We start from the raw sequence: 72089 nt of genomic DNA on the forward strand, positions 1-72089 counted from the left end.
ACTTATTGTCAGAAACAAACATTGGCTTAGGGTAAAAGGCTGGAAGATGATTTACCAAGCTAATGGCTCCTAAAAATAGGCAGGATAGCAATACTTACATCAGATAAAGTGGACTTCAAACTAAATTACTCAAAAGAGATAAAGAAAGTCACTTCATTTTATTAAAAGGAGCAATACATCAAGAGGAAAAACAATTTCAAACCTATATGCACTAAATGTCAGTACACCAAACTTCATTAAACCATATACTAAAGGATTTAAAACCACATATAGACCCTAACATAGTGGTAGTGGGAAGATTTAATACTCCTCTGTCAACAATAGATAGGTTGTCCAGACAAAAAAAATCAACAAAGAAATCATAGACCTAAATGGCACTATAGATTTAATGGAAATGACAGATATCTACAGAGTATTTCATCCTGCAACAGCACAATATACATTCTTCTCAGCAGCCCTACTGAACTTTCTCCAAAATAGACCATATCTTAGGGCACAAAGCAAGCCTCAGCAAATATAAGAAAATTGAAATAACCCTCTGCATGCTATCTGACCACAATGCAAAAATTAGAAATCAACAACAAAAGCAGCAGCAGAAAATACTCAAACAATTGGAGGCTGAACAACACATTGATCAACGATCATTGCATCATGGAAAAAATAAGGGAGGAAATCAAAAAGTTCCTGGAATTTAATGAAAATGAAAACACAACCTATCAGAACCTATGGGACACATCAAAGGCAGTCCTGGGAGGAAGGTTCATAGCCATGAGTGGATATAATAAAAACACAGGAAGATCTCAAATAAACAATCTAAAGCTGCATTAAACTCCTAGAAAAACAATAACAAACTAAACCCAAAATAAGTAGAAGGAGAGAAATGATAAAAATAATGGTTGAAATCAACAAAATAGAGACAAAAAAATACAAAGAATCAATGAGACAAATAGCTTTGGAAAAAATAAACGAGATTAATAAACACCTGGCAAATCTGACTGAAATGAGGAGGGAAAACACCCAAATTAATAAAATTAGAAATGAAAAAGATAGGTAACATTAAACACCAAGGAAATCCAGGTAATCATCAGAGACTACTTTGAGAACCTATATTCCAATAAATTGGAAAATCTAGATGAAATGGACAAATTTCTAGATACATATGACTATCCAAAACTGAACCAAGAGGGTACTAATCACTTAAATAGATCTATAACATGCTATGAAATTGAAACAGCAATAAACATTCTTCCCCCACCCCCCCAAAAAAAAAATTCCAGGACCTGATGGATTCTCCACTGAAGTCTACTAGACCTTTAAAGAAGAAATAATACCAGCACTCCTTAAACTTTTCCATGAAATAGAAAGGGAAGGAACACTGCCTAACTCATTCTATGAAGCCAATATTTCACTCATCCCAAAGATACATCCAAGAAATAGGACTACAGGCCAATCTCCTTAATGAATATTGAAACAAAAATCTTCAATAAAATAATGGCAAACCAAATCCAACAATATTTCAGAAAGATCATACACCTAGGGATGCAGGGATCGTTCAGCATATACAAATCAATGAAGCAAAGACAAAAACCAACTGATCATCTTAATAGATGCAGAAAAAGCCTTTAATAAAATTCAACACCATTTCATGATAAAAGTTCTGATGAAACTAGGAATATAAGGATGTACATCAACTTAATAAAGTCTATATATGACAAACCTATAGCCAACATCATACTTAATGGGGAAAATCTGAAACCATTTCCCCTAAAATCAGGACCGAGACAAGGGTGCCCACCATCTCCACTCCTATTCAATATTGTCTTGGAATTCCTAGCCAGAGCAATAAGGCAGGAAGAAGAAATAAAGGGAATACAAATATGTAAAGAACAAGTCACACTATCCCTATTTGCAGATGACATAATCTTATACGTAAAAGATCTAAAAACTTCACCAGAAACCTCCTAGACACCATAAATTGCTCAGCAAAGTAGCAGGATACAAAATCAACTTACAAAAATCAGTAGCCTTTCTATACATCAACAATGAACAGATTGAGGAAAGAATTTAGGAAAACAATTCCATTTTCAATAGCCTCAAAAAAACCCCCAAATACCTAGGAATAACCTTAACAAAGAATGTAAATGACCTCTACAAGGAAAACTACAAACCATTGAAGAAAGAAATCAAAGAAGATTACAGAAGATGGAAAGATCTCCCATGCTCAGAGACTGGCACAATCGACATAGGAAAAATGGCTATACTACTAAAAGCAATCTAAATGTTCAATGTAATTCCCATCAAAATCCCACAGAGATTGAATAATCAACCCTCAAGTTCATTTGGAAACACAAAAGACTATGAATAGCCAAGGCAATACTAAGTAAAAGAGCAATGCTGGAGGTATCACAATACCCGACTTCAAACTATACTACAGAGCCATAGCAATAAAACAGATATGAAGACCAGTAGAACAGAATAGAGGACCCAGATATGAATCCACACAGTGATGGACCCCTAATTTTTGACAAAAGTGCCAAAAAACATAAAACATACAATGGAGAAAAGATAGCCTCTTCAATAAATGTTGCTGGGAAAACTGGATGACCACCTGCAGAAAACTGAAACTAGATCCATGTTTGTCACTCTGTACAAGTACCAACTCAAAGCAGATTAAGAACCTTAATATCAGATCTGAAACCTTGAAGCTAGTACAAGAAAATGCAGGGAATACACTGGAAGAAATAGGCATAGGCAAGGACTTCCTCAGTAGAACACAAGCAGCCCAGCAGCAAAAAGGATTAACAAATAGGACTACTTTAAATTAAAAAGCATCTGCACATAACAATAAAAACAGCATGGTTCTGGCACAAAAACAGACATGAAGACCAGTGGAACAGAATAGAGGACCCAGATATGAAGCCACACAACTATAACCAACTTGTCTTTGACAAAGGCACTAAAAATATACAATGGAGAAAAGACAGCCTCTTCAACAAAAACTGCTGGGAAAACTGGTTAGCAGTCTGCAAAAAACTGAAACTAGATCCATGTATATCACCCTATACCGATATTAACTCAAAATGGATTAAGGATCTTAATAACAGACCACAAACTCTAAAATTGGTACAGGAAAGAGTAGGAAATACTCTGGAATTAATAGGTATAGGCAAGAACTTTCTCAATGGAACCCCAGCAGCTCAGCAACTAAGAGATAGCATAGATAAATGGGACTTCATAAAACTAAAAAGTTTCTGCTCAACAAAAGAAATGGTCTCTAAACTGAAGAGAACACCCACAGAGTGGGATAAAATATTTGCCAGCTACACATCAGACCAAGGACTGATAACCAGACTATATAGGGAACTCAAAAAACTAAATTCTCCCAAAAATAATGAACCAATAAAGAAATGGGCAAGTGAACTACAGAACTTTCTCAAAAGAAGAAATTCAAATGGCCAAAAAACACATGAAAAAATGCTCACCATCCCTAGCAATAAAGGAAATGCAAATTAAAACCACACTAAGATTCCACCTCACCCCTGTTAGAATAGCCATCATTAGCAACACCACTAACAACAGGTGTTGGCGAGGATGCGGGGAAAAAGGAACCCTCTTACACTGTTGGTGGGAATGTAAGCTAGTACAACCACTCTGGAAAACAGTATAGAAGTTCCTTAAAAAATTAGAAATAGATCTGCCATATGACCCAGCAATAGCACTCCTAGGGATATACAGGAAAGAATGTGACTACAAAGGCACCTGCACACCCATGCTTATTGCAGCATTATTCACAATAGCTAAGCTACTGAAACAGCCAAGATGCCCCACTACTGATGAATGGATTAAGAAAATGTGGTGTTTATACACAATGGACTTTACTCAACCACAAAGAAGAATGAAATTTTGAAATTTGCAGGTAAATGGATGGAATGGAGATTATTATCTTAAGCGAAGTGAGCCAGTCTTGGAAGGCAAAAAATCGCATGTTCTTCCATATATGTGGATTGTAGACCTAAAACAAATCCAGCAAAATTATAGGACACAGGTCATCATACTAACTGTGCAGGGCAAGGACATGGCAAGGGAAGGAAACCAAAAATTTGAATGAGGTTGATGTGTTTACTGTACAAGAATGAATATAGACATTTTAAACTGGCTGGGGCCACCATGGGAAGTGGATAAGGAAGAAATAAAGAAGACTTGAAGAGGCAAATCATTTTGAGCTATAATAACACATATGCATGGGAACAACACAAGGAAACTCCCTGTGTAACTGTCTTTATCTCAAACTAGGAAAATATCTTCTTGTTTTATCTTTTATGTTTTTTCTTCTACAAAATCAGAGAGCAGAAGGGCGGAACAGTTGTAACAGGTTCTGCAGGGGTGGGGGGTTTGACACCTGTGGGAAGGGGAAGGTGACAGGATGCAAACAATGTATACACAAGTATGTAAATGCAAAAATGATACCTGTTGAAACTCTTCCAGGAATCAGAAGAGAGGCTGGGGGGAGAGAAGTGGAGGGGAGAATTCAAGTATGATATATTTGATACATTGTAAGAACCTTTGTAAATGCTAGAATGCTAGAATGCACCCACACTCAGCAAAACAATGAGAGAGAGAGAGAGAGAAAGCTCCACAGAGCTAATGGTTGGAGCTTGTGGACAATGTTTGCTAATATTAGAAATAAAGTCCATGTGGTCCATTTTCAAGGCATTTTAAAAAACAAACAAAAGCAAAGTGGCAGGATAAAAAATTAATATTCAGAAATCAGTAGACTTCTTATATACCAACAATGAACAAAATGAGAAAGAAATCAGAGAAACAATTACATTTACAATAGCCTCAAAAAGTACAATGCACCTTGGAATAAACTTAACAAAAGAAACCAAAGACCTTCACAATGAAAACTATAAACCACTGAAGACAGAAATAGAAGATATCAGAAGATGGAAAGATCTCCCATGCTTGTGGATCAGCAAAATCAACATTGTGAAAAGGGTTATACTACCAAAAACAATCTACATGTTCAATGCAATCCCTATCAAAATCCTAACGACATTCTTCACAAAGATAGAAAAATCAATCCTAAAATACACATGGAAATACAAAAGACCTTGAATAACCAAAGCAATGCTGAGCAAAAAGTTCAATGCTGGAGGCATCACAATACCCGACTTCAAATTATACTACAGAGCCATAGCAATAAAAACAGCATAGTATTGGCACAAAAACAGACATGAAGACAAATGGATTAGAATAGAAGACCCAGACATAAACCCATGTAGCTACAGCCAACTGATCTTTGACAAAGGAGCCCAAAACACACAATGGAGAAAAGACAGTCTCTTCAACAAATGTTGCTGAGAAAACCAGATATCCACAGGTAGAAGAGTGAAACTAGATCCCTGTCTCTCACCCTGTACCAAAATCAACCCAAAGTAGATCAAAAACCTTAAGATAAGACCTAAAACTTTGAAACAACTACAGGAAGTAGTAGGAAATACACTTGAACACATAGGCAGAGGGAATGACTTCCTAAACAGAACTTAAAAGGTTCAACATCAAAGAGAAAGAATGAACAAAGGGAACTGCATCAAACTAAAAAGCTTCTGCACAGCAAAAGAAGCAGTTACTAGACTCAAGAAACTGCCAACAGAATGGGAGAAAATCTTTGTCAGCTATTCATCCCATAAGGGACTAATATCCAAAGTCTAAAGGGAACTCAAAAACCTTAACCCCCACAGAATCAACACTCAAATGAGGAAATGGACACATGAATTATACAGGGAATTCTCAAAGGAAGAGGTACAAATGGCCAGTAAATACATGAGGACGTGTTCAACTTCCCTGGCTATACAAGAGATGCAAATCAAAATTACACTAAGATTTCATCTCACCCCAGTTAGAATGATCATAATCAAGGGTCATAACAACAAATGCTGGTGAGGATGTGGTGAAACCAGAATCCTTATACACTTTATGCTAGTGGAAATGCAGATTATTACAACCATTACGGAAAGCAGTATGGAGATTCCTCAAAGAGCTAAAGATAGAACTGCCAGCAATACCACTTCTCAGCATATAATCCAAGGAACATAAGTTAGAATACAATAGAGACACCTCTGCACTGATGTTCACTGCAGCACTATTCACAAGAGCCAAGCTATGGAAACAACCCAGATGAATGGATCAAGAAAATGTGGTATATATACACAAAACACAATTTTACTCAGGTATAAGGAACAATAGTAAATGGATGCAATTAGAGGACATCATGTTAAGTGAAGTTATCCAGGCTCAGAAAGACAAAGGCTACATGTTTTCTCTCATATGTGGAAGACAGATTCAAAAGATAAACCTGTACTGAAAAACAAACACGATCATACACAAACACATATGTAGAACATAGTTGTAATAGTAGAACTACTCTATGGAACTCAGAAAAGGAGGGAAAGGAAAAGAGAGTGATACAGCATCAACAATATCATAAAGCATAACATTTGTGATGGTATAGGATATGAGGATATGTACTGAAAGCTGGGAGGTAAAAGGATAAGGGAGAGGAATGGAAGGGGTTGAATGGACCAAAGCAAAGCACACTTATGGTGGGGAGGGGTACTTGCGGGACACGAGAGGTGAATGAAGGAGATTAAGGTAAGGGCATACAGTTGATGGATTTCACATGCTTATCTGAAATAGAACAAAGAAACCTCCTGCAATTGCTTTATGTGGTGTGGGAAGGGGTTGAGGCAGAGAGATGGTGGGGATGATCTAACCAATGTACAATATGAGTCTATTTGGAACTGTCACAATAAATCCCTCCTGAACAATGAATATATCCTAACTGAAAAAAAAATGACCTCAAATAATTAACCTAGCATTACACTTTTAGAAATTAGAAAAAGAATAAATTAATATAAAGTTAGAAGGAAGGAAATAAAGAACAGAGTAGAAGTGAATGAAACAGATTAGAAAAAAGTCAATGAAACTAGAGGTTTTTTGAAAAGACAAAACTGACAAACATTTAACTCTGGTAAATAAGAAAAAATACTCAAATAAAATTAAAAATGAAAGAAGAGACTTTACAACTGATACCAAACAGGTACAAAAAAATCATAAGAGACTACTATGAATAATTATTCACCAATAAATTGGATAATTTAAGAGAAGTGAATAATTCTTACAAGACAGAATCATGAAGAAATAGAAAATCTGAGGAGCTAGTAAGGAGATAAATTCAGTAATCAAAAGTTCCCATTAAGGAAAAGTCAGGACCAGATGTTTTCACAGCTGAATTCTATTAACCTTAACAGTCCTTCTCCAAACTCTTCAAATATACTGAAGAAAAGTGACACTCATTTTGTGAGGCCATTATCTTGATACACAAACTAGACAAAAATGCTATAAATAATGAGTAGGCCAAATATCCCTGCTGGACATAGATGCAAAAATCCTCAACATACCAGCAAACCAAATTCAACTTCGCATTAAAAGCATCATTCCCCACAATCAATTCGGATTTACCCCTGCAATGCAAGGATGGCTTGGCATATGCAAATAAATTAATGGTATACATGCATCAGCATAATGAAACAAAAACCATGTGGTCATCTCAATGATTATTAAAAACCTTGACAAATTCAATATGCTTTTATGGTAAAAACTCAACCTATCTGAAATAGAAGAAATGTACCCATCTGGCTCAAGTGGTAGAGCAGCTGCCCAGTAAGTATAAAGCCCCAAGTTCAAATGGCAGTAGTGACAAAAAAAAAGAAAGAAATGTACCTCAACACAATAAAGGCCCTGTATTATCTGCCTAGAGCTAACATCACATTCAATAGTGAAAAGACAAAAACCTTTTTTTTCTAAGATCAGGAACAAGACAAAGATGCCTACTGAAAGCCTAAAGTGTTATTCCTTCTCTCACACACCAACATTTCCAGCACCTAGACACACAGGAGTTTCCCCCATATTCCAAGAGATTCTCTACCAGACACCATTTGGCTGTTCTACAACTGAACTCGCTTGTGACACTATCTCCCTGGGGATAGTCAAATCTCACAGACTAAGGGGTCAGTACCGTGAGACTTCAGACACCACCTCAGACAATAATCCCAGCCCCATTTTGTGACCTGTACTTCTGACCAGCTGTTGTGGTTCCCATAATACCCTCCTCAGGTCAATTTGCTGCTAGTGAGGCTCAAAGAACTCAGGAAAACATTTTCATTACATTTATCTTTTTTTTTTTTTTTACCAACAATACTTAAAGGATTCACATGAACAGTCATGTGATGAAATACATAAGACAAAGTCTGGAAGGATCTTAAACACAGGAACATCTGTCTCTGTGAAGTTCAGGCATGATAGTCAGCATAAATTTAATAATCAGTAATACTGCAGGATATCAAATCAACATAAAAATCACTTTCATTTCTATACATTAATAACAGACTATCTGAAAAGAAATAAAGAAAATCACATTATCAATAGCATAAAAAGAACAAAATACTTAGGTAAAAGTTGAGCAAAGAGGTAAAAATCTGTGCATGGAAAACCAGAAAACACAAATAAAAGAAACTAAAGAAGTCAAATAAATGGAAAGATATGTTTATGATTTGGAAGAATCAATATTATCAAAATGTTAATAATACCCCAAATTACCTACAGATTTAATGCAATCCCAATCAAAATTCTAATTGCATGTTTCACAGAAAAAATAAATCCTATAAATTTGCGTGAACCCTCATAAGACCCCAAGGAGCTGAAGTTATCTTGAGCAATAAGTACAAAACAGAGGCATCACACTTTCTTATTCCAAATTGCACAAAAACTATGGTAATTAAGACAGACTCATGGAGAAGAATAGAATGTTCAGAAATGAACCCAGACAGGCATAGTCAATTAATCTACAACGAAGATGCCAAAAAGTACACAATCAGAAAGGATAGTCTCTTTAATGAAGAGTGTTGGGAGACTGGAGGTGTGGCTCAAGCGGTAGAGTGTACCTGCCTTGAAGGCACAAAGTCCTGAGTTCAAACCGCAGTACTGCTGGGGTTAACAGTGAGGACAGCCATGTTAGGACCAGAACACCTCCCCCCTTGCAGGTGGCTGACTAGAAACTCCCCACCCAACTCCAAAGACTGACAAAGGGACAATTGTTAACCCATCTCTGGATGGGTGCCAAGGACAGTTGAGCAGACAGTGACCTAGCCACAACTTATCTTTCTTGGTTGCCCAGCAATGGTATCCCGTAGTGACCTTCCTGGTACTTTTCCACTAGCCCCCAGTATCTAGCCCAAGCCTGTGTGTGGCAATGAGCTCTAGCTCTCTTGCTGGGGTCCCCTCCACGGCCTGAACAATAAACCCTGTGCTGGTGTTTGAGCATCTCTCTGCCTCTTCCATGTGCCTTTCATTTCTAACATTTGGTGCCGAAAACTGGGAAAGAGTTTCAAACGGGGAAGCGAAGGGGGGATGGGGAACACCCTTTGTCCCCAATCCACCTGACCTCTCTCCTAATCTATCCCTTCCTTCCTTCCTTCCTCCCTCCTTCCTTCCTTTCTCTCTCTCTCTTTCTTTCTTTCTTTCTTTCCCTTCTCACTGTTTTCCTCATGACTCTGAAACTATTATATCTTTTGGGGAGCCTCCCCATCATACTGACAATTCTTTTAGGTGTAGGATTAGGGGCAACTGCTCCTTCCTATTGGACTCAAGCCCCCAAAATATTGTTAGTCAGCTTTTCTACCTAATAGCCACACTACTCTGGGGCCTGACCTTGAGGTCATACATTCCCCCCTAACTTCCCATTCCTCTGTGACCTCCTGCAGGCCCTCTGCCACTTCCACTCCACACACTCAACACTGGCTCCAATTTCTACAAGGACAGGTAAGACCTGCCCTCTCGGGCTGGCACTCCGTGGTGCCTCGGTGTGTCAATGTCTGGCCATTCTTGGCCTTCGGTATTCCTATCTCTCCCCCTTCCCTCACCTCGGGCCATTTGGCCCCAGCGAGTCTGGCTCTTAGCTACATAAGTTAGAGATGTCTGCCTAGGGTTTGTTTTCTGGTTTTGCAAGTTTTCTCGAGGGGATGTCCTAGGAAAAACCTTGGCCTTGGGTAATACTCAAAGATTCCCTCTGACTCACCCCTGGGGTGCCTTTTATACAACCTTACTAAACTGGGCATAAAGGGTGATTTAAAACCAAAAAACCTCATTAGATTTTTTACAAAAATTTGACCTCAATACAAATTAGACAATTCCTATAAATGGCCCAAATTTAAAACTTTTAATCCCAATGTCCTCTGAGACAATAACATAATAACTTTATTGTGGGAAATGGCAAATGGCAAGAGGCGCCCTATCTCCGGGCTTTCTTCTACCTCAGATCCTGACTCTCCCTTTGTTCATACTGCTGGGGTGTATAGGTTTGACTCCAGCTCTCTGCTGTCACAACCTGAAAAGCCACGAACAGCAACAGCTCTTCCCAGGTTCACTCTCAGGCCCTAAACAGAGGCTGGAGTCATCCTCTGCCTCTCCCTCCCTTTTCCCTGCTCTATCTCTCCTACCCTTTCTTTGACAGCTCCATCACGGACCACTCCCCATTGCTGGACCCTCCATCTAACACTGGTCTTCAATTTTGGTGAGTTTTCCCCTTCATCCAGGTTTCTCTCTAGTCCCACTGTGGATTTCCTACTGTGGACCACGGAAGCACTGGCTGATCAAGAGACCTCCATCCACCAACTGGATGGACTCAACTGTTATTTTCTGGGAATGCTTAGAAAATACACAGGTACACTGCCTCAGAGGCATATCATAGACTCTCAGTAGGTAGTAAAGATGTTCCTGACCTCTGATATTTCTTTCCTATCAGGTAGGACCACTGTGGGGAAGACTTACCACCTTTTTCCACAAAAATGGGCCAAAAACCCCTGAGGGACAGTCTGCTGAGATGTCTCCTCCAAAACCTATAGACTCTGGGTCTCACAGAAATCTTAAGCCTACACTGATTTTCTACTGTAACACAGGCTGACACTGATATAAATTGAACAATAATAACTATTGACAAAAACAGGACACTTTCAATTTTCAATTCAGCATGATCTCAAAAACTTACTCCAGTGCTATAGGACATGGTCTGAGGTGCCCCTATATCTAGCTTTGTTTATCTCCACTCTCAACTCTTCACTCTGTCAATCTTGTTTGCCTCGTCATATTCTTCCCCTAAACAAAAATCCCCCTGGGGTTCCTCTGTCTTCCATTAAAAAATCCCCTTCTTCCTCTGACTATACCCAACTCTATGTCATCCTTTCCTTTTCTCTCATCTCACAATATATATTTAAAAAGCTTTAAAACTCTTCTCTCTAAATCTGCCTCAGCCATCATGGAGGTTTCTTTCACCCTTCCTACTCCATAGCCTGCTCCTATCTCCTCTCCCGGACTGACCGTCCAAGTGAGAACAAAAGAGACAAAGATAGACAAGGAGAAAAAAAGAAACAGAAAAAAGTCCTACTCAAATTACATTGTCAGTTTTCTTAGCCTCCTGAGTGACACACAATCCCAGGACTACAAACATAAAATCAATTAAAAATCTAAATGACATATGGCTGAGGATTTGAAATACTTTTCTGTCTCAACCTCCTGGATTTTTTTCTACCTAATGCTAAGCCTCTAAGTCTGCCTAAACACTCTACTAACAGTTTTTTCCTTTAAGTCTTGCTTTTGAGATAGGCGGTTTTCCCATTGCAGGTATGGCAAGGCAAGGTGTGTGTGTGTGTGTGTGTGTGGGAAAGGTCTGGTCCTAACATGGCTGTCATCACTGTTAAACCCAACAAGTACCACCAAAAAAAAAGTGTAATGAGAAAACAAATGAAACTGGACCCTCATCTCACATCATACACAAAAATCAACTCAAAATAGACTAAAGATTTAAATGTAAGAATCAAAACTATGAAACTCCTAGAAGAAAACATAAGGGAAAAACTGTATGAAGGCCAGGCACTGGTAGTTCACACCTGTAATCCTAACTACTTGGGAGGCCGAGATTAGGAGGATTGAGTTTTGAGGCCAACTGGGGTAAATAGTTCACAAGACTTATTCTCCAAAAATAACCAGAGCAAAAGTGGACTGAAGATGTGGCTTAAGTGGCTCAAGGGGCAGAGTTCCTGCTTTGCAAGCATGAAGTCTTAAGTTCAAATCCCAGTCCCACCAAAAAAACAAAACTCCATGACATAGGTCTTGGCAATAATTTTGTGGCTACTAGACCAAAGGTGCGAGCAACAGAAGCAAAAATGAGCAGGTAAGATTCCACCAACATAAATACATAAGGAACTCAATAGTTAAAAACTACCAGATTAAAAGTGGGCAAAGGACCTGAAGAGACATCATTTCCAAGGTAAACATATAAGTAAGTGATCAGCAGGTGTGTGAAAAGATACTCACTATCACTATCAGGAAACACAAATCAAAACCAAATGAGACAGCATTTGGATATTGCTAAAAAAATTAGAGATAATAAGTTGGGAGGAAGACATGGAGAAATTGGAACTCTCGCATACTATTGGTAAGAATGTAAAATATTGTGGCTACTGTGAAAAACAATGTGGAGATTCCTCAAAAAAAAACCAAGACTAGAACTACCATATATTCTAACAATTCTACCATTGGATATAAACATTCAAAAGAACTGAAGTCAGAATCTCAAAGGTATATCTGATTATCAATAATAACCAAATATGAAAGAAACTTAGTGTTTGTTAGTGGATAAATAGACAAAGAAATATAGTTTATACACATCTATAATGGAATATTTTTTAGCCTTTAAACAAGAAGAAAATCCTGCCAGTTGTGACAACATGGATGAATCTTGAGGACACTGTGCTCAGTGATGCAAATTATATGAGTCTAATAAAGTTGAGCACACTCTCTAAGCAGAATTTCTAAGCAGAGTAGAAAGGTAGACACCAGGGGCTGGGGGCTGAGGGAAAAGGGAAGATGTTGGTTAAATGGCTACCGCCCTGCAGTTGTAAGATGAATAGGTTCTTGAGATTTAATGTACAAAATGGTGACTATAGTCAATAATACTATATTGTTTACTTGTAATTGGCTTAATAGTTAACTTTAATTATTCTCACCACACAAACACATGAAAAGAAGAAAAGAAAAAGGTAACTGAGAGGTGATGGATATATTAATTACTTTCTCATTATTTTGCCATGTACAGGAACTTCAAAACATCATGTTCTATACCTTAATATATATAATTTTGTCAGTTACATCTCCATATTGCTAATTTTTTTTTAATTGCTAAACATGGAGTCTGGGATGAGTAATGTTAAGCAGAGAATACTAAACAGAAAATCTCTAATAAATAAGAAAAATGAAGAAAAATTCAAAATGACCTCAGATATAGTCAAGGTTAGTGATATGATCAAAGTTAAATTAAACAACTAAAAGAATACACAACTGTACTTTGGGAACTGGATTTCTATAGTTCTTGCTCTTTATTAATTTAACAAATGTAGTAATTAAATAGTTTTGGGTCTAAATTTTTAGTAAATAAGTTTTCAGACAGAAATTAAAAAATCAAAACAAAGTCTGAATTTTCTTCTAATATACAAAAAGGTAATTTAAAATGTAATCTTTAGATAAAAGAATGACTAAGCACAAAGTCTTTTTACACAAAGAGCTCTAAAAATAAAAGAATCTGAGCCTTGTGTAGTTTTCAAATAACCTTCAGAATATGCAATTCTGTAATCACAAGGACTAAACAAAGCTGAAACTTCTTTGCTGGGAATGTTAATACTCAAGAAAGAGAACTCATAATGGTGATTTTTCTGGAGGGAAGACACGGATTGAGAGGAGGCAAAGGAGACCACCCGTGGTCTGGAAATACTCATTTCTTGACCTGCCTGTTGGTGGCGTGGTGGGTATCAATAGGAAAGCTATCATTAATCTGATCACTTCAGATTAGTGTGCATTCATTTTCATATGCTGTGACTTAATATAAATAAATTATATGAGGGCAAAACTCTGTGTGTTCCAATATCACTCAGTGTGTACTAGTCACTTTTTCCCCTGAGTCCTGTGGTGATTTGTGTAGATTTCAATATACTTGAGTACCTCAAATATGTCAAGTAGGTAAGTGCCTATTACCCGAAGGTATTGTTGTACCTCTGTCATAACTCAATAAAAGCACAAAAATTTGTATATTTTTAGGAAGTGCTAAAAATTAGTATTTGAAAATGAATGAAAGGAATTACAGTGTACACCTTTGGTGCTATGGTAGGTGGGATTGTCTACAGGCTTCTTCTGAGAATCCCTTGTATCTTTATTTGAGTTTCTGTTAACTGTTTGTGATAGGGAGTCTCCAAGACCACCCTCAGGTTTGATGACTTATTGAAAGGACTCACAGAACTCAGGAAACCTGTTACCCTCATGGCTATGGTGCATTACTGTGAAAGTATACAGTTTAAAGTTATCTGAGGCCAGCTGGTCATGGTGGAGCACACCTATAATCCCATCACTCTGGAGGCTAAGACAGGGGTTTGAGAGTTTGAGGATAGCTTAAGATACATAGCAAGACCTTGCCTCAAAAATGAAATAAAAATAAATTAAAAACAAAACTAGCAAGGTAAAAGAAGCATAGGTCAGGGTCCAGGTGGGAGACTAGGCACAAACTTCAAGTTGTTTTTCCCCAGTGGAGTTGTGAGGTGGTGTTTAATTCTCCCAGAAAGGATATGTGATAATTTGTGCATAGCGTTTTTTTTTTTTTTGTGTGTGTGTGTCTTTTCTTTTTTGGTGCTGGGATCGAACCCAGGGCCTCACGCATGCTAAGCAAGCACTGTACCACCAAGCTACATCCCAGCCCTGTGCATAGCGTTTTTACTGGAGTTTGTCACATAGGCATGAAGCACTCATATGACTGAGCTTAGTCACTCAGTCTCCAGCCCCAGAATGTAGCTGAAGTTTCTCTTACCATAAATCCGGTCATTAACATAAACTATCTGGTGTGGCCCAATAGACAATGGCCAAGGCCCCAGATGAACAATGACATTCTTGTCAGGAATGGTATTCTAAGGACTGAGAAGTCATGTACGAGAGCCAGGTTTGACTGTACAGGCTTTAACTATTCCAGATCTACTGAGTTAAGCATGGAATCCAGTGAACACGGTATTTTACAATTCAAGAATGGTATTGGTTACTCAGAAAACTGGACTGGGGCAGGGCACCCTTGTTGTTCTTGTCCAGTGTATTTTGATGAACGGTGAGTATGGTAGACAATCAGTCTCCTTTCCCCTTAAGCAGGTTGCATAACTATTGATGTATTTTACTCCATGGCTGACCAGAGACCATCGATCAGAATAACTAAACTAACAATCATCTCTTTGCGTTTGCAAAAATCCCCATGAGGGTTAAGATTATTGGTTACCAATACCTAGCTCAGCAAAGCATTGATTAAGAAAGGCCATTCTCAGTGCTGTGCACAGCTGGAGGCTGGAAATCTTTACTGAGGGGGTGATATGTTCATAAGGAAGCCATAACAAAGTGTGACAAACCAGATGGCTTAAACAACAGAAATTTATGGCTCCCTGTTCTGGAGGTAGAAGTCCAAGATCAGGGTGTTTGTAGAGTTGAGGGTTGGTGCCCAATGAGGGACAATCTTTTCCTAGCAATATTTGTTCTTTGGACGGTAGAAACATAACCCTGACTTCCACCTTTATCCTCACATGGTGTTCTCCCTGTGTGTTGCCTGTGTCCAAATTTCCCTTTTTGTAAATGAGGACGTCAGTCATATTGGATTAAGGCTCACACTACTCCAGTCTGCGTCCATCTTAATTAATCACATAGGCACTGACTCTATTTTCAAATAAGGTCACATGGTGAGGTACTGGAGGGTGGGCCTTCAGCATTTAAATTTGGGGGGACAAAATTCATCCCAAAACACATGAAAAGGTTAACTGGGGTGAGTGTGGAGGGAGAACTGACATGTAGAAGTTCATGTTAGACTTGTTCTCTCCTGACTCTCCTATTTTCTGTCTCTAACTCTTTAACTCCATCTCTGTTATGCTTAAGAGAGGATTTTCCCTCCTCTGATCTTTAGAAATATTTTCCCTGACAAACGGTAGAACTGTTTTCCAATACCCATTTTTTAATAATGGTTTGATAGGTATTATTTCTATTCCTGCCTCCATACAAGCCCCATTGAAGAATTGTGAAGGGTTTTGATAACTCGGGATCAGGGCTGTTTCACTGTGGTACCCCTTTTCTTTCTTCTCTTCCCAGTACCAAATGCACAGATGGAGCTCAACTACAGCCCTTTTAATTTACTTGGATGCAGATGGTTCTTTCCCTCCTCACCTTCGAAGTAGATACATTTGGTGGGACAAATCATCATACTTTATTATTTCTTCTGAGCAAAATATTTTCCAGAGAACTGCATTAGAAACATTAATATTGGAAACAATGCATATAGAAAAAAAATTTTAAGTGATAATTTTTCAAAACTGTTTCTCTTCAGGTCATTGAAGTTGTCTTTTGATCTTAGAAAAACAATTTTTGAAGAGTCCCCTCACCCTCATCTTTCAATGTTTCCTAAAACCCTCTTTAAAAATTCATTCACTTAAAATAATTACTTTTATACTATTTTACAATACAGGATTGATCTGTGTATGTTGGTTGTTTCCCGTCTCTTATAGTGGAGGTTGCCTGATGAAGGTGGGAAAAGAGATTACAAGTACAATGCAGACTGCCAATGACAGTACACCAATTCATGAGTTCGTTGTCTTTATATGTTGCCTTTGAAGTATTTTCTAAAGTTTAATGTTTTTTTGCCTGGAACCTAGAACATATTCATCTAAAAAATATCAGCAGATAATTTCCAAGAATTATTTCACCTGATTTAAACATTGTTTTTCCTTCAACATAGCTAAGTCAATGTCACAAAGTTAAGCATGATGTGTTGCCATCAGGATTTCAGATAATAAAACTCCTTCATCTCCACATTTATGGGAACCACCTCGCCCAAGGTCCTGTCACATCTGAGAGAGAAAACTCTGTTGAGGAAGTCTCTGAAGTCAGTATTCATCATGAAATGGATATTCGGGGTGATCACTCCACCTGCCAAAACAATTCCCCAAAAGGAATACAGTTGACTCCAAAGCAACATGGCAAGGTTCCTAGCATTCTTTGAGAAGTTTACTGGCCACTCCCCCTCTTCCTATTCACTTTCTTCCCTGTCTCCTCTCAAGCCCTGGGCGTGAGTGAGTGTGTGAGTGCAGGGTGTGGGAAGGCTGGTTCCCACCACGTGAACATTTCACTCAGAACAGAAACTCTGGAGGTAAAGTGGAGGCTCAGCCCCTTAAAGGTCACCTGCCTATGTGAAGCGTTGTTACTATTGTGCTGTTTTGGTTGCTTGAAAAGTATTAGTATTTGTGATGATCCTATCTCTGAAATGACAATGGTGAAAGACTATAAAAGTCTGGGATGTGTTGTCCCTGTCATGGAACATACCCAAGATTCAGTTCTCTGCAAGTACCAGGAACTTTGGAATATAAAACAAAACAGGCCCTTCAATGTTAGAAATTGACTGGGTGAAAAATCAGAAAAGAATCGCCCAGCACCTCTCAGTGATGCAGTTTTGTTGCCTAATCTTTATTTCACCTTGTTGATTTTCAAGTTATTCTTTGGGAGAATGATTTATTTTCCTCATTACTGTTAAAATTGGTGTTAAATATGCCAAATGTTAAACCAAATAATGTCACCACCAAAAAAAAAGTCAGTGCAGTGGTGGATTGATTACATCTTACTATTTCTTCTTAACTTAATAATGTATTAAACAGAAATCTTTTACATTCAGGAGATAGTAATTAACCTGAAACTATTAGTTTTGGCAAAGTATTATGCATTTGTGTTTTCTTTTTTGTTTCTAAGGCTGATTGGTTCCTTTTGATATCCAATCATTTTCCCCATGGAAATTCACGTTAGGAAGCTGTTTTATTACAGTGATTCATGAATTCAGTATCAGTCCAGTCAGAATACTTTCTGTCTCATGAAAAGTAGTGAGATCCGTAAGTTAAAACTCCATGTTCTAAGCACTTTTGGAAGAGAAGACTGCACAAAGAAAAAAGGTGATTTGATGAAAAGGAAAAATCAGTGGAGAACAACTAAGGAGAACAAAAGTGTATGTGTGGGTATACAAACAGATATTTGTACAGGTGTATCTAAACGACACTATTTCTACCTTAAAGGACTTCCAATATTTAGAGAATAAAGGGCTACTTCAATTGGTTGGCTGAAGTTTGGAACAGCATGGAGTGTCAGAAATTCTACATGAAAAGTTAGCTAATGGGTAGAGCTAGAAGCTATAATCTTTGCACCACGTGCTAACCAACCGAGTTTACTGGGCAGGTTTAGAAGCTACAGTCTTATAGGCAAGAAAGTACGGGTCTGAAATTCTAGGTTTTTGCTGTCCAGCCTGGCGTTCTTTCCATTACATTATTGTGCCTCTCTCCTCCAAATTTAAATAAATTAATTTGCTCTAATTTGCACATCAATTTGATTTTTAGGGAGAAATACACATTATTTTAGCGCTTGTGCTATTATTTTAACATATGTACATTAGTTCTTTTCTAGGTCTTTAGCCTGTCATGCCTTAACCTAAGTGATGAGATGTCACCAGCGTCCAGACTCTTAAAAGTGTAGGTTTACAGGAAGTTCCTATGCTGGGCATATTTCACTGCAGCTTGCCTAATATTTGGAACAAGCCATTCATCCTTCACCTTGGTGCTTCTGTGGACACAGGTCACAGTTCACAGGAGCCTTGTTGGTTGACACTTAATAATCCATACCCAATTAACGATCCACAGTACTTACATAAGCATTTGCACAAAGCGGATATTTTTATTCAAGGCTTCAATGTTCTTCATTTCTTCTTCAGTGAGAGAAAAGTCAAAGATCTGAAATGATCAAAGTAGACAATAGAATGAGTATTGGTGAAGGTGGAAGATGGGTCAAGCTTGGGTCAGAGAGTGGAGTCAGCTGTGGGAGCCATTCCTGGGAGGAGTTGCATCTTTACAGATGTCACAGAAGAGGTGGGCCAGCCGTGGGGGCCACCCACTGATGTGGAGCTAGACATTCTGTTCTGCCCTTTGTCTTGGAGACCTCTTAGAAGAAATTCCAAATGTTCAACAGGAAATCTTCCAAAATTCTAAAAGGGAAGAATTCTTATTATTTCCATATAAGATAGTGAATTTTGGTTCTGGACTACTGCCTTAGTACATTTAAAAATATTTCCTAGTCTCTAAATTTGCTTTAAAAAATTTTAATCATATCCTTGAGATTCTCTCATCATTTTTAATGTTTCTTGTACTTCTTAAAATTGTTTTTCTTTGAGACAGGATCTTGCTACAGCCCAGGCTAGCCTCAAACTCACACCTGTAGCTCAGGCTGGCTTCAGCCTCACAATCCCCCTGTCTCAGACTCCTGAGTGCTAGGATTACAGAACTGTGTCACCATGCCTAGCTACTTTTTCATTATAATTTCATTCTTAGCTTTTATACTTTGTTTACACTCTGGCTTTACACTTGTCCTGTATTAACATTTAATATTGAATTCAGTGCCTGGTGCTTGCTCAGTAAGCATCTACCCTTGAGTCACACCCCTTAGGCCTTTTGGTTTAGTTTTTTTTTTTTGGCAGTGCTAGGGTTTAATCTCAAGTCTTCACACTTGCTAGGCAAGTGCTCTACCACTTGAGCCACTCTGCCAGTCCTGATTTGTGTGTTGGATATTTTCTGAATAGGGTCTCATGAACTATTTATCCAGGTTGGCTTTGAACCACGATCCTCCTGGTCTCTGCCTTCTGAGTAGCTAGGATTACAGGTGTGAGCCACCAGCACCCAGCTAGGTATCTGTTTTTTAGATAAGGTCTCGAACTTTTTCTGGGGATGGCCTTAGATCTCAGTCTGCCTTCCTCGGTCTCTTGCATAGCTGGGATTATAGGCGTGTGCCATCACACCAGTGTAGCATTTTCGTATTTTATTTTCACTTCTATTTTTTAACATTTAGCCTATCTGTTTATAATTTTTCCTCTCTTTATTGCTTTATCTTTCCAGTCTTTAAATTTTTTCTTAATATATTTAATGATTTGTAAATTTTAACTTGTAAATTTAAGAAGTAGTATATGCATATATGCTCTTTGTAAATAATGAGACAGTGCAGACTAATAGACATAAATATAACAGCAGCTCCTCTTATGACTCATCACCCTGCAAATGTTCTGAGTAGAAGCGAGTATAATTGTATTCAGAGTGGCTGAAAGGTCTAGCAGGACAAGGACGGTGAGCTAACTATGGGATTTGGCAACTCAGTTCTCACCATTCCACTGGGCTGGTCATAAAAGCTTGGTTTGAATTGGTCTAAGAGAAGTGGGTGGAGTGAATTACAACAAGGACAGACTTCACTTTCAAGGATTTCGCTACAAATGGAAAGAGAGAAGGGGAAATATCTGAAAAAAAGAAAGTGAGTCTAGTCAGATTTTATTTTTTATCTATTTATTTACTTTTTTGTCTGTACTGGGGTTTGAACTCAGGGCCTTCTGCTTGTTACGCAATCAATCTTCTGGAGTCACACTTCCAACACTTTTGGCTTTAGGTTATTTTTCAGACCAGCCTGGGACTGCAATTCTCCTACCTATGTCTCCCTCCGAGCTGGCATTAAAGGTCCACACCTGACTTGTTTGTTCAGATAGGGTCTCATTAACTTTTTGCCTGGGCTGACTTCCAACCACTATCCTCCTAATTTGTGTCTCCCACATAGCTAAGATTACAGGTCTGAGCCACCATTCGTGGCTGAATTTTATTTTTTAAGAATGACAATTACAACTTGTTTGTTGGGGGAACATTTAACATTGAGGTTAATAGGTGTTAGTAGTCATAATTTCCAAGAACATTCTCTACTTGCAAAACAAGACATAGCCATCTTTCCAAATTTCCAAAAGCAATTTTCTTACCTGAAAATTTTCTTTAATCCTTTCAGGGTTGAAGCTTTTAGGAATGACAACCACCCCTCGCTGGATGTTGAAGCGCAAAACAATTTGAGCTGGGGTCTTATTGTACTTTTCCCCCAGTGAGTTTAGAAATGCATCCTTTAATAAAGGTGGACAATATACATTCACCCTTTAAAAAAAAGTCAAAAGGTATCATATGTAGCTGGAGTGACAAGAACCAAGTTCTAGTCAATAGCCTCCCCTGTCTCCTCACTCGTCTGGTCACCAAGAACTCATTTAATGAAGAGTTAATCTTCATTCAATTCTTCTTTTGAATGAAAGTCAGAAGAGGCAAGTTTGTGGAGATGACTTTTTCGGAGGATAAATGATAGTTTTTCAATGAGTTAACAGACAGCTGGGTCAGGGCAAGAAGACTAGAAGAGAAGAAATAAAGGTGCCAAATTTCTGGTTAAGTCTGTGGAACCTGTCACAAAATTGTTGCCACTCAATACAGAGATGAAAAAATTCAAAAATTTTGGAACATGGCCATAGAAACTCTTGTCAAATAATAACTAACATTTATTGAGCATTTCTTCTATATCAAGTACTGATGGATCATTTCACAGTTTTAATGAAACCAACACAGAAACACCTCAGTGTGGAAGGAATTACAAGCTGTAATTTGGTTACATGGATAAAGACTTGAAAGGATTGTCACTGTCTTAAGATTGCACGGCCAAATAGTCATTCCAATGAAGTAATTCACATTGGCTTCCTATCCTACGCAGGAGAGACTTTTTTCCTAAGGGTTTATTTTAGTATAACAGGATAAAGTACAGACAAAGCGAAGGAGGGGGAGAAAAAGAGAGGAAAATTTCCTGTTGCTTATGTAGGGAATGGGAACAAAGACTTAAAGGAGAAACTTCTTGAAAAGACATGCATTACTTACCATGATGGATTCCTACAGGTCCCCAAAGGGCTATATGCAATAATGACAATATCATGTTGTTGGCAAAATTTTAAGAGTTTTGGCTGGGTAAAATATGGGTGGCACTCAACCTGTGTGGTTGCATGGGAAAGAAAGGCACAAAAATAAGGCCTTGTAGCCAAATGCAATTATACATAAAGAAATCCTTCAGCAACAGTCTATTTTAACGGTATAATCACCTCCATACAGTATTTTGCATTCCTTATCCTGGTATTTGTCCTTAATGTCATGTGCATTTCTCTTTTTCTCAAAAACAATTCCAGAGAATCTTTTGTTAAGGTTTCACATAATATGAATCTCTTAGAATTTCCTGTAATTCTTCATATTATGTTGTTTGCATTTTTTCTTATCAGTAATGCTGTGATAAACACACACATAAGTCTACTTGGCGTTATGATATGTTTTCGTTAGGAGAGATTTATAGGCATAGAAGCCTGTGAACACTTTTTAATGTTCTTAGTACATGTTGTCAAACTGCTTTCCAGTAAGGCTGAACCAGTTTGCACTTCATCACTGCCTTACATGAAGCACAGTGATAAAGTATAAAACAAAAGCTTTGCTAATGTGATATTCAACACAAAATCACATTTAAGTTTTTCTAGTAGTGAGTTGAATATTTTTCATATGTTCACTAATCTTACAATTAATCTGTGGATTTCTGTCCATTTCTTTTGCTCATTTTTCTTTTGAGCCTTATTATTTTTCTCAATGGTTTTTGTTTGTTTTGAGATAGGGTCTCTCTGTGTAGTTCAGGCTGACCTTGAACTCTTAATCCTCCTGTCTCAGCCTCCTAAGTGCTGGAATTATAGGTGTGTACCACTATGCCTGGCTTCTCAATGATTTTAATTAATTTATTAGGTTTTTAATTCATAAAGATATGAACCCACTTTTCTATTACATTAAAAATATAGTTATCTATTTTTGTTTGCTCTTTAATTGTGTCCAGTATTTTTTTCCACAGAGCTAGGGGTCAAAACCAGAGTCTTATGAATGCTGGACAAGCACCCTAATACTGAGCTGTATCTGTAGCCCTGTTTTTAGCAGTTTTACAGCTTAGCATTTTTATATTATTAAATTTATAAGAGTTTTCTTTATGATTTTTCATGGCCAGAAACTAAAATTCTTTGTTACATTTATGAATGACTTCTTTTTTCATTAACTCTTCATCAAAAAGGATGTAAGTTTAGAATATGATATGAGGCAAAACTCTGTGCTTGTCTCTTTCTTTTTCTTACACTATTGACAGAAAATTCATCCTTTGCTATTAGTTTGTTACTTTGCCTTACATTTTTTATTATACTTTTGCCTGTTTCCAAGTATTTATCTTTCATTAATTTGTATATTAGTTCTTACACTACCCTTACTTTTTTTTTGTTTTTTGTTTTTTTTTTTTTGAAACAGGGTCTCATAATATCAACCAGGCTGGTCTTGAACTTCTAGACTTAAGCGCTCCTCCCACCTCAGCCTCCTGAGTCTTAATTATTTTAGATACTCTATGCTGTATCTCAATATCTGACAGGCCTTATTTTCCCTCATTAATTTTCTTCTTCAGATAACTTTTTATTTGCCTGAATTTGAACTTTCAAATCTTTTTTTCAAATGTTTGTTTTTGAAGAGACAAGTTGAGAGAAGTTAAAAGATTGGTCCAGGGTCTTATAAAATTTCTGTGGAGGACTTCCTCCAGTAGGCTTCTTTTTGTCAGTTCAATACTGTATTGGGTCCCCTCCCTCCCAGAGGAAGCTCCGCAGTACCTGGTTGCTGACTGGCTTGTGTTTGAGTCCAGGTTTGTTCAGAATGAGTTCCAGCTGCCTGCGGTTAAAATTGGAGACCCCGAGGGACTTCACCAAGCCTGCATCTTTGCAAGCTTCCAAGGCCTGTCGGGTAAATGCCAGCAGGTCAAGAAAGGAGGTTCATGAGAAGCAAGAATGGAGTTTGTAAGGCTGACTGTGAATTCTTTGTAAAGGAAAGTCTGAGTTAATAAGCACCCTGTGAAGGAAAACGTAGGTGGGGGGCAGAACTCTAAGACTGAATGAGTTCAGAAAACATTGTGTACCATTATCCTCTCCCCTGTCTCTTCACAATCTATACCAGTGCCAATAATGATCCATTTCTTGAAATTTACTGAGAGTTTCTTTACTGATTCATTTTTATAAATGTTCTTGTATGTGTACCAAATATGTATTTTCTTATTTTTTTTCTCATTTCTTTTTTTTCTTTATTCATTTATTCATATGTGCATATATTGTTTGGACTATTTATCCCCCCCACTCCCCTCACTTCCAGGTGTATTTTCTTATTTTTGAATGCAAAAATGTCTCATGGATATACACACAAATATACATATACATATGTACATTTATATATAATATATATATAATTATGTAATTCTATGTATGTAATTGGGTCTACCTTAGCTTCTAATAATTTAAAGGACTATATAAGCAACCTCATAATATAACAGATATGTTAATGTCTATATTAACAGAAAATTTGATAGAATTTTTTGCTTTATGTATTTTGAAGATATTTTGTTTGGTCTATATGTATTTAAAATTGTTTATCTTCTTGGTAAATTGTACTATTTTTTTAAATTTTCACCATAGTCCTTCTTATACGTATCAAAACTTACACTGTACAATAAGTTCTGAGTTTGCAAAAGAGCATTTATTTTTTGCACCTATCTTTGCCCACAAGTTAAAAAAAGCACACACAAGGGCTAAGTATCTTTTATTTTTATGTACAACACTTTCTAGCCCCAACAGTGCTTTTGAATTTTAAGTCCATATTATCTGACACTAATATAACAAGAGCAACTTTTCATGGCTAGGTATCTGACAGGGGCAAGCCAGACCCCAAACCTGATCAGCAACAATGAGCAAGGAGTTGAGTGTGTGGCCTCTTTAGTGGAGAGCCTTAAGCACCAGAAAACCCTCCAAATAGCCCTGCAGTTCAGATCTTTGGCTGGTACCTCCAGGAGGAAGTGCACAGAAAGCTACACTCGTCAGAATAAAATTTTCTAGCCTTTCCAGGTTGAAATAGCAGTGGTGGACATGTTCTCCTTAGCTTCTCACACGTTTATAATGCCAATGCTGCTCTGATTTAATTTCTTTCCTTTTGGAGGATTTGAACTCAGGGCCTCATGCTTGCTAGGCGGGTGCTCTACCACTCGAGCCACGCCACCAGCCTGTTTTGTGTTGGGTATTTTCAAGATAGGGTCTCACAAACTATTTGCCTGGGCTGGCTTCAAACCGCAATCCTACTAATCTCTACCTTCTGAGTAGCTAGGATTACAGGTGTGAGCAACCAGCACCCAACCTGATTTAATTTCTAAAGACACCTAAAAACCAGTCCTAAGATTCTGCATGTGAGAGCAGGCAATGTTTGTCTCCTCCAGGCTTTGGCAGGAGAGAAGAAAGTACAAAAGAGAACCCCGAGAGCCCTGTCCTGTTGTACGACCTTCTTTCTGCTTGTTAGACTGCCTTCTAGTAGATGTCAAAGCTTTTACACCACCTCATAAACAGACTAGCTCTAAAGCCACCCCAAAAAAACACTTGGGGAAGGAGCAGAAAGCTTGTCCAGAAATGGGATCAGTATTATTTTTCATGTATGAGTTTGTTTCTTTTAGACATATTAATGATTTTTAAAATTTAATGTTTAAATTTGTGAATTTATCTGATTTATATATTTTTAATTACAATTATGTTAGAACATATTTCCTTTTTTCTGCCATACTTCTTTCTTCCTTTTCCTTGGAATTGCGCTCTTCAAAAAAACAAAACTACAAATTATTCAGCAGCCAGAATTGAAGATTTTATATATCTGTACATAAGGTAGAAGTGCCCCGCTCTGATGGTTTCTTTCCACTGGGAGTAAAGGCTCAGTTCTCCACAAATCTGACAGGAACCATCAATCACAGCTTAAAATGTCACCTTTTTTTTTCTCAGCAGTACTGAATTTTAACCCATAGTCCACCACTTGGTAGGCAGGTACTTTACCCCTTGGTCCACACCCCCAGTCCTTTCTGCTTTAGGTTATTTTTCATGCCTTTGCCCAGGGTCAGCCTTGGACCTCTATCCTCTTTAGCTGGGATGACAAGTGTGCACTGCCATGCCTGGCTTATTTATTGAGATGGGGTCTTGTTAACCTTTTGCTTGAGCTGGACTTAAATTGTGATCCTCCTGATTTCCACCTTCTGGGTAGCTGGGATTACAGTCATGAGCTACCTATGTTATAAAAATGCTGCCTTTTAAGATAATAAACCCACTTGAACTTACTTCCCAAGTGGCACACAGATTCGATTCATGATATAACCACTTGCCGTTTTCATCTTTAGGATATATTTCATCTCCAGGCTGTAAAAAACAACAAAACAAAGTGTAATTCATTTTATTTATGTATGGGAATTAAAATTATGGAATTCAAGTTGTCAATATACCAATATACCTTGACTGTGGAAAGCAATTCAAGTTTACTTATTTATATACTTTTGTAATTACATAATAAATATTATATAACTATTTATATAGATGTATAATAACATAACTATAATGTTATATATTATAATATCTTCTAGACATAATTTTGTTATGTCATGTAACAATATTAAGATTGTTATATTGCATATTATTATACTATAATATTATATATAATGTATTCTCCACTTTTAGGACTATCCAGGAATTCTTTCATTTGTCCAATATATGTGACACGTAACTGTCATTATCTTCCCTGGCTTTCATTTTGATTTGAATGAATTTTTCCTTTATTTAATGACAGATTATTGTTCTTAATCCATGGAGTCTCTTAAGGACAAAATTATTCTTACAAGAAAAAAAGTAGCAGCAGTAGTGACATACTCCCATAATCCCGCCACTTGAGAGGCTGAGACAAAAGGATGTCAAGTTTGTGTTAGTGATACCCTGTCTCAGAAACAAAATACAAAACCAAGATGGCTGGGGCATGGTTCAAGAACACAGAGTGCCAGCATGTGCAAAGCCCTGGGTTCAATCCCCAGTACTGAAAAAAAGAAAACAGTAGTAGCTGTAAAGTCCTCAATGCTTTGACAGTCCATCCTTCTTAAAGTCTATGGCAACACACTCCTTACTCACCTAAGAAGCCAGAGACCATCACTAAGAGTTAGGAGAAATTCTCAGATAACAAAAGTGGACACTCCCTATGTATAAGGGACCTGCACAGCATGGGGGTTCTCAGTCCTAACCAACCTCCACACGGGTTTTTTTTCCCCTTTCATGGGCCGAACAAGAGTTCAGCGTCTTATTTTCTACCTACTTGATCTGAAGCTCGATCCACAGCTCTATCAGGAGTAAAACATTATCTTGAGATTTCTCTGTTTTTTTTTTTTTTAAACTATGTCTGAAACAGGGACCCATCTTTTTGAAGGAGGATTTACAACTATTTAGTAAGGAGGAACACAAGGAAATTATCAACCAACATGACATATATGGTGGGTTGAAAGGTTTCAGGAATTTTACAAAATGAAATCGTTCTCAATTCATTTCCTAGATGGATACAAAAGTCTAAGGACAAAACACAAGTTTGAGGAAACACCATTCCTGACTGATGCCACTGACCTATGCTTTTGGGAAAGGACCACCTTATTCTCGTAACACTGATTAGATTCACTTTTGCTATGACTATAATCAGAAAGTGGTGACATTTATCATTTTATCCTATTACTTTCTGCTCGGTAGATACATTTTCCCACTTATATACTGCCAGATCAAGTGTCCCATTTGTACTGTTAAGGTTAATGAAATCTTTCTTTTCCACCAGTAAACTTTCTTCTGGCCATGAACACAAAGTTTCAGGCTACTTCTGGACCATAAGTTTCATCACCATTATTTTTATATCCTACCCCTAGACACAAGTCTTCCTGTTTTACCCTCCACCTATTGAGCCCGTATCTCCCTACAGAGAATTTATTATACACCAACGATTGTTCTAGGTTCTGGGGGTGTTGGAGTTAGAAAGATAACCGAGATTTATTGTCTTCTGGGAATTACATTCTAGTGTGGAGAGAGCTGACAATAAGAAAGTTAATAAATGAATTCATTTATTTATGTGAATAAATGAATAATTAAAAAAAAGGTAGACAAGATTATTCAGGGACTGATAAATGCTTCAAAAAAAAAAAAAAGCCTACCTATGTGATAGAGAATGCCTAGAACAGAATGACTGATGGATTTTTAAGGAGGGCCTTAGCAAGATTGTGAACTGGATCTCGGAAGTTGAGATAAAGACAGCTATAGGAAGATTTAGAGGGAAGAATGATCCAGGCAAAGGGATCAGTAAGTGCAAAGTCCATAAGTAAGGAGCTTGGCATAATTAAAGGAGGAAACAAAATGGAAGTGAGCCCAGAGAGATGTTCCAGGAGGTGAGGTGACAGAGAAAGGCAAGGGCCAGATTGTACAGTTCTGGTCTACAATGAACAATTAGAAGTCATGGGAGAGTTTTAAGTGGAGAAGGGACTGATCTGACCTACCCTTTAAGAAAGCTCATTCCTACTACTTGGAAGGGAACACATTTTGGGGAGTGTTATGGTTGAGTTGTGGCCCTCCCAAAAGATGTTGAGAATGCAACCCTCACACCTGTGAATGCACCTTTTTTGGAAATACATTCTTTACAGATGATTAAGTTAAAAATGGGGTCACTAAGGTGGGCCTGATTAAAAGGCAAGCTCCAAATAGTCTCTGTGTATTGACTTCTCGGTTATTTCTTCATTGAAGGCAGAGAACTGCCTTCAAATTCAAAAAAAAAATTTGAAACCTGCCCAAATTCAAATTTTTACACAGATAACTTATTTGAAGAAGTTCACAAACAAGCAGTTTTAGCTATTTAGAACTTGAAAAATTTCACCCAGCATCTGCTGGCCACTGACAAGATAGTTATGGGCTTGAGCTGCTAAGAGCCTCTAGAGCTGTCTGACTTAGAGACTCCCCACGTCCTATACACATAAGCTGCTTCTCTGACCCCATCTCCTGGCATTTCCTTTGCTTTCTTTCCCTTCTAGATGGTGTCCTTCTCTCTACTGTAAACCTCTGAGCAGTTGCCTACCATGAAGAACATTTCCATCATGCAAACCTGTCCAAGTATCAACCAACAATGCTTATTGTGTTATTGCATCTTCCATGGTCATGTCTTTGTCTTTGACTGGTCTCCAAATCTCTTGAATTCCCTACAGGGCCTTAACCCCATTTGACCATGTCCTTACAAAAAAGGAGAAATTTGGACCTAGACATAGAAATGCACACAGGGAAACACCCTTTAAAGATAAAGCCAGAGATTGGTATGATGCTTTTACAAACCAAGGAACCGAAAAGATTGCCAGCAAATCACCAGAAGCTAGGAGAGAGGCTTGGTCTCTTTGAGATCCCGGTCACATTTCCCCCTCCCTTATCTCCCATATCAGCTGTTCCTAGCTATACTTCATTGTAAATCTCCTCATCTCAGGTTCTGCTTCTGGGAAACTCAACCTAAGATGCTATTGCAATAGATGAGAGCTGATGGTGTCCTGGGCGGGGGCAAAAGCAGCAGCAATGAAAAGAAGGGAATAGATGAACATAGGTAGTGGGAGTAGAGCCAATCCATCACATTGTTGGCTTGGAAATTAGTTAGGGTGGTGGAGTGAGGTATAGAGAGAAATCAAAGATGATTCTGAGAGTCCTTGGGTGAATGGTGCCAGTCACCTCCTGATGTTGGGACTAGGAGTCAAGAATATTCTTTCAAGTGCTTTGTTTTTTGTTTTTGCAATGCTGGGGGTCAAATCCAGTGCCTTATACATGCTAAGCAAACACCTTAACCCTGAGCCCTATCCTCAGCTCCTGTTTTGATTTTTAGATGACCATTAGACATTCAAGTGGGTATTTGAGGAGGCAGTTGAACAGAGAAGCAGTCAGAAGCTCAGAAAGTGGTTATGGCTGCAGATTATATTTGGAAATCACCAGCCTATATAATGGTATGAAATTTGTGATTGGATAGAATCACTGTAGAGAGAGGTAGCTACTGAGGCAAGAATATCGAGAGTAGAAGACTGAGTAGAAATGATAAAATCAGAGAAGAAGCTGCCATACAATCATGAAAAGGTGATATCTTAGGAGCAGAAAGGAAAAATGTTTAAAGAAGGAGGCAGCAATCAGTTGTGTCAAAAGAGATCAAATAATGTGAAGTCCATGTGTATATTGGATTTGTAGTTCAGAAGTCTTTGTTGACTTTGGCAATAGAAATTTCTTTTGTTTTATGTTTTAAAATTTTTTATTAGGATATATTTGTTCTACGGGGGGATTCATTGTGACAATTCCAAATAGGCTTATATTGTACGTCGGTTAGATGGCTCCCACTGTCCATCTTCCCACCGTCCCCTCTCTGCCCCACTTCAAGCAATTGCAAGAGGTTCTATTTCATGTAAGTATATAAAGCCCATCAACCATATTCCCTCATCTTCATCTCCTTCATTCCCCCTCTCCCCTCCCATGGAAATAGAAATTTCTTATTGGGAATTGTTAGCGTATGGATGCATACACCAGAATTCACGTGTTGGAAACTTAATCTCTCGTGCAATGGCGTTGAGAGGTGGGGGCGAATGGGAAGTATTTGAGTACATAGTGTCATAGTGCCATTATAAAAAGGGCTCCTGGGAGTGGGTTGCTCTCTTGTGTTCTTTGCTTTTCCATCTCTGCCATTCAGAGACTTATCAAGATACCCCTTCCCAGGCACTAGTAGCTGGATTGTGGACTTCTCACTCTTCAAAACTGTGAGCTAATGTTTCTGTTCACTATAAGTTGTCCAATCTCAGGTGTGCTTTTATAACAGCACAAAATAGACAGATAAGGAAATGAGTTAATTACACAATACCTATTCTAGTCTTAAAATTTTTCCTTCTTACCATCTCACCTGTCTACAACTCAACTTTCCTTTGGTAATAATGCTTTCTTCATTGTTCTCTTTAGCAAAGACCTTATCTTCTCAGTTTCCTCCTGTCTTGCTGAGAGCAAGAAACAGTCTCCTTTCTCCTAGATGACACATTCGTTACTCATGTAAATTACTCTTTCAATCTCTGATTTCTAAGTTCCTGTATGTTCTCAACATTTATGACCCAAATTTCTACTCCAGTCACCATGTCTTGCCTTTTGCATTTCCTCATTTTACATATGAACTCTGTTATATAAGTATTTCTTTCCAGATTTTAATTGTGCTTATCAAGCCTGACCATGACCATGTGGGATATTTTCATGGTGTCTCTTTGACTTTCCACTGTGTCTACTTTACTAGTGCTTTTATTCTGATAAGCCTTCCATTCTTCCTTTCTTCTTCCTGCATTCTTTATTTTTGGGGCTGGGGAGCTGAAGTTTGAACTTAGGGTTTTGTGCTTGCAAAGCAGGAGCTCTAGACTAGAAGCCATGCCTCCAGTCCATTTTGCTTTGGTTATTTTAGGGATGCGGTCTCATGAACTGTTTACTATAGCTGGGCTCAAACCATAATTCTCCTGATCTCAGCCCCCAAATAGGTAGGATTACAGATGTGAGTCACTGGTGTCTGGCTCCTTCCTCTATTCTTATTCCAGTCAGGGAGTATCAGAAGAATAATTCACCCCTTTAAGAGTCTATGCTATTGACACTCATCTTTTAAAATGTCTTATGAGTTTTTAAAAATATCTTACTTTTTTTTGTCCTGAAATTACGTTGGCTTTTTAATTGGACACTTAAAAAATGAAGAGCCAAAATCTTTTAACAAGAAAATTCTCTGTTAAAACATGAGATTCAAAAAGAATATGTTGTTGTTACTTCAAATCTTGATTTCTCAGTTACCGGTTAAGTTGACAAGAATAGCATATTGGGTTTTTTGTTTTGTTTTGTTTTGTTTTGTTAAAATTTCACCATCTGTGTCCTTGAGCCTTGATCGGGTCAAGAATACAAATAGAAATTCTCTATTTAAAAGAGTTTTTGGTTGGAGGCAGGGCTCAAGTGGTAGATCACTTGCCTATGAAGTGCAAGCCTCTGAGTTAAAAACTCAAATATTGTTAAAAAGAAGGGATTTTTTTTAAGTTATTACCACAGAAAGTAAACTTCACTTTCTGACTTTTAAATACAGCTAACCTCCTCTTAAAAGTCCTTGTAAAAGACTCAGATCAACCAGTAAAACCCCTTGTTCCTTCCTATTATTGCTTATACTCTCTCTACAACAAAATTAGAAATAAGGGCAAAATAGTTTCTGCTGAGTATTGAGGGGGTGGGGGGGAGAGGGAGGGGGTGGAGTGGGTGGTAAGGGAGGGGGTGGGGGCAGGGGGGAGAAATGACCCAAGCCTTGTATGCACATATAAATAATAAAAGAAAACAAAAATGCCATTAGAATAAGAGGCAGACATGAACAGAGTGAGGATGAAGGCTGAAGCTGCAACGCTGGGGAGCCTGGAACCCATAATTTCCTGCAGCCATAGGCTTGGGAAGGTAAGGCACAAAGGGCAGAGGGGGTAAGAAATAAGAAAGGTGCTGGAGTCACAATGAGGCAGGTTAGAAGGAGGAAAAGTTTGGGGCTCATATAGGTTGCCCAGGGATGGCCCAGACTATCCTCACCTGGCTGAGAACCACCCATGCTCCTCCCCACTTGTTCTTTATTGGGTGGGAATCTCCTGGGTCTGCCCTCCCCGTGGGTTACTGTAGGTTTTAAAAGCACCTGAAAAAGAAAAGCGTGCTCACTCGGCTGACTGCCAGCCGAGTGAGCATGCTTTGTATTTCCTTTGTATTTCCCTTTCCTAACTTTTAATAAACCCCATCTACACCCAGGCATTCTGCTTGGATTCTTCCATGAAGAAACACAAGGACGAAGGTCTTCTGAAAATACTGTTAACATTTTTTGACAAAGCCAGTCAAGGAGCTAAAAGGTAAAATGCTATGCTTATTGATTTGTTCTCTTCTAACCCATACCTCCCTGCCCTCTGGCCCTGTGTCCCTTCTGCATCAGCGTCTCACCCAGCATACTGCTGGGAGATGCTGGATGCGCTTTATTAGCGCAGCCCCATGTGGCACGAGGCACGCGGGGCCTACACGCACCCACAAACCTTTGTGGCTGTGACCTGATATACACCTGGTTCACTCTGGGAACCAGGCCAGGACCCCTCTCTCCTGCAGCTACTGTGGGTCTTCTCCCTCTTCCTCCTTTAAAGTGTTCCCTTCCCCGCCACTCCTCTGTTTCCCCTGGCCACTGAATCCCAATTCTCGCCCACATTCTCCTTACCTCCATAGCATACAGGGGTTGAGGAAACACTCACCATGAGGTCACACCCCCTTGTCCCAGGGCTAATCTCTGTCTATCTTAGCCAGAGGTTCTAAATTCCGTTCAAAGGTAAACTCTAAATTAACTTAGATATTAGAGCTGTGTAGCTGTGGTGTTAATTGTTACTGTCTTTAAATGTTAAATGCATTTAATTTCTCTTAAGTATGTCCTCTAAAATTAAAACAGTGCTATTTAATTAAGGATTTGACATTGGTTACCCATAAGGTTTATCTGTAATTAAGAAAAACATATTGTAACTTATTTAAAATTCATTTACTCTACAGGCAAAATTAAAAGGGGAATTTATTCTATTGATAGGATGTCATTTTTTTACACTAGAATACAAGTTTTACATATACACTTGAGATAAGGAGAACTTAATAGTATTAATTACTGCTGTCCGTCACAATTATTACCCTAAAACACGATATCCAATAAACATTTAAAAACATTCTAACTTTAACTGTTCTCTGCTGATAAATTAGGCTTACTGAGAGCCAAGAGGTTAAAAAAAATGAGTTCTAAATAGAGAATTTAATTAGAGGTTTTATTCTTAACAATTAATTATTTTGTTTAAAAATTAATAAAACTTTGCTCTCCTTAGCTCCAAGTAGTATGTCAGATTCTAAACTTGTTTAAGGTCCTTCCCAAACTTTAGATCTGTAAATGGCTGGGTTCTATAGGGTTTGAATTCTTGGCTTTTTTAGGTAATGACAAAGTGGGGGCAACCCAAGATCTAATTATAAAAACCTGGAGTAAACTGAACAATAACATAGCTCCTCAAAGCTTACAGGTTAGCCCTAGTAATCCTAAATTTAGATAATCCTTTAAAACTAAAAGACAAGACATTATTAAAAAAAAAAAGTTCTACAATCTATGACTGATTCTCCAAAACTATGAAGTGATGTCACATCAAAAGAGGCTAACAAAGCCTTTAAATCCCACCTTAGATTGCTTCAATTTATCTGGTCTTTTCATTAGCATGCCTAACTCATGGACACCTGTCTCTTAGGGGGAGATGACTGTTACTCATATAACAGACTGCTATTTGAGCCTGTATGTTGCATGTAACGTGTCTTTGTGTTCCATTTGAGAGACCCTTTGGAGAGACCATGTGGTCACAGGAAATGCTGCCACCATGATGAAGCCACCACATGTCCAGTGCCATCTTGCCATTCCCCAGGAAAATTATAACTAACTTGCGGTTAAAGTTCTCTAGATTAATATAGTTTTTATACATATTGTTTTTACTGCATTGGTCTGTTAACGATTGGAGGCAAGGTAGAGTATTTGTATCGGAGATCTGTTATGAACTGCTTAGGAATCTAGTTAACTAATCTACTATGATGACAAAGAAATGGTTTATTTGATAAGAGTATACGCTAAATTAACGTGATTGCTTTGTGTGTTTTCTGTGTATGTATTTGTATCCCACCAATTGTGGCCACTTAATTTTTACTTTTTTGAATTCATTATGTATGCTTATGTTCTTTGGCGTGCCTAAATCAAAACATCTGTGTGTGTGCATGCATGTGCACGCATGTGTACGTGTGTGTGTGTGTGTCTCTGTGTGTTTATATGTCTTTAAGATGGTTCTCAATCTGCATTTATACAATTAATGTGCACAACTATCTCAAAAGTTATCTAAAGTTCAAATCCCGACCAGGCCTAACTCTTGTCTGCCTTAGAACCAAAAAAATTTACAAACAATAGTCTCAATCTGTTTCATTCTATCATGAGTGTAATTTACATTTAATTCTTTTATAATTAAGTTTATTGACCCATGTGTTCTTATAGATTGCTATTATTAAAAGATAGTTTAATTTAATTTTCTTCCTAAAATTTTAATGTATAAGGTGCTAAGAGCTTTATTAAAAACAATGTTATCTAAATTTGGGTTTTTACAAAGGTTGCTTCAAGATACAAATTAATGTCTTAAAGCTCATAAGTTTATATGAGTGTGATTGGGTTGGCTATAGTTTAGTCTGCCTAGAGAGTTTTCTAAGGTCAGAATTTAAGGTACTAATATATATTAAAAAATGGGTTTCTGTTTTATCAAAATAACTATCAAGACCCTTAGGCTGATACAAAATTTTACCAAAACCAAACAAAAGCTCACCCTCCAAATGGGATGATAAAACCTAAGTTTTGAGGACCCTACAAAAAGTTAATTAATCATAAAATACCAAATTATGCACTTCATTAACTCCCATTAACTGAACCTGTTATTTTTGGGCTCCAGGGGCTACATGCAGGTCAACAACAACCTTGCTATGGGTCCCAAGTCATTCTGTTAGTTAACATCAGCAGTCTAGGATTAATTTCTTAACAACATCCAAGCCATGGCTCTGTCATTGGGTCCCCTAACTTTATGCTTATCCCCTTATCTCTGTTTCTGTATATAATTATTTGGGACATTAATCTTATTTGGTTTACTATTAAAAAGTATATTTGTTCCCCCATTTTTCTCAGTTTACAAGCTGACTACGACACCAGCCAGCATAGGGAATTCCATTCAGGAGCTCTCCTGCAGGAGTGGAAGGGTGAATGGATTTTCCCTCTTCCCTTCCCTCTCTCTTTCCACCAACCATCATAGGGGAAGCCAACATATCCACTTGGCTGTATCCTTAAGTACTGGGAGATGCTTTGATCCTGCTAACCAAAAAATAAGATGACTGGTTCTCTATGTAGCCCACTTGAAATTATTTACTATTCTTTACATATTGCCAAAACCCTAAGGCATTTTTCTGATAACACTAAAAAACCTAAGTTTAAACTAAGTAAAAATTCTTTTAAATAGTTCTAATACGGCTAGTGCCTTGTATCTAAATGTCACAAAATAATTTACAGAGTTAAAATGTATACATGTAAACAGCTATAGTTCTTTTTTCTAGGTTACATTCTATCTAACAAAGTCTTTCACATTTCTACTCTTTATGACAAAATGCTAAAAGTTCTACCATCTGTCAGATAAATGTTGGTTTATCTGACACTGGTTAAATAATATATACGATGCTCAATTGAACACTGAAACAGGGGCTATTTGAAATTACTGCCACTGCCTTCCCCTAACCATTGGAAAATTTAGGGTTTTTAATTTTCAGTATTGTACTGACAGAACTGACAACCACTAACCTATTACTTTACCTAACCAATATTCAAAGTTTAAGGTGTAATTAACCATAGTTTTGTCGTTATGATTCTGTTCCTTCAAGAACATTTACAGGCAAGCCTGTGAAAAATGACTCTGATAAGTGTTCTCTATCAATCAGGACAGACATTCCTAAGTATTGGGAGTCGTTTTGTATTTTCCTTGTCAAAACTTTATAACTGTTGTCTGCTGACACTTCACAATAGTTTAAAGGTGTCAGTACATCCCCTATGGGACAAGCAATTAGGTTGAATTAGGCCCAGTCTTAGAGTCATTTTTAAATAAATCTCTTTGTTGCTGAATTTGGCCAAAAAGGTTGCATTGGCACTTCTGATCTGTTTGATGTGTTGCTTCCCCTCCTCCATGGGACAAAATCTGACTTTTTGGGAGAAGCACTCCCACCCTTAGAGATAAAAGTACCAACTAGTAAAATCTTCAGAGACAACTGTTCAGAGAAAAATTTAAGTGGTCAGCATCCCCAAACTTCTCAGAGGAACAAGTGGCATTTAGCCACCCAAGATAATTCAAAAGGACTGCACAAATGAGGGGACAAAAGTAACTGAAGCCGAGAGATTTAAACAGGGGGCCTCTTGCGTGTGTGCTCTAATATTTAAGCCTTTTAGGCTTCTGGCAAAAGGCAAAGTCATGTCTTTGGCCAAGGCCTTCTGTTTAAACAAAGGCAACATAACTTTCAACGGTATCTAACTTCTGCTTAGGGATTCTGTGAGTCTTCTTTGTGTACAAAACTGACTCATTGATGTCTACTTTCTAACTGGACTAACAACTTCTCCCAGTACACCTGGCCCCTAATGTAGTCAACCCTTAACTGTCCCTCTATAGTGACAGTCCAAAATACAGGGCCATCTAAGAGTTAAAAATAGCTAAAGGTATAAACACCTATAGGCAAAGTAACCATGGGACTCTGTCACTTTCAAAATTACTTTATCCTTCCTGCCACAACTGGCAAGGCCCCTTTCTGATGCTCCTATCATTGTTAATGTTTGGGTCATGCCTTCTAAATCAGATTTCTCTCTTCCTAAATAAAAGCCTTTAGGACCCAAACCATGAGACAACAAGGCTATTAATCTCTACAAATGAATGAGATCTCCATGAGCAATCCAGATCTTCATGAGGAATCTTGACTATGCTGAACAGTAATTCAGACACCTTGTGTCCAAATGAGCCCCAAGGGAAAGAAATAATTTCTCCTTGTAGGTAGGGTCTGCTGCCCCTTTTCAGCTCGAAGCAGATACTGAAGATGGACACCCCCCCTCCCCTGCCCTTCAGCAACCCCTAAAAGGAATTTTTTGGAATATTGTTTCTCAGGAGGAACTTGAGGCAGGCTAGAAGTTAGAAAAGTTTGGGGCTCATGTAGGTTGCCTGGGGATGGCCAGACCACCCTCACCTGGCTGGGAACCACCCATGCCTCTTCCCACTCCTTCTTTATTGGGTGGGAATCTCCTGGGTCTGCCCTCCCCATGGGTTACTGTAGGTTTTAAAAGCACCTGAAAAAGAAAAGCATGCTCACTCTGCTGGCAGACTCCAACTGCGCCCACCATGCTCCCTTTGTATTTCCTTTCCTAACATTTAATAAACCCCATTTACACCCAGGCATTCTGCTTGGATTCTTCCATGTGGGAACACAAGGACCAGGTCTTCTGAAAATACTGTTTGCCATTAACAAGACTAGATGTGGTCCTGGTTCTGATGAATTTTCCACATAAGTAAGCTACTCATTATTGGAGCCTCAACTTTCTCTTTTATGAAATGAAGTTATTGAGGTATATAATTGCTAAGATTCCTTTCCATATTATACTTCATAATATTACGTTTCATTTTTTAATGTGTAAAATGACAATGTGTCAGTAACTTTACATATACAATTTTAATGACTCCTCACAACATTCTGCAAGTTACTTATTGTGGTCTGCAGTTTACTGACAGTGGAATTGAAATTAAGAAAGATCCAAGTGACTATTCTAATGACGAATGAAGCTGACCATCAACCCTTTTTCTATGTGATTCCAAAGCTCACACTTTTCTACTGTACCATATTTAGGTGAGGTGATGTGGGAGAGATTAGGTATAAATTAGCCAAGCTGTGTGGCTCATACAGGACAGAGGTGGGATATAAACCAAGCAACCTGACTCTGGAGCCCCATGCTCCTTACCACTTGTCATCCAGGAACATCTAATTAATGAGTACCTTGAAATCTGTTGTGTTTGTTTTCTACTATCTCTATGACCTCTTTTCTGGCAGAATTTAATCCATGTTGTTTGCTGGATTGACTCAGCCTCCACTCTTGGCTACAGAGACCAAAGATTAGTCAGCAATGACCCAAGTAAGGCTAATTAATCATTATTTCTCCAGGAGAAATAATGTGTGGTCTCATTTTCTCTGAATTCTCAAGTTGCATTGACAATGTGGACTTGACATGCCAACAGCCATTTTGCCATAAGTATTGTTTTGTTTTTGGTTTTGTTTTTGTTTTTTTGAGAATGCAGTATCCAGGGCCAGGCCAGAGTACAGATATAGAATTTGAACTTCTAGATCCAGATGTGTTGGAATTAGATATCCTTTTGAATCCTGAGTTCCTTCCCTACCCTAAGTCAATTTGTGTTGGGATTATGCCATTTATAATAAGAGTCCTGAGTAACACAGAGGTGTTGAGGTATTCTAAGCAATGGACCTAAAATCCAGAATGGCTAGCTCCTATGAAATTGTGAATAATGATTTTTCTACCTCCAACTGAGAACTGGTAATTCCTGCTATATGATAGCATGACATCTGGTAATATTGTTGCCTTGTTGTGTCTTGAAAATGTACCAACTAAAGCTGGAATTTTTGGGTATTACTAGGAAAACATTGGGTTTGTTAGCTATGTTTGCAACCTTCTGTCAGGTCCTATAAGAAAGTTAAATGTGCTTGTTGCTATTGGGCTTTTAAAATGAGAGACAAAACAATGTCTTGGGCAAGAAGATTCTATGAGAGCTCTAGTTTTAATTACTCATTCATGGAGATGACTGGATGTAAGTTTACTGAAAGTCTAGGAAATTTTAATATGGCATATTATCAAGTCCATTAAACCTCTACCTCATCTAGAAACGCCTACAATTGTCAAGGTGATTGCAAAGCCTCCAAACCCATATCTCCATGAAGTAGAATGCAAAAGGAGAATCTTCCTCAAAATTGCTGGCTTTGTGTGACCACAGAGAAGTTAACAGTAAAATACCTCCAGAGAACAGAAATGAAACCAGGACTTTGTCTACTGCAGAGTCCCTGTTTTCCCTGATCTGCAGTATCATTTATTTCATAGACAAGTGGCCGATTTTGTTTCTTAATCTCCCCTTCCTTCAGTTAAATTATAAAGCAGTTGCTACTCTGCAGCTGTGTAAATTAACAGTATGTCTACAGATTGAGAAAGTTCAAGGAAGAACTTAATTTGAACTAGAGGAATAAAGACTGTCCTTGGAGTTGGCTCCAAAATTCTATTTTTAAGTTATCTGCCATTGAAGGGGATGGAAGGCCAGTGTGTTTATAGTTGTACATATTATTTGCATTGTATTGGATTATATTGCATTATATTTTCATGACTGGATAAGTAGGAAGAAAGATGTATCTAGATGCTTAGATAAAATGTGGGCCACAGGAAAGTGACTACTTGTTGGTTTGAAGAAAAGACCTCAAACTCTAGTTGTTAAAATATAGTATAATAGAAACTGCATTGAATGAAGAATCAAGGAACTTGAGATCCAAGCTTGAATCTGCTAACATAATCACTTGGGCATTTGTCAGGCAAGGTCAGTTCCCTGTAATCTAGGGGAACCAACGTGTAACAATCTGTGCTGCTAAGTAGTGAACAAGCTTCCTGCACATGACCTTTGGCTTGCAGTTACTGGAGTGCAGAGACCAGACCTTAAGCATCTGAACTCACCTTAAAGGCCATGGGTATTTCAACAATGTAAAGGTCCACGTAATCCAGCTTGAGGATCTTCAGAGTCCTCTCCAGGCATGGGCGGACCATGTCTGGGACGTGATGTGTAGCCCACAGCTGAAAGAATCAGGGAACAGTTAACTAATGCCCACCCATTTTTCCACGAATTCAGCCCATTACTCTTTGCATAGCACTGACATACATTTCATCCACTCCTTTCATTTCAGAAAAATATGTTTCTGTGCAGTATTGTCTGAGCATCAGAAGAGTTGGAGGAACTCTTGACATGAGAGTATGAACACGGTGACCACAGAGAACCTAATTCCACCATAGTCTTCCCTTGCCCTGCGCTGTTTTGCTAACTGATCCTTAGAACTTCCACTTTTTTTCATTGTGTAGTTAGAGAACACAGATCTAGCTACATATCCTGATGTAGTCTGGGATTTTATTTTCAAGCCTACTTCAAATGGGCATGGAAAATAGCTTCAGACATGGCTTCTGGGAGCCTTCGCCTTGGGATACTTAGTGTGAAACCTGGAGAAATTTTAAAACTTTGCATAGATTTAGATTCTTCTTCAAAGCTGTTCTCAGATCCCACAGCCATTCTGCCAATTCCTAGGAGAAACTTAGTCAATCTTTATATGTTACATGCTGAAATATTAAGGCTTGTTTGGTCAAACTCCTCCGTTGGACAGTGATTTTATTCTTGCACAGAGAATACTTCATGTGGAGATAGTAGTGAGAAATGTGCTTTAGTTATCACTGTGGGCTCCTTTTGGGGTTTTGCTGCCACCACATCCATGGGAAAATTCTGTTTTAATGTACTTTTTCCATCAAACACATATAATACTAGCTTTGTGCCAGATACTATTTAAGTGATTTTTAAATATTAACTCTTAACTTTATGAAACGGTCCATGTCATTATTTCTGTTTTATATACAGGCAGACTAAGGTCCAGAAATGCTAATTAACTCACAGCTGGTTGTGATAGCCCTGGGACACACAGCTAGTGTTTATTTGTATTATTATATTGTGCTATTCTGAACCAGGCAATCTAGCTGCAGTCTGTCCCCACCACTCCACACTGCCTCTCGGGTACTGGCTAAGCTGCAATGAAAACCCGTCTTCCTGCAGTAATAGCAACTTCCCATTACATGGACTCAGTTACACACATCCTTTCTATTTGTTGTTTCTTTATTTTTTCTATTTATTATTTTTTAGGAGGTAGTGGAGGTTTGAACTCAGGGCTTCACACTTGCTAGGCAGGTGCTCTGCCACGTGAGCTACATTTCCAGCCCTTTTTTGCTCTGGCTATTTTGGAGATAAGGTCTCACTTTTTGCCCAGGCTGGCCTGGAACCATGGTGCCCCCAATCTCAGCCTCCTGAGTAGCTGGGATTATAGGTGTGAGCCACCAGCACGGAGCCTTGTTTCTTTACTCAATGATCATCTTTGGCTTAGGTGTGCTTTGTTACATTTAGCACAGTGCTGGTGCTGTACATGGTCACATGCAACTTGAAGGATTTTGAAGGGTAATTTGGCTATCCACTCCCCCACCCCCTGCCATGCTACAGATTAAACCCAGAACCTTATCCATGCTAGGCATGAGCTCTACCACCGGGCTTTAACCCCAGGTAACTTCTTTTTTTTTTTTGTGGTGGTACTGGGTTTTGAGCTCTGGGCTATGAACTTGTGAGGCAGGCTCTCTACCGCTTGAGCCACATCTCCAGCCCTGCCTCCCCCAGACCCCACGCACTTCTTATGTGCTAACTTTAGCACCTACGTAACGACAAATGACCTGAGAAGTTGTTAAGCTGAAGGTTTATGTCTGCACCTGCCCCCAAGTCCCACACAGATAGCTTTTGGGTTTGTGATCTTATGAACTTGTTTGATTTATGCTTGCTTTATTACACAAAATCAATTGGTGCCAAAACTGGACCCCATTTCTTAGTTTATTAAAATTACTCAAGTACTTCTTTTTAACTCTCTTTTCCTCCTAAAATGTTACTCTGCTTACTATTCCTTCTTCCAAATTACTAAGTAAACCAATAAAATGAAAATTTGATTTTACATGATTTGGTGTTATCTTACATTTACCTTAGAAATGACTGGGAGCAGTGACTCAGGCCTATAATCCCAGCTACTCAGGAAGCAGAGATAGAGAGGATCACAGGTTGAGGATCATAGTTTGAGAGCAGCCCAGCAAAAAGTTAGTGAAATTCCCTCTCAGTCTGTAAGTCAGGCCTGGTGGTATGTGCCTGTGATCCCACCTGTGTGGGAGATCAAAGGACTATGGTCTAAGGTCAGCCTGAGGCAAAAACATGAGATCTTATGTGGAAAATAACTAAAGTAAGATAGGGCTGGGGCATGGCTCAAGTGGCAGAATGACACCTAAAAAGCATGAGGTCCTGAGTTCAAATCACAGAATTACCAGAAAAAAAGAAAATCCAGAATGTTTTTATTAAATACAGCATACAGTTGTCCCTCAGTGTCTATGGGAATTGATTCCAAGAACCGCCCCCCCCATGAATGCTAAAATCTGAGGATGCTGAAATCCCTTATATAAATAGCATAGTATTTGCACAGACCCTATCCACATCATCTTCCATACTTTAAATCATCTCTAGACTGGGGTTTGAACTCAGGGCTTCATACTTGCAAAGCAGGCTCTCTACTGCTTGAGCCACTCCACTCCATTTTTGCTCTGCTTGTTTTGGGGTCTCACAAACTATTTGCTCAGGGTGGCCTCAGACTGTGATCCTTTGGCCTCAGCCTCCTAAGTAGCTAGGATTACAGGTGTGAGCCACCAGCATCTTGCTGATAACTTATAGTATCTAATACAATGTAAGTACTATTTAATTTGTTGCTATGCTATATTGTTTAGGGAATAATAACAAGAAAAAAGTCTGTACATGTTCAGATGTAATTTTTTTCTGAGTATTTCCTGTTCACGGTTGGTTGAATCCACAAATCAGAACCCATGGATATGGAAGGCCAATGGTACTCATAAGACTGAAATTACACACACACATGGATACACACAGATACACAAACATACACACACATGCACATATGCACATGTGTATACACATATACATGAATACACACAAACATACATACACAGATATGGAAGATGAATAATTAAATGAACACCTGACAACTCCCCACAAGCCCTGAAAGTAAAGAAATAGAATCTTATCTGTTCAACGAGCCCACTGTGGGCTGTCACCTCATGCACAGGATACAGCTATCCTGTGCTTATCTTTGTCTTGCTTGGTTTTGTAGTTTTCACACCTATCTATAAATAATAATGTAAATCTCGCCTGTTTTGATCTCTGTATAAATGGAACCCTGCTGAGAACTTGCTTCTTTCTCTCACTATCATGCTGTCAAAGCCGCCCCACTGATGCTTTTAACTGTACTTCGTTCATCATTGCTTATGTGCTGTGCTTGAATATATCACAATTCCTGTGTCCTTTCTATTGCTGGTGGCCTGAGGGTCATTTCTAGTTTTGAGCTATCATGATCAGTGGTGCTCTGGACAGCTGTACAAATGATATTCATCACAGAAGATGATGAATTGTATCAAGGCAGGTGTTGTTAGGTGTTTACATTTTCAGCCTTGTGGGGCTGATCTTTGCAAACCTTCTACTAAGAGAAAGAAAGTACACACAAAAGACCACACATTGTCTGATTACATGAAATAGAACAAAATGTCCAAAATAGGTAAAATACAGAGACAGAGGGTAGGTCATTGGTACCCAGTGATGGGCAAGAAGGATGAAAGGAAAATCACCGCTAATGGGCAAGGGGTTCTGGAATTAGTTAGTGCTGATGACTGCATAACTAAAAACCTGATTTAAAGTGATAGGTGAATTATACCTCAACTTAAAAAGCAGCAGTACACAGATATATAAGCACATATGAGAGAAAAAGAAGGCTGCTCTTTTAATGAGAGCTTGGCAAATGCTTATATAATATGAACTGCCTTAGCCTTTCCCACCTCAACCCAATTTTTCCACTTCGTGAGTGTGGCTCTGTTTGAAATCCATGCCCATGTATGAAAGAAGAATTTTGCCCTAAGCTTTAGTCACCGTGTTCTTAGCGAGGGTAAGAACCTGGCAGTTGAGAAGGAAGAGGCAAAGGTCTTACCTTTCCGCAGTAGAAAATATCCTCCCTCTTCACCTTTCCTTCTGCTATCTTCTCTCTGATGGCCTCGCCTACTTCGTGCTCATTTTTGTAGATGTAGGCCCCATCGAAGTGTCGGTACCCTGTATCTATGGCAACCTTTACTGCTTCTGCACAGAGCCCCTTAGGACTCTGAAGTGACAGGGAGGAAGGGGTTGGGGAGAAGACAAATAGGTCTTTGGTTTAATCATTGATCAGGACATTTTTCACTTACATTGTTTGGTAGCTAACATGACATTTCCTAGTTCCATGAAAGACCAAAGCATCAGAAGAAACTCCTTTGCCAGGATCCTCCATCCACTCCAGGTTTGCCTTCAGCTTTGTAGCTTTAGAAATTGTGATTTGATCAATATTACCATGGACAGGCTTCAGAGCCAACTCTGTGCCTTACCATTATAACCTTAGGGCAATGTATTTAAGCTCTCTGTGTCTTAGTTTTCTTCTCTGTTATTGGGGTTAACTGGTTTTGATTTGAAATGTGAGTATTACATTAGAAAATGCATGCAATATCAAACACTTAAAAAGAGTTTTTGACCCACTTAGTGTTCAGAAAACTATCAGCTATTGTCATGCAATCCATTTACATCTCCATGCACACGTACACATACATCACCTCTCACAAACTCTGTCAGTAGTTGGACAAGCATTAGCTGAATATGCGTTACATACTAGACACTATCCTGGGACTCTAGAGCTGAACAAGATATGGTCTCTTTCCTAATGGACTTCACACAGACAGGAAAATGTAGACAGTGATTACAATAGAGTCTGATAAGTTCTACCATAGAGTCCAGCAAAAGGGCCTAAGTGAGCATGGAGAGGCATAGGCGTGGTGGTTGGGCAATGGGTCTCTAGGCAGATGCTCTACCACTTGAGCTACTCCACCGACCCCTGCCACTGGGTCTCTAAGAAGAGATGTCTTTTGATCTGAGTCTTAAAAGCTTAGTAGAAGTTAGACAAATGAATCCATCCAAAGAAAGTGTGATCCAGGCAGAAGGCAGTATGTTCAAAGGCATGAGTACGGGAGAATTGGGAGCTTAGATAATGTTTTATGCATAGAGAGAGGTGGGAGAATGGTGGTTGATACAGCTGGACTGACAAGTCAGCTAAATCGTAAAGGTTCTGAGTACAGGGGAAAAAACCATTTCAGTGCCCTCCTATATTTGATAAAGAGTCATTGAAATAATTAAACAGAGGTGTGACACAATCAAATTTCGGTTTGAGAAAGATCTTGATGGTCTTGATCTGGATGATTAATTGGAAGGGAACAAAACTGGAAGGACAGCTCAAAGATAAACTGGAGCCTAAACTAGGTGGTGACAATGGAGAACAGAAGAGGGTGTGAACTAAGAAGCTGTTTCAGAGAGAAAATCAACAAGGACTCAGCCGTCATTTGGATATAATGTGGAGAAGGGGAAAGGTGAGGAAGAGGGCATATTTTCTGATTTTTGGAAGGGGTGGCTGGGCCACTTGATAGATGTATTCTTTGGGGAGGGCGAGGTAGTGAGTGTGGTTCTGTCTTGTTGAGTTGGAGGCACTGAGCAGTACAAACATGGATGTACATCAGAATTACTCTGGCTCTACCCCTAGAAATCCTGATTGAGTTAGATGAGGGGTGAGGCCCAAGAATCTGTATCTTAAAAAAATGTTTGTAGGTGGTTCTGATGTAGCCATTTCATAGCTGTATGAGAGAGACAGAACACAGAAGACAATAAATATGGATGTGGAAGTCTCTGAATACATGTGGTTGGAGCCAAGCTTATGATTGAGGTCCTTTGCATTACCAAAACCTAGTGGGTTGTGGGGTTGTGACGCAAGTAACTTCTCTTGGTTGATTACTTCTGTTCCTCTGCCTTCCATTGTCTATGCTGCCACCAGTGTTATCTTTCAAAAACAGAGATGCAGTAATATTATATTTATTATTCCTCTGCTCCTAAATGTATGACAATTTCTCAGTTCTGTGCAGTGAAGTTCCTATGCTTTTTTACACAGTATCCAAGGTCCTCAGTCATCCAGTCATGACTTACATTTTCAAGTCCAGCTGCCATCATCCCTACGCTTAGCTCCATGTTGAATCACTGTAGCCTTGGCTTTCTCTGCACATCTCCTACATCCTGATCTCTGAGACTTCTTCTTCATAGAATGTCCTGCCTCTGTGCTGCTTCTCTGCCTACTAATTCACACTCGGCTTGCAGAGGTCCTTCACACATGATAACATTCTACATATACATTATGTTTGCATTTTAAATGTCCTCCAAAGGCCATATCTAAATTCTTGGTCATCAGCCTGTGGTGCTGTTGGGGAGCTGTTGATCTTTTAGGAGGTGGGGCTTAGTTGCAAGAAGTTAGATCATTGAGGGGCATGCCCTTAAAAGGGACTTGGGAACCCTGTCTCTGCTTTCCAGCCACCATGAGGTGAGCAGTTTTGTGCCACCACAAGTTCCCTGCCTTGATATTTGGCCTCACCACAAAGCAATGGAGCCAATTGATCATGGACTGAGCCCTCTGAAACCCTGAGCCAAAGTATATTTTTCCTCCTGATTATCTTAGGTATTTTATCACAATAATGAAAACTGACTAATGCAACATACCACTGTTTTTTCTAGTAATCATTAAATGTTGAAGCGCAATAAAGGAATGATTTTTCTAAGTAGAAACTTTACTGTGTTTTAAAAGAAGCTCATTTCAGTTTTCATGGTCGAATTTAATTCTCTTTTATGTGTTTTCAGAGAGATACAGGGTCTCCATTTGTAGCTCAGGCTGGTATTGAACTCACTTTGTATCCCCAGCTAGCCTCAAATTCACAGTCTTCCTGCCACTGCCTCCCAAGTGCTGGGATTGAGTACAACAGTGCATCATCATGCCTGTCTGATTTTATAATTGTTAAGGAGTCTGTATCCTCTATTAGGTTTTTAATGTCATGTTCTCTTCATATTTGAAGCTTCTGTAGACTGGTGCTTAGTTGATGGCAGATATTCACTAAATGTTTGTTAAACTGAAATAAAAATTCTTAAATATAAACTTAAAATACTCCACAAGCCCCAAACTCACAATTTCATGTGCCTCAGTTCACTCTAGAAATTTGCATTTAGTTGACTTTCGGTAAAGAAAGCAAAAAAATTTCATTCTCTATTTGAAACTAATTTTTAACCACAACTGATACACATTAATCTTTGGCTCAATACTCATTCAGGCAAACAGTAGTACTTGAAGTTGCATTTATTACTACAAAAGTAAATCAACAAGATCCACTCAAAACAAATTACATTTATGCTTTAGGAAAGGATTGGAAAGAGAACACACATGCGTACACACAGAGTGAGAGACAGACAGACAGACTTACAGGTACAGGGTCTGAGTAGGTTCCAAGTCCGATAATGGGAACACTGTGTCCGTCGTTCAGAGGTATGCGGTGACTTGTTGCACTGAGGGACATCTTGCAGACAGTCTGAAGTTTCAGTGTTCTAGTTGTGATTCTGAACACCGAAGAGTCTGTTTGAAAAAGTGTCCTAGGGCATTAAAGAAAGGTGGGATGGGGGAGGAGCAGAGGGGAGGAGGAGCAGAGGGAGGTAAGAGAGATGAACAAATCTGTTTCTCAATGTTTTTTTTTCAAGTTGTCCTGGAATCCTAAGCATGGTTGTCCTTTGAACTTCATCAGAGGGATAGAGATAACACAGTCTATTGATAGCGTTTGCTTAGTTTCTGAAAAAAAAAAAAAAAACACAAAAGGAGAGTAGTCTGTCTGGCCTCCAACATGGCTGGATCTAGGATGGTTTCGTAGGCAAATAATAAACCTATCTTAAATTTTCTTAAAGTACAAAGAAATGTGATATTTCTGAAAACTCCAGCAGAGAGAGAGAGAGATAGGGAGGAGGTACTCAGCTTTTCTCTGGTCTCTTCTTATACGGAAACTAAGCTCATTGTGAGGATGGAACCCTCTTGACCTCATTTAACCTAATTATCTCCCCAAAGCACCATCTCCAAATATAGTAACCCCTCATTGTCTATGGGGATATATTCCAAGGTCTCCAGTAGATACCTGTTTTTCCTATACATACAAACATGTGTGCATACATATATACATGATATACCTTCATCTTTTCACTTGAAGGAAGCCCTTTACAACTTCTCTTTGACATATCTGAATTACCAGCATTACAGATCTTGTGCTTTTGGACCATAATTAAGCAAAATAAGAATTATTTGAAGCCAGACGTTCTGGTGCATGTCTCCAGCTACTCAGGAGACAGAGGTGGGAGGATCACGAGTTGGAGGCCAGTCCAGTTAGTGAGACTTTATCTCAAGAAAAAAAAAAGCAAAAGCCAAAAAACAAAGTGGATAGGGGTGTAGCTCAAATGGTAGAATTCTTGGGGATTCAATCCTGAGTACTGCCAAAAAAAACCCCAGAAAAATAACAAAGACTCATGTGAACACAGCACTGTGATATCACAACAGTCAAACTGATAACTAGGCTATGTAGTGACTAATAGGTATGTGTTATATCAGCTTTTATGTAAAGATTTACCATGACTCACAGTTTCAGTGAGTTTTTGGTTAAGTGTAAGAGGTACTTAAAAGCTGCCTTGGCTGGGAAACACTGGCTCCTTATCTGGGGCCAGGAATTAACTGAAGGCAGGATTAAAGTTGAGACTCCCCAGCTTCCAGTATACATCTGTGTCCTTTGCTCTGTGCTATTCTCTTCACAGTCACTTTGCAGCCATCTTGGAACCCAGGAAGGATTGGACCATCTGCCAGGTGTCCATGACTTTTATTGTAACAAGGCCTCACCTGACCAGTCCTGAGACAAACAGCTGCCAGACCACCTGTAACTGCCACTTGCCACCAATGACCATGGGAACACAGCTATGTATGACTAGGACTGTGCATACATATCACTGCCTGCCCCCAATTCTTCCTATTTAAGGCAAAAATCTAGGAAAGATGGCTGAAGTTGGGCTGAAGTGCCATCTTCCAGTGCTACCCTTTGCCCATGTTGTGTGATAAAATTCCTTTCTCTGCCCTTTCCCATTATCTGCCTTTTGTGTTTGGTGTGTTAGGGTGAGATGCCAGACCTAAGAAACCCAAAAGTTTGGGCCTGGGACTTAAAACATCATGTAACCCAAGGTCACTTGGTTCTGTTGCTTTGGGCCTGTGCCAGCATAATACATCACAGTGGGGACACATGGTATCCTGTTCACCTGAAAATGGCTGGGAAGCAAAGAGAGAGACACGCTCTTAATGACCTAACTTCCTCCTACTGGGCCCCACCTCTTAAAGAGTCCACCACCTCCCAATAACACCAAACTGAGGCCCAAGACTTTAATACATGGGCCTTTGGGGGACATTTGGACCCAGACTAGAACATTTTGCTCCTGGGCTCCAAAGGCTTATGTCCATCTCACAGTACAAATGCATTTTCCTTCTCCAAGAGTCTCCAAATTGTTAACAGTTCCAGCATTGCTTACTTGCTCAAAAGTCCAAGTACAAAATCTGAGACTTAAGGCAAACTCAGCTGTAAAATCCAGAAAAACAAAAAACAAAAACAAAAATTGAGATACATACTTCCAAGATGCAAAGGCACAATGTGAATATTCCTATTCCAAAAGGGAAGAATAAGAAAGCAATAAGGAAGTACCATACTAAAGCAAGACTCAAACCCAACAGGATAAACTTTCAGTCCTATAATGGCCTCCTGTCTGGCACATGGTGGCATGATGTGAGATCCAAAGGCTTGGATAGCCCTGCCTCTGTGGGTTTGCTGGTTACAATCCACATGCCACAAGTTTTCTTGACAAACAGTCCATGTTCCTAGCATCTCTTCCAGGGGTCTCCATGACAGCTTTAACTTCACTCTCACAGCTTCATGCGTGATCCTTTCAGAGACTTCTTTTTTTCTTTTATTTATTTATCAGTATATTATAGTGCAAATGGGAATACGCTGTGACAAAAAGGTTTACAATATATCATAGCTAGGTTCATCTCCTCCATCTTTCTCCTTCATCTCCTTCCCCCTTTCCCACAATATTTTCAACAGGTCTCATTGTTCCACCTTTATACATGAATACACAGTACTCCCATTATCATGCACCCTTTCCTTATGCTGTCCCCCTTCCATTGGTACCAACTCCCCAAACAAGACTTGTTTTACCTTCCTGTCCTTCGTTTTTTTAAAAAGACATCTTTGTATGTTTATGATGGTTATACAAGGAGTTTCACTGTGACATTTCCATATATGTATATATATAATATATGCACATATATATATATATGTATGCACATATATATATGTATTATACCCCGAATTTGTTAATGCCCTCCATTATTCTCCTATCTACTTTATTTTTCTTCTTTGTTGACTTCAAAAGGTTTGAATGTTCCATATTCATACTTTTAAAGAAAGTACATCAACTATATTCACCTTCTTTACTTTCTTCATTAACCCTCCCTCTTCGCATAGTACCACCCCATAGTATAATCTGTTTTACATTCTTGCCCTTCATTGTTTAGGCTTCTGTTCAATGTTCAGCGGGATTTTTGCCTTGGTATTTTACCTGTAAATGTATTGTGCTTAAGTCAGTGTAATCCCCATACACTACTTCCTCACTGTTTCCCCCCATCCTGAGTGTTTGCAGTGTGTTCTGTTGTGACTTATTCCTACACAATGTGATGTAGTTCATCATTGTTGACTATCTTTCTTTCCTTCTTTTCCTCCTCCCTTGGTTTCCTCTACCAGTCCCACTTTTGGATGCATGTTTTGTATGTAATTATATGTGTATATGATATTGCTTGCATTTGTATTGGGCCTGTATTCCACATATGAAAGAGAACGTGCAGCCTCTGGTTTTCTAACCTTGGCTAACTTCACTTAAGATAATATTCTCCAGTTCCATCCATTTACTTGTAAATGACAAAAAATTTTCATTCTTCTTTTTGGCTGAATAAAATTCTACTGTACATAAATAACACACTTTCTTAATCCATTCTTCAGTTGTTGGGTGTCTTGGCTACTTGGCTATTATGAATAATGCTGCAGTAAACATGGGAGTGCAGGTGTCTTTGTTGTAACCTGACTTACATTCCTTCAGGTATACGCCTAGAAGTGGAATTATTAGATCATATGGCAGTTCTATTTTTAGCTTTTTGAGGAGCCTCCATACTGTTTTCCATAGTGGTGTACTTATTTACATTCCCACCAGCAGTGCATGAGGGTTCCTTTATCCTCACATCCTCACCAACATTTGTTGTTGTTTGAGTTCTTGATGGTAGCCATTGCAACAGGAGTGAGATGGGATCTTGATTTGCATTTCCTTTGTTTCCAGGTTTGTTAAGCATTTGTTCATGTGGGGTTATTTTGGGCCATTTGTGCTGGGTTTTTTTTTTTTTTTTGAGGAAGTTCTGTTCGGTTCAGTTGCCCATATCTTTGTTGGGTCATTGATTTTTGGGAGAATAGTTTTTTGAGCTCCCTATTCATTCTGGTTATTAGACTCTTGTCATATGTATTGATGGCAAAGATTTTCTCCCTTTCTGTGGGCTGCCTCTTCAATCTGTTGACCATTTCTTTTGCTGTGCAGAAGCTATTTAGTTTCATGAAGTCCCATTTGTCAATCTTTTCTTAGTTGCTGAGCCATTGGAATTTTTTTTTTTTTTTTTTTGCCTATGCCTGTATGTTCCAGTGTATTCCCAACTCTTTTCTGCACTAGTTTCAAAGTTTCAGGTCTTATATTAAGGTCTTTAATCCATGTTGAGTTGATATTTGTACAGGGTGAAAGATTTGGATCTAGTTTCAGTTTTCTGCAGACAGATATCCAGTTTTCCCAGCAATGTTTGTTTAAGAGACTGTCTTTTCTCCATTATATGTTTTGGGCACCTTTGTCAAAAATCAGATGAGTGTAGCTGCATGGACTAATATCTGGGTCTTCTATTCACTTCCATTGGTCTTCACGTCTGTTCTTGTGCCAGTACCATGCTATTTTTTTTTATTGCTATGGCTCTGTAAAACACTTTTATTTAGGTAATATAGATTTATTTGGTGATCTGTATTTTCTTGGTTCAATTTTGCTTGGTCAAATGTGTCTAGAAATTTATCAATTTCTTCTAGATTGTCCAATTTATTTGAATACAGGCTTTTGAAGTGTTCCTAAATGATTGCCAATCAACATCTTTTTTTTTTAAAGAGGGAATACAAGTTTTTTCAAACATTTACAAAATAATCGATTGGTTACATAAAAATGTAGTGAAATTAGTCAAAAACAATGTCAAATAATTTGTTTTTAAACTGGCAATGCAATATATAAAGAAGTAGCCTTAACTAAATGGGAGAATCACCTAAAAGAACCAAGTAGTGTTTTTGAAGAAATAATACATGAGTATACTCATATGGAGATTCAATCTCAAAATCTTGCTTTAATTTCCTGTTTCTCATATCTGATGGAGTTCTTGTATTATACTGCTTGGTACTGGTATGCATGTTATATCTTATTTTCAGAGGTGAAAATCTTGTTTCCTATGATGTTTTTTGCCTTCACATATTTCTGCCTTTGTTATGTAGGTAGTTTGGTGTATTCCACTTCTGATTTTTAAGATACGGTGGTCATCTAACATACTAAGCTGATACTCTGTCTGCCTGGTAAATATGAAATACCATAAGCGAAGTAAACTGAAATAAAGGGGTCATGTAGCTGTCTGTTCCATATGTATCAGCAGTCAGAAACATAGTATTGAGGGACCTGACAACAGCAGGAAAAAATAAATAGCAGAACCAATATGCAGGCTCTTTATTGGACCAAAATACATTCAGATATGAAATGAGAATCAAGCTGAACAATGATATCATTGAAAAATGAGTATACTCATAGGAATCAATGTCTTTTGATGGGGAAGTTGAGACCATTAACACTCAGTGGTAATATTGAGAGGTGTATGGTAATTCCTATCATTTTGTTGTTTATGGTATGCAAGTATTTGTGTGTCATAATTGATTATATGCTACTCTATAACTGATTGTCTGGTCTTCCCTTAATGTAATAATTTCTATCCTTTTGTGAGTATGTTTATTTTCATCTTCTACTATAGAATTCCTTTGAGCATCTTTTGGAGTGCTGGTTTAGTAGTCTGTGTTGTTTTAGTTTCTGTTTATTATGAAAGGTTTTTATTTCCTTTTCAATTATGAATGAAAGATTTGCTGGGTAGAGTATTCTAGGTTTGGAATTTTTTTCTTTTAGTACTCAAAATACTTCACCTTGTGTCCTTCTTGCTTTTAAGGTTTCTGATGAAAAATCTGCTGTAATTTTGCTGGGCTTACTTTTATATGTTATTTGATTTTTCTTTCTTAAGCCTCCAATACTCTTTCCTTATTCTCTGTGTTAATTGTTTTAACTGTTCTCTGTGTTAACTATTCTCTGTGTTAATTGTTTTAACATGGCATAGCATGGAGAGGTCTATTTTGATCATGTCTGTTTGGTATCTTAGAGGCCTCCTCTATTTGGATAGATATCTATCTCAAGATTTTTGAAATTTTCTGCTATTATTTTGTTGATTATGTTTCCTATACCTTTGGCATGCACCTCTTCTTCTTTAATGCCCATGATTCTCAGATTTGGTCTTTTGATGGAATCCCAGAGTTCTTGCATATTCCTTTCATTACTCTTCAGTCTTTTCTCTAAGTATTCATCTTTTTTTTCTTAATATCTATTTTGTCTTCAGGTCCTTAAATTCTGACTTCCACTTGTTGGAGTCTGCTGGAGTGTCTTTCAACTATATTTTTTATTTGACTTAAGGAAATGTTTATTTCCATTTTATTTTATTTTTGATACTTTCCATATCTTTGTTAAGCTCTGCTTTCACATCTTGCATTTTCTTCTTTATTTCATTTATCTGTTTTTCATAATTTCCTTGAAAACATCACTCTGATGTTTGCTGAAATCTTCTTTGAGTTCATTTAGTTGTTTGTGTCTTCTCAATTTTTTATCCATATTCTCTTGAGATTTGTTGATTTGTTTTTGTATGTTCTCTTTAAGCTCCTTAAATACTCTTATCATCATTCTTCTGAGCTCAGAAACTGAGGTTTTATCTCCTTCACTGTCCACCAAGTCCTCTATTGTGTAATTGTAAATATTTTGAGGAGTCATATTCCCCTGCCCCATGTTTCTATTTTGAGATTTGCTAATGTGTTGAGTAGTTGGTTGAGGGTTTTGGTCCCCTGTTATTTTTCACTTGACTTAAGTTCTATATTCTGGCTAGCTTGCTATTTGTTAGGTTATTGTACCATTTCTGTTCACTGACCTGGAGGTATAACTTAGCAATAAAGAATTCACAGATTCAATTCCAAACCAGTTATTTAAGTGATATATGAAACCTTTTATAGTATTATCTATAAACAGAGGGGTATTGGGGAAATAAATATTGTTTATCTAGAGATTAAAATTTAGGTACCAAAAATAATGGGATTGGAAGAAGAGATGAGGAACAAGGGGGATGGGGAGAAGGGGAGAAGAGGTGTAGGATGTGGGAACTACAGGGTAATAAGACCCAAATGTGTGTAAAGGTGTAGTTCAGTCATTGTGGAGGTAGGTGCTATTGACAGGGATTTGCAGATGGATAGTAAGAATGGGAATAATGTATAAATTTGGAATAATAAACTATTCAGCAAGTGGTTTGTGCAAAATAGGTAATGATAGTGGAGAGAAAGAGAGGAAGATAAGGAGAGGAAAGGGAAAGAAAAGAAAATGTAGCCAAAGAGGTCTAGGCAAATTAAAATTTCAACAGAATAGAGGAAAAATATGTGTAAAAATCATTTAAAATACAAATTTCATCCTGTTGTGAAAGGAGTGGCTTTTCTCTGTGTTCAGTGAGTGTACTGGGCACTCTCCTCTGATTTCTGATCCTCAAGTTTAGACTTCTACTCTCATTCCAGTGTTATCCTTTTAAGCAAGGACTTTCTCTGGATTCCTGCCCTTTCTTAGGATAGAGGCAGAGTTCAGTCTGCTGTCCTGTGTATTGATTTTTTGCACTTTAGAGAGAGAAAAAGGGGGGGAGAAAGAGAGAGAGAGAGAAAAGAAAGAAAGAAAGAAAGAAAGAAAGAAAGGAAGGAAGGAAGGAAGAAAAAAGAAAGAAAAAGAAACTGCTCTGCAGTAGCACAACAGTTTGGCTGCACCTGCATGTCTGGGGCTGTTTTACATTTTAAAAACTTATTTAGCCAGGCACCAGTGGCTCACGTCTGTAATCCTAGCTACTCAGGAGGCAGAGATCAGGAGGATCGCAGTTTGTAGCCAGCCCAGGCAAATAGTTTGTAAGACCCTACCTTGAAAATCCCTGTCACAAAAAATTGGGCTGGTGGAGTGGCTTAAAATGAAGGCCCTGAGGTCAAGCCCCAGTACTGCAGGGGGAAAAAAAAAAAAAAACCAACTTATTTAAAGGCTCGTCATTGTAGATTTGGTCTGTCATATATTAGCAACCTCTTATTTGGCAGGCTAGCAAGAGCCCCTTCCTTTGTTACCACAAACCTAAGCTGTTTGTCTAGGTTTGTGAGAACTCAGTGTTTTGGGGTCTTTCAGCAGTCTGCCATCTTTGCTTCTCCCCTTAGAGTCTTCTTGAAGGAACCCCAACCCTCTTGTACAAGGCCTGGCCTCCTAGACTTTCTTTTGAAATCTCAGTGGAAGCCTCCGTAATGCTTGGATTCTGCATACCTGCAAAACCAGCATCATCTGTGGATGATGCTCAGGTCTGTCACTGATGAGATATTCCACTTGGGTTAACTTGAACCAGAGCTTCAGCAACCTTGGAGTGACTTGATGGTTGAAGATGAGGAAAACAATCCCAGGGAAACAATTCCCTTGGCAGCTCTGGGCAAGCAGGGTGCCCTTGGTCTCTCTTTTTAAATAAAAGTCTTTGAAGCAAGTTCACACTTTTACACCTTTGAGGCTCCAGTGAGTGGGGTCTTGCTGATTACTGAGATGCCCTGAAGATATCTTTACTATTGTGCCAGTGCGAAGTACTTGGCTCCTTTTTAATGGTGCTAATCTCTTTAGCAACCTCACCCTACTTGGTAGAATATTGTTTAATTGAACTCCTTTTTTGGTCAAACTGCATATTTTCCAAATTTCCCTGTGCTCCTCCTCATTGATCCTGATTCTCAGTGTAAATCTGGATAAAAACAACCAGTAGTGCCCAGGCTGCAGCCTGAATACTGTGAGCCTTAAAATTTGCTATGCCAGATAAATTAGTCCATCACCTTTAAATTCAGTTTTGCACAAAATTTCAGGACATGAGCATAATGCAGCTAGTTTTATTTTTCCTGAGTGTAACACAGGTAGCCTTTAATCCAATTTCCAATAAAGTCATTAGTGCCCATCCATCTCTGTTTATAGAATGCTAGGCTTGCTCTCTCTCATCTGCTTCTCCAAAATTTTTTTAATTCCTCCTGAAAATCAATTCCAAAGACTGTGAACCATGTAGTCAGTATGTGTGTCCCTGAAGCAGGATAGATAGATAAGGAGTCAAGGAAATTGAAATGAGTAAATACTAAAATGGTCAGACTCAGACATTGAAACCAGAAAGTGAAAACTGAAAAGTCAAAACAACTAGTTCCCTTCCCACCACACCTTCTTTTAGACAATAAGTTACAAAAACAGGAGACATAGAGGGGCTATCTGCAACCCTCCTTTGTGATGTCAAAAAGCTGTAAACTCTTTACAATGGGTAAAGGGACAAGAGAATTGGAAGTCCTAAAATTACCTATTCATCCATGTTTTCGGGAGACCTACGTTGCATCTCTATGTTTTAGAATAATAAACAGCATCCATTTTACCCATCCAAAAACTATTATGTATGGATTAGGGTGTATTCCCTCATCTCAGAAACTATAAAGACCACAAATAAGAGCCCCATTTTTTGTCTTTATCCCTATTTCCTGCATGGGGAAATAGGAAATGTTTCTTTCTTTTTTCCCCACTTCTGACCCTACTTTATCCAGTTATGCTAAAATAAATCCTTGCTAAAACTTTCACCTCGTGAGACTCCTTGTGAGACACCTTGAAATGTTTTCCATGTGTGGATCTCAAGTACCTGTGATTTTGTGTGGAAACTGGGAAGCTGTGGGGACCTCTTTGTCCCTCATCCAGTGACAGACCTACTCTCGGGTACCAATTTTCTGTGTTGGTTAGCTTTGCATCACTATAACAAATTCCTAAGATAAATCTATGTTTAAGGAGGAAAAGTTTATTTTGGCTTATGATTTTAGAGGTTTCAGTCCATGGTTGCTTGGCCCTTCTTCTTTTGTTATGGGAAACTCGAACCGAGACACAGGACTCTGAGGCAAGGAAGCAACATCAGCACAGATTCAGCAGACTCATGTCCAAAGGCTTAGCCCCCCAAGAGCAAAGAGATCTCACCTTATATACCCTGGCAAGCAGGCTATAGAGGCAATTAAAAAAAAAAAGCAAGGTTTAACCCATATAAGATTATATGCAATTCTTTAGGCTACTTCACCCTAACGCTAAGTGTCCTACCCCTAGTGCTACATGACCTTCTTCATGTTTAGGTTTTGTAGGTTTTATCTCTCTGCTATGCCATCCCTTCCCCCCTGCTACTTTATCAGAACACAGGCCTGTCTGTTTCTCTTTTTGTCCTCCCTGTTACACTTTGAGCTGGTGATGGCTCACCAGTACCTCATGCTGGGAGTATTATCAGAACCATGTTCATCTTCTCACTGCTCAAACGCTAATCCTTGGAAGATAAGAGCTGGTAGTGTTAGTTAGCAGTTAGCCATGAGTGATGGGTGAGGCAGGATAGATAGATGAGGAAACAGGAAAATTATATTATTTTTAATAAATGTTAAAAGGACCAAACCCAGGCATTTAAAAGAAAAAAAGAAAAGAAAAAGCTAAAAAGTCAGAGCAGCTAACCACCCTCTTCCATCTCCTTTAGATGTTAAATTATAGGAACAGGGAGACTTAAAGGGGCTGCCTGCACCTGCCTTCCTCTTTGAGATGCTCACAAGCTACAAGGCTCCTGAATGGGTGGAGGGACAAAACTAATGTAAGGCATGTCTGGCAAAGGGAAGTCCTAATGCACACCTATTGTTCCAGTGTTTGGATAGGCCTGAATGACATCTCCTTGTTTTACACCAGTATTAGCCACCCAGATCCATTATCTTAACGATTAGGTGTTACTCGACATGAGGAGATATATCCCTCCAGCTCAGAAAGTACGAGACTAGAGATGAGGCCCACCATTTTGAGTCTTCACTACCATTTTCTGCATGGGGACCAGATTATGTTTCTCCTTTTTTTCTCCATTTCTCCCCACTTTTATCCTGCTGTACTAAATTTCTTTCCTAATAAGCTTTGCTGTCATTTTCACTATTTTTGCAACTTGCTTGAATTCTCTCAGATTCAAAAACCTAGGCATACACCAGTGCTGAACTTTCCTGTAACAGTGGGAAGGAAATCAGTTTTATTCAAAGGTCTGTCCTGAGAAGGAGGGAGATATTGTTCCCAACACTGACCACCCTCAGGAACTCAGGATTTTGGGGGAGGGTTTTTATAGGGATGGAAAGGAGGACTTAAGGGCCAAAGGATAGGAAGTCTATGTGCTGAGTTATACATCAAGGCTCCATAACATTCTCTGTGATTCAGAGAATGCTCTCTCTCTCTGGTCTGGAACATCCCTGTAATAATAATCAACCTTCATCTCCTAGACCAGTGCCTTAATAAACACATTATTTTCCTGACAATTAAACTTCTGTGTCTCTACTTTTAGTTACAGAAAAGGATCAGCAAGTTTTAGGTTTTGTGTTAGATGACTCCTATTCTGATATTATCTGAAAGTCATCAGATGTCCTGGGTTTTGTAAATCTAGAGAAAAGTTACTGAGTAGCAAGCCTTTAACACATGGGCCTTTAGGGGACATTCCAGATCCAAACTATGGAGGGAAGGAGTTGCATAACTCATGTCCTGGACTGGATGGAGCAGGGTGACACAAAATTTCAACACACTGCTTAGAATGGTGTGCAAGTTGAAACCAATAAATTGTTTATTTCTGGAATTTTCCATTTAATATTTTCAGACTACAGTTGACTGTGACCAACTGAGTCCATGGACAGTGAAATCACAGATGAGTGTTTTCTATGAGTGTTACTAGAGTAACGTTACATTCAGGGCAGTGGCTTCAACATATGAAATTTGGAGAACAAATAGCTGAGGTTTCTATGCGGATTACAATTAGCATCTTGTTTGGATCTTGATGTCCCTCAAAGGCCCCAGTGTTTGTCCTCATCTTGGTGCTATTGGGAGGAGGTGGAAACTTTAAGAGGTAGGGCATTATAGAAGAAAGTTAAGTCATTGAGGGTGTGCCCATGAAAGGATATTAACACCTGGGCTTGCCCTATCTCTCTCTCTCTTTGCTTCCTGGATGCCATGAAATGAACAGATTTCCCCACCACATTTTTACCATGATATACCATCTTGCCATAGACCAAGTGACCATGGACCAAAACCTCTAAAACAGTGACAACAAATAAAATAAATCTTTCCTTCTTTATGCTAATTTTCTCAGGTGTTTTGTCACAGTGATGGAAAGCTGACCAATATACATGTTAACTTTATAACAATCAAGTTTGAATTAATATCACCTATTTTCAATAGTATACAAAGATTCTCATCCTTTAAACTCCAACACGCCTACCCCTTTATGTTTTTGTTTGTTTTGGCAATACTAAAGTTTGAATGCAGGACTTTGTACTTCTTAGGAAAGTGCTCTATTTCTTGAGAAGAAGGACTTTTTTTTACTTTAGTCACTTTTCAGATAAGATCTCATGCTTTCTACCCAGGGCTAGCCTTGAACCACAATCCTCCTGACTTCTACCTCACTTGTAACTGGGATTACAGAAATGCACCACCACACCCAGCTCTCTTTATGTTATTATTATTACAAATTGCATCTTCACTATGTGTACATTAACACAAATTTATTATTATTATTTTATCCACTTGCCTTTCAAATCATATAGAAGAAAATTACAAGCTAAAATTTGCAGCACTATTGATTTTTATATTTATCTATGTAGGTCCATTTCCTGTTCTTTATTTCTTCATATGGCTTCAAATAATCTCAGCCCAGAGGATTCCCTTTCTCATTTCTTGTAGGGCAGGTCTACCTTTATTTTTAGGGGACAGTTTTGCCAGTAGATAATTTCTTCCTTGTTAAGTTATCACCCCATTGTTTTCTTCTGTCCATGGTTTCTGAAGAAAACATGACTGTTAATCTTGCAGAGCATCTCCTGTATGAGATGGCACTTATGTCTCGCTGCCTTCCCGGTTCTCTCTCTGTCTTTGTCTTTTGACCATTTGACTGCATTGTCTCTGTGAATCTCCTTGTTTCTCTTTCCTGGAATTCATTGAGCTTCTTGGGTTTAAAGAGTCCTGATTTTCATCTAACTTAGGAAATAGTCTCCCATTATTTCTTCTATTTTTTTCCCTCCCCTGTCTTGGAACGCCTATTATGTGGATGTTGGTATGCTTCAGATGCTCCACAATTCTGTTAGGCTTAGTCATTTTTTCCATTCCAATAAGTTTTTAATTTCAATCACGGTATTTTTCATTTATAAAATTCTTGTTAGAGTAAGTCTGTTTTGTTTCTATGAAGAGTCTTTGCCTTTTTACATTGACTTCAAGAATGGTCTTGACTGTTTGCTGAGGCACTTTTTGTAACAGCTGCTTTCTCATTGTCAGTAAGTACCACATCTGTGATATCTTGGCACTGGTGTCTCTTGGTTGCTTTACCTGGAATGAATTTAGATTTTCCTTGTTGTTTACATACAATATAAATTTAGATTATATTGAGGACTTTTTGAATATTAGGTTGTAAGATTCTGAGTACTGTTTAAATGCTATGTAATGTAGACATTTTTGTTTCAGGGGCATCAACCTGATTACATGTAAGTCACAAGATCTTACCTACTATCTATGCCCTGGGGCCCCACTATCTCTTCAGTTCTCAAGCCTGCCACAACACCAACCATGGGATTGATTGTGGACTAGGGCATTGGAATGAAGAGGAAATAAAGATGGAAAAAAATAGGGGATCTTCACATTCTGAGTATTATGCGCTTCCCCTCTTCAAACCAGAACTAAAGGTCTTCTGGAGTTTTCTGTGCCTGGTATATACTGAGGGAACCCAGTAGTACTTCTGGACTTTCCCAACCAGTTGCTACTATCTACTTTTCAGAATCCTAAAGTAATTTCCCCATGCATTATTCCAGGCTTTAGAGCTGTATAGAGTGGGAAAGTCAGAGTATAGTACACTTACTCCATTTTACCTAGAATTGAAATCCTCATATTTCTTAAATTAATTTTTAATGTATTATACCGACTAATTGATGTGAATTTAAGTATAGGACTTCTTTTCTTGTCAGAAGTGGCTAAAGTTATCCTGTGTATGTTGTTACTTTTAAAATCAACGAAAGTAAGTCCTGTTTTCATTCCATAACAGAATTCTGGTGAATTGTACTCCCTTGGCAGCTATAACTTCACAAATGATATAATGACATAATAATGAGATTGTCTTTTAATATTTACTGCGCATTTTATGTGGCTATTTAATTTTCACCATAATCTTTTGTGGTGAGTTTCCTGGGTTACTTAGTGTCCCCCAAAAGCTTATACCCACACAAAACCTCCCATATAACCTTGTTTGGAAATGGGGTTTTAGAAGATATAATTAATTAATATATGTTAATATTGGAATAGAGTGGGCCTTAATACAATGACTGATGCTCTTAAAATATTAGAAAAACAGAGCCTTGGGGAAGAATGTCATGTGGTGACATGATATTGTAAATCATCGTCTATAGGCCAAAGAATGCCAAGGATTGCTGACAACCACCAGAAGATGGGAAGAGGCAAAGAAGGATTCTTTCCTAGAAAGAGGGACTGTCACCATACTCATACCCTGATTCTGGACTTCTAGTCTCCAATACTGTGAGAGAATAAATTCTTTTATTTTAACACCAAATTTCGTTGGTTTTAACATCAAATTGTGTTAATTTGTTCTAACAGCCCTTGGAAATGAGTATAGTGAGTGATATTATTATCTCTGTTTTATACAAAGGGTCTTTGGGTCACTTCTTGCATATTTTTCAGTATCTGGAAGAACTGTCAGGACCTCTTACTTGAGAGCATGATTTTTATTTTTGTTTTTTTTCCAGTACTTGGGATTGAACCCAGGGTCGGGCCCATGCTAGGCAAGTCAACTACCTCTTGAACTGTGCCCCCAGCCCTAAGATCTGTTCTTTTGTAAGTCACTATATTCTAGTGTCCCTAATAAAACTATAACATCAACCAGCCACAAAAATATTTTAAAGGACTGAAAAAATGACTCATTCAAGCAAATTATAATTAAATGAAGTAGACCAGGACCTCCATGTATAATGTGCTCACGATGTCAACTACATGGTCTTTGTAGATCTAACAACAGAAAAACTTGCTTTGGACCATATCAGAGATAAAAGCTGTTTTATTTATTAGCACAATAATATCAATAACATGTATAACAACAACATGATAATAAAAATTTCTTGAGTATATCCTATGTCAGGTCTTTTAGATGGCATTTTAACCCAATTTTGTAAATCATTTTTTAGTGCTACCCATCATGGAACAGTGAAGTTAGTTTTATAAACTCCTTACAGTAAGGAATACTGCTCTCCATGGGGGAAGCATAGCTGTCTCAGTAAGAAGGAGATGGAAGAACTGACTATGGAAACTGGGTTTATGTTAAGTGATTTGGGGAAAGGTCTAAGGATACAGATAATTTTGTGTGTATACCCTCTTAATGCAAGAGCAATACAGTATTGTGTACCTTAATAATTTTTTTGTATAGGAGACTGAAGAAACAGAAAAAATAGCTTCAGAACATAAGATATTTAGTAATATTTGTGATTGCATGTTTTTCTGCTCAGACATAATTATGGAGTAGAGTTGTTTTTTCCCCATTCCATCATGGTCATGAAGAGTCCTCATCTGACATCGATAGTGTGTGAAATCATTTGCGTTCTGCAGGAGACATTATGGCCTAGTGTTAGAAATTAGGCCAATAACCAGGCATGAGGAAGCAGGCTGCTACTTTTCTTTCTTAGTCTCCACTGTTAGCCAAGGACAAAGTCTTTCTTTATGTGGGGTAATAATCTTTGATATCCGGGTCTTTTCCATTGTCAGAAGTCTACTGATTAGAAGATTCTAAATTGCTTAAGTGTCAGTCCCTTCTGATCTTCTATGATAGAATGAATTGTTAGAGCATCTGATATGAAGGGAGCTACACAGTAACAATTAAGAATCTAGACAGGAGTCATTGACCAACTACAATATGGGTGGTTATGAGAAAAAATTTATTATTAGCTTTGTAACACACAATTCCTCAGTGGCCTAGATAACCAAACATAGGGCCTAAGGCTATGTTTTAAAATCCAGTGGGCTCTTGTTCTGGCATAAACTCCCACTTAGCTAGCCAGGGCTTAGGCCATTATCTATGAAAACCCTAGATAATGAAGGAAAACTTGTCTGATGGACTTGTGGTGGTAGTTTCCATATGAGAAATAGTCCTCTAGTGGGGCATGGACTCTATGGACTCTATAAATGTTGCTTATCTCAAAAGGAGTGAGTCAGTTGTGGGGCCCTGGTGGTAGACATATTTTCTGAGTGAAGTTAAACAGCTTCAGGATATAGTGACTGAATAAAGCAGATAGGATAGTCCCTATTCTTGACGAACCACGTTTGGTCAACAGGGTTTAGTGATTTCACACGTATTTTGTTGATAAGGAGGCAAAGCCCATTTTCTTTATCACAGCTAACAATTGTAGCTCATAATAGAGAAATTTCAGTACCAGAAGGCATCTGTACAAGAAAACCCACTTTGAAAATATTTAAAGAAATATCTATTCCACTTTTCTTAGCAGGATATTGCCTTAACAATCACATTTATAGAAGTGATTAGGGTCTAAGAAAAATGTGTAAGAACCTTTTGTCTCCCTTTAAACATCTTTTAAAAACCAAAGGCTTAGAAGTTTAAAAAAGTGAAGGTTGGGGTATTTAATGGTGAGTCACAGCAGAGCTTTAAGGTATACTATTAGGCAAGATCAGTAGTAAGAAAAATTCAAAGAAAATAGGTATTAAGTTCCCTGAAAATTAATGTTGTTCCAGAGAATTGAGTGACAGCTCTCTAGTTTATATCGTCATCAGCTTCAAGTAAGGGTTTTGAATTCACTATTACTTTAGGTCATTATCTTCTTCTAGTCAATTTCAAAGAACCCTCAGTGTGGGGTCTACCAGTGAAATGGGAATCCAATGACCTAGATAAAATGATCTAGATCAAACATGAACCTAAAGTTACCAACTTAGAATTTGGATGCGGTGTGGTTATTTATTCCCAGTAGCTGATAGGATGCTTGATTGAAGCTCAAGGCAAATCTTCCTTTGCTCTTTCTCTCCAAAGACTCAGTCTCTAGGTCTCAGGCAGTTCAAGGGTCGCCCATGTGGTTACTTTGGGAAAGCCACTTGTACCTGTTCAGTGACAAGATTGAGAGCATTTAATCAAATGAACTTGCATAGGGAAAAGACTAGAATTGGAAACTCTTAAATGCTCGGAAGATCTGTCATCAGGGGAGGGCTCACGTCACTAAAGACAGTAGAACACCTTAATCTATGGAAGTTTCTGAAATCTCTGAGAGGTTTGATCTTTAGTATTCCTTTGTTAACTCTACACTTTTTTCCTGAAAATTGAAAAAAAGTATAATGAGGCTTTTGAGCAAAAGACAAAGTCTTCAAATTTCTTGGACACTGCCAAGAAGAAGTTTCTATCTATCCTAAAAAGCAAAGAATAAAAAATACTGACTGGATCAATATTTTCTTTTTTTGTTTCATGCCAATTTCAGGTGCAACTGAGGTCAAATAACTCAGTGCTCTGAGGTAAATTAACTTTGGAGAAAGGCTAGTGTACTAAGAGTAAATTTGAATCAGTGATAGCATAGTGTGTTTGTCAACCTCAGACAATTCAATTAGTGTAATCAAATGTTGCATTAATTATTTTAAGTGTTAGATTTCTAAAAGGAATAGGACCCAGTTTATACTCACCAGACCACTTTATTACAGGCAATGCATATAATAGCAACAGCACGAGAATAAAATGTACTGTAGGAGCCAAAGAGCTCAGGTGCAGGCTTCCTTTCTCTCCCACTATTTGGTTGCTCTGGGTATAGTTTGCCTTCAGGTGTTGAACCACCACTGACATGTATGTACACCTTGGTATCAAGATCTCCAAAGCCTGTTCCAAGTGAGTATCTCTTAAGAGTGGACTGGTTGGTCACATAGTCATATTTCAGCTTTGTGACCAGCCTTTATTCCCCAAGCTCCACCAAAACCATTGCAAAGTATAAACCCAATAATGAATACTAAACACTGCAGACAGTCTGGTTAGTACACATTAACATGAAACGTACTATCATGATTATATAGCATTGTTTACCTGCAGTTAACAGAGGGTCAATATCTTGTTTCCTGCCATTCTGGAGAGAAGCATTAGGTCAATTCAGACCAACTAAGATTAACCCATGCTGTAGGAGGGGACTAACCAAAAGTATGTACAGGGCACAGATCTTCTTCTAACACAGGCTAAATAATCAAGAGCTTTTTCTTTCTCATGTAGGCAAATAGAGTTGCTGCTTTCAATATGCTACAGCTATGAATGGTGGTCCAGAGCCTTTAGTTTATTCCAAAAGTATATCATAATTTCTTCCATTTGACAAGAATATCTAAATCTAAAATCCTAAGGGAAAATATTTTGTTAGCTTATCTTAATGGTTCTTTTATTTAAACATGGATATGTTTCTTTTAACCTGAGAAGAACACAGTTGTTGATTTGTATTCACATTAATATGTTTTACTTATACAAAATAAATCTGGGAAATGAACTTTCATTTTGATTTATTAAGTTTCTCTCCCCTTTCTCCTTTCATCTTAAGTATGGTAAACAAAAGAATTTGAACAATAGTTACAAATCAATGGAAATTTGGAGAATACCAGAGACCTGATTGCTTTAGCATATTTTGAAAATAAAACTTCCTGATTATCTACTGGTCTCTGAAAGAAATTCAACAATAGTTTAGTCATAAAAAAGAGATCTTAATTCACATAGGCTTTGACGGAGAGGTAAATGATGCCATGTAGCCAGAGAGCTCAGGTCAGCATTAGTGTCAGAGAAGTGAGCCTCAAACTGGGGCTTCCCAGTGTCCATATTCTCACACAGAGCACACCAGTATCTTAGGCTAAACTACCAAGACCTGCGTGGAGAATCTCAGCCTATCCAGGCCATCAGAAACCACACTATCTAGCAGGGATTTTTATACCTTGATGGCCAGAGGAGCAAACCCAGCTGATTCCCTCCTGGTGGGGTTAGTTGCACACCATCAGTAAAGAACCTGATCCTGGGGGCTTAAGGGTTACTTGGGAGCTTCACCCTTTACAGACTGTAAAACTACTGGTAACTTCGCCTGGAATAAAGAGTGTCATCCACAAGAGGTAGAGATAAAAGCACAAGCTTTCCCGGCCAGCTGAGCATCAGCTCTATCATCTGTGTTGCTTCACTTTTCTGAATTTAGTGTCTAAGTTTGGGGAAATCAAGAGTTTTCAAGGGTTCTTAGAAAAGTGATAAACATAAGAGATAGTCTCTAGAGGCAAATAAGAGTTACCAATGTTTTGTTCTGTCTGGACCATATTTGAAAAGCACACACGACACCAAAAAATAATTGGTGGAAAGTCTTTTAAGCAATAAGGATATTTTTGTCACGATGGTTTAAGAGCATGATGGTCAAAGTAATGAGGGCTCATGGATTATTGTAATGACCAAAAAAAGGAACCTGTGTGACACAAAATAACTGACTCACTCTGCAGAGAAACAACTTACATTTTCTCCTTCTGGTTCATCATCTTGGATGTAATAATTTGCAGTAAAGGATTTGTTGGTATGTCTTTAGGTATAATTGTTTAGACTTATATAGATATATAAATATACAAATAGATGATAAATATAAAAACGTTAGTCTTAATATGTAATTTCGTAAGTATATGAAATAAAATGTTTATTATATTGAATTTACCATCTTAATCATCTGCAACGATCTCCTTGATAAATACACAAGTCATTTTTTTATCCTGTCTCTAAATTTTTCTCTATAGTTGTACCTAGGATGACCAATAATTCACATTCATTACTGTATTTAGTAAATGTAACCAATTCTGTTTTCTTCAGATACAAAAGTAAACTAAGGAACAGAAATCAAGAGCTGTCTTTTTTACCTTCTTTTTTTTATTTTTAGCAAGCATACATTTTATATCATTTATCTTAAATAAAAACTTGCAAAAATAAATATATAAGTCATTCCAAAGGCATTTTATACACACTTAGTTTATAGTCATTCTAAGAAATAGAGGCAAATTAAAATGACATTTAGTGACAAAAGTTCTGTATCTTTTTTTACTAATATTTTGTCTAGGTATTCTATTAAAATTTATTAATGAGCTCATTTAACTTTTATGTAAGGTCTCAAAACAATTAAGGATTCAGCCACCACAGTTTAAGGTAACAGATAAGTGTTTATGTAGTTTGAAAATTTTACAATATTAAACTTTTTAGAAAACATCTATTATTATAATTTTAATTAACAAAATATAATTTTATGTTTTCTCATCTTATATTTACTTGATCAACACAAAGAATTTAAGAGGTTTAACTTTTGGTAAGTTTAACTTCACTCTTATACAAATTAAAATATTGTGCTAACAGAATTTTCTTTTCATCCTGGGGTTCAGAAAGTCTACCTGGCATAGAGATCTGAATTTGATGAAGGTTTAAAATGTATATACCAGGTAAAATCTGGAAAAGGAAAGAAACAATACAAAGAAGAATGAGAGGAATAGGGGTCAGAGCCACAAGAGAACCTGAAAATTTTCAAGGCCTTTTAAAGGGATTCCTTTTCTTAAAAAAGCAAAACAACACTTTTATTTTTAAAGTGACCAATAATGTCACTAAAAAACACATTAATCCTTCTTATTAATTATAGATTGAGAGAATAACAACAAGGAATCTCACCAAATGTTCACAATTGGTTAATTTTTATATCATGAACTTTAAATCTCCATAATTGAAGTTAAGTACTTAGAAAGTACTTCAACTTTAAAAAAAAGTGTATATTAGTTGTACAAAATAATAGGTTCCATTATGACATTTTCATACATGTGTATGATGTACTTTGATCATAAGCATGCCCCTATCGCCCTCTCTTGTCCTTCCTCTCTCTCTCCAATCTCCTTTTTCTTCCCAAGCAGTCCTCTTCACTTCCATCTCTCTCTCTCTCTCTCTCTCTTTAAAGTAAAAATATTTTTCAGGAAAGCAATTTTAGAAATGCAAATTGTATTTGGAAGTTTTATTATACTAATGAAAAAAAGCAGGCCATTAGACAGTTGGAATTTTGCTTTCCTGTCCTTTAATTCTAAGGAACATCTCAAATGAAGAATTTTATTCATATAAAAAATTTGTAGCGGGGTGCTGGTAGCTCACACTTATGATCCCAGCTACTTGGGAGACTGAGGTTGGGAGGATCACGGTTTGAGGCCAGCTAGGGCAAATAGTTCACAAGACTGCATCTCAAAAAATAACCAGAGCAAAATGAACTGAAGGTGTGACTTGAGCAGTAGATTGCTTGTTTTGCAAGAGTGAAGCTCTGAGTTCAAACCCCAGTCTTGTCAAAAAAAAAAAAAGACAACAAAAAACCCCACCATGAAAAGTGGCTATTGCAATCCCAAATTGTTCCTGTGAAATTATGCCAGTTGTAAAGACAAGTGCATGAGCTCCATGCTGTGCACCATAAGTAAATATAATCTACTTCTGGTTTAGATAAGTAAACAAAAAGAATCCATTTTACCTCTGCCCTTATAAACAATAAAAGAAAAAAAATCAAAGAAAAAAAGCATTATTGGGTTTTATATTAACTAAGCATAAAGAAAGCAGGTATTTGGCCTGGAGGAAGGCATAGTTTTCAAGCAGGAAAAGCTTCAAGATGGAGTGGTACTTGTGAAATTACAAGTCTCCCAAACCTGGCCAAAGACATTATCTCAAACCTTCCACCTCTGGGAAGATAAAACTTGAAAAGAAGGTAAGATAAGACAAGAGAAGAAAAGAAGTAAAAGAAACTCTCAGGTACACAGACAAGACTTAAGAAAAAGCTCTTGAGGATTTGGAAACAGTGACCACAGTTCATGCAAAAGCACATGTCTATTACGACCTTTGAAACTCCCCAGTCCTTGGAAACAGCTAGGGGATAGACTCCTCAGGCCTGTGTCTGTCCTCGTTTTCAGAGATTTTCTTATTAAAGAAAAATGAAATTTCTTGGAAAATCACACAGAAATAGAAGCAGGTTTTGGAAGACTAGACATCATTCCACCAGTGAACAATGAAAATATGATCGGACAACCAAAAACAAAATGTCCTGAGAGAGTTTATTCCTAGGAATACAAATGAAATAAATCCAGCACCAAAGAGCGTCAACCAAATAATCAATGCTCAAAGAAGCATCTCCAATGAACATCTTATTCAAATCAAAATTTTCTAAAAGAAATTTTACCACAAAACATGCATTGCCATGTTAGGCAGGGTGGCCACTAGCAGATAACAAAGGATCTCTGGTGAGTCCATTCTTGCTGGATTAATGATCTCAGTTTACAGCAGAGTGCATCTTCGATAGGGCACCCAAGATGCAGATGAGACATCCACACCCAGCAGCACTCATACCATCTGAGCTCCAGCAACACACCTTGTAGTCAGAGCTTGCTGCAGCAGGGAAGATCTCATACCTGGAGGAAACAGGGAGTAGACAGATGCTGGCTATAGACCATGGGCTTATGTGAAGGTTATTGTTGAGGGGGTTTGAGAACCGGCTGTTGCTCTGGACTGTGCACTGTTGGAAGGTGGTGTTAATTCAGGCATTTAGCTTCATGACTTTCATCTATGAAGCAAGAGAAAGGGGAAGGGGCTTGGAGTGTTGTTGGAACAGAAGCAGTTGCTCATGAATACCACCAGGTGGAGGTGCATGTTTCAGGGGTGGTGTCCATGTGGTTTCATACTGTGATAGTTTTCATCCCTGTTCAAGCAGGATTAAAGAGAACTTTTTTTTTCTCTTGTTATTTCACAGTCATGGAGAATTCACATCCAATGTTGATATTCTGTGAACTTGTTTATGTTCTGCTGAGAAAATATCACAGCCTAGGTGAGCAACCAGCCAGTGGCTCTCGGAACCACCTTTTTTCCCCCTGTTCTCATGCCCTAGGAAGAAGTACAGAGCTGTGAGAGAGATGGGCAGGCTTCATGCAGTCAGTTGAACTGGATCCTTCATGAGGTACTCATGAGTTCAGAGATCAGTCCCACACAGCCTCACAATAATGAAATGAAATGGTAGCTTTTCTTTTTTGTTTTTGTTTTTTGTAGCATTACTTGTTTTAGAATTAGATTTTTTGACTGAGGGGACAGTAGAATTGCATAGGCACATATAGAAAATACTAAGCTCCATCAAAAAGTTATAGAATTAATGAATTTAGTAACATTGCAGGATACAAAGCAATATACAAACAGTAATCGTGCGAAGGGCTGGTGGCTCATGCCTGTAATCCTAGCTACTTGGGAGGCTGAGATAAATAGGATTGTGGTTCAAGGTCAGTTCCAGCAAATAGTTCAAGAGACCCCTCCAATATAACCAGAGCAAAATGGAGTGGAAGTGTTGCTCAAGAGATAGGACACCTGCTTTGCAAGTGTGAAGATCTGAGTTCAAACCCCAGTCTCACCAAAACAATAAAAGAACAACAAAAATCAATACTGTATTTTCAGTACACTAAAAATAAACTATCCAAAAAGAGATTAAGCAAACAATTTTATCATAATATAAAAATACTTTTGAAAAATTTAAACATGATGATAAAAGATCTATACAATGAAAGCTATAAAACACAGATGAAAGAAATTAAAAAGGACACAAAAATCTTCTGTTAATGGATCTGAAGAATTAATATCATTAAAATGTGCATATTATCCAAATTCATTACAGGTTTAATGCAAACCCTACCAAAATTCCAATGACTCTCTCCATAGGAATAGGAAAAAATTTCTAAAATTTTAATGGAACCTCAAAGCACCCTCAGTAGCTATAGCAGTCTTAAACAATAAGAAAAACCCAGAGGCAACAGACTTATTTCAAAATATACCACAAAAGTATATGAAGCAAATCAGCATGGTACCTGCAAAAATCAAACAAAACAAAACCCAGAGATATAAGCCAATGGAACAGAATGAGGGTCCAAAACCAGATCTATGTTTTTTGCGTTGACTGACCTGCCTCAAAGATGCCAGGAACTCACAATGGGGAAGGCATAGTCTCCTCAATAAATGGTGTGAGAAAATGGGTTATTCACATGTAAAAGATTGAAATCATACCTTACCTTATACTATATATAAATTTCAACTCAAAATGGAA

The 72089-nt window shown here is 38.1% G+C and overlaps 1 protein-coding gene and 1 pseudogene across 1 annotated transcript; both read right to left on the reverse strand.

The window, feature by feature from the left end:
• Window positions 1–16759: 16759 nt before the first annotated feature.
• Window positions 16760–48050, reverse strand: Akr1d1 (aldo-keto reductase family 1 member D1). Its single transcript, XM_020185857.2, has 9 exons — window positions 47868–48050; window positions 44489–44656; window positions 40338–40454; window positions 26237–26314; window positions 23714–23836; window positions 21924–22033; window positions 20999–21164; window positions 18865–18947; window positions 16760–17109 (listed from the first exon to the last, which is right to left on the reverse strand). The coding sequence occupies exons 1-9, from the start codon at window positions 47958–47960 to the stop codon at window positions 17067–17069; spliced, it is 981 nt and encodes a 326-aa protein (XP_020041446.1). The 5' UTR covers window positions 47961–48050; the 3' UTR covers window positions 16760–17066.
• LOC141421167 (small nucleolar RNA SNORA40) lies at window positions 24561–24680 on the reverse strand (annotated as a pseudogene).
• Window positions 48051–72089: the final 24039 nt, after the last annotated feature.

Source organism: Castor canadensis, chromosome 2 (assembly GCF_047511655.1).
Source record: "Castor canadensis chromosome 2, mCasCan1.hap1v2, whole genome shotgun sequence".
Lineage (NCBI taxonomy): Eukaryota > Metazoa > Chordata > Mammalia > Rodentia > Castoridae > Castor > Castor canadensis.

Excerpts from the sequence above, each read along its gene's own strand:
- Akr1d1 (XM_020185857.2), bottom strand. The coding sequence starts at position 47,960 with ATGTCCCTCAGTGCAACAAGTCACCGCATACCTCTGAACGACGGACAC. Across the intron at positions 40,455-44,488 it reads ATATTTTCTACTGCGGAAAG|CTGTGGGCTACACATCACGT; the intron begins GTAAGACCTTTG and ends TGATTCTTTCAG. Across the intron at positions 21,165-21,923 it reads ACCTGTAGGAATCCATCATG|GGTGAATGTATATTGTCCAC; the intron begins GTAAGTAATGCA and ends TTTTTTTTAAAG.